This window comes from Pinus tabuliformis, chromosome 2_1, assembly GCF_031772625.1.
Source record: "Pinus tabuliformis cultivar Carrire ecotype Pingquan chromosome 2_1, CPIR1, whole genome shotgun sequence".
NCBI classification, from domain to species: domain Eukaryota; kingdom Viridiplantae; phylum Streptophyta; class Pinopsida; order Pinales; family Pinaceae; genus Pinus; species Pinus tabuliformis.
The window spans coordinates 115,499,788-115,571,876 of record NC_142299.1 but is presented as its reverse complement, the minus strand read 5'-3'; positions in this window follow the sequence as shown (position 1 = coordinate 115,571,876).

The following is a 72,089-nucleotide window of genomic DNA, read 5'->3' as shown; positions in this document are numbered from 1 at the left end:
AGCCCCCTTCCTTTGACTCTTTTTGTGATTCTTTAATAAGAGAACAAGAAAAACTCTTACACCTTGGTCTTCTTAATCTTGGAAACTCTTCCAAGAAAGCGTTAGCCGCCCAGCAGCAACCAAATTCAAAGAATCCTAAGAAGTCATATCCTAAAAAGAATGGTCCTAAACCAAACAAGGGTCCTAAGCAATTTCAGCCCCAAAATGAAAAATCATTTCAACAAAATGATAAGACAAATAAAAACAAAGGGAAGAAGACTGATAGACATTGCAATTTTTGTAATCGAGATGGCCACTTAGAATCAAAATGCTTTAAGAAGATGGAAGCCTTGGAAGCAACAATGAAGAAGCATAACATCCATTTGGGGCAATCTTCAACTTCAACTTCATCTTCAGGAATGGCACTTTCTGCATGTGGTTGTCAAGCATCTCGGTCTGGCTATGCATTAAATGTATCTTCTTCTTCTCATTCTCATGAGTGGCTCATTGATTCTGGAGCTTCTTATCACATGGCCAAAAACAAAGCCATGTTTTCTTCTTTAAATTATTGTAACACCAAAAATATATATGTTGGTGATGATAGATCTCTTAATGTTGTAGGGACTGGAACTGTTCATCTAGACAATGGTTAGTTTAATGATGTATTATGTGTTCCAACCTTATCCTGCAACCTTCTATCTGTATATCAGATAACTCATTCAGGTGAAGGTAAAATCGTTGAATTTTCACCTCATGATGTTGTAATCAAGGACTTAAGAGATCCTAAATAGATTTTGGCTACTGGCATTGCTGATGATTCTACAAGGTTGTATAAGTTTCACAACTTTGGGTCATCAAATCTTCCCTCAGTATTTGTTGCTCATAACGATGAAGTGAGCAAACTTTGGCATGAGCAATTTGGTCACTTAAACTATCGCTCCCTTCAACATCTATGTAAAGAAAATATGGTAACAGGTCTTCCTATGGTATCTTGCAGAGATGGTGTTTTTTCCGGATGTGTACTCGGAAAACATCATCGAGACAGTTTTGAAAAACGTGCCTCTTGGCACGCCTCAACCCCTTTAAAGCTTGTGCATAGTGATTTATGTGGTCCACTTCCAGTTGTGTCATTCTCTGGCTGCAAGTATTACTTAACTTTCATTGATGATTTCTCCAGATGCACTTGGATATACTTCTTAAAACTCAAGAGTGAAGTATTTAACACTTTTTTGGCCTTCAAGGCCTTTGTTGAAAAACAATCTGGACATCAAATTCTTAAGCTAAGATCTGATAATGGTGGAGAATATGTTAAAAACACATTCATCAACTATTTCACTGAGAATGGAATTCAAATGCAACATACTGTTCCATATACTCCACAACAAAATGGTGTAGCTGAAAGGAAGAATCACACCTTAAAGGAAATGGCTAATTGTATGCTACAATCTAAAGGACTTGGTCTTAGTTTTTGGGCAGAAGCAATTAACTGTGCAAATTACATAATAAATCGCACTCCTACTAAGGCTTTAAAGAATATCACTCCAGAAGAAGCATGGAGCTCAATCAAACCAGATGTAAGTCACTTTAGTGTTTTTGGAAGTCTGGAGTCAAACTTTCAGTCACTTGTAATTCTCCTGAAGTTGATGCTACCTTATACCGTCAACTTGTAGGAAAACTTTTGTATCTAACCCATACTCGTCCTGACCTTTCCTTTGTTGTTGGCCTTGTTGGTCGGTTCATGCAAAACCCCCGTGAAAGTCATTGGAAAGCAGCTAAAAGAATACTTCGTTATGTTCGAGGTACAGTTTAGTTTGGGATTCATTACAGTGCTGAAGCAGCTCCTCTATTGGTTGGTTTCACTGATTCTGATTGGGTTGGTGACCCTGATGATCAGAAGTCTACTGCCAGTTATGTGTTCACTCTTGGTTCAGGACCTATTACATGGGCTTGTAAGAAACAAGCTGCCATTTCTCTTTCATCAGCAGAAGCAGAGTATCGTGGTGCCGTAGAAGTGTCGTGGCGGAAAAAGTCATTTGGGCTGACACAACTGACCTCCCTAGGAGTATGAACTCTCTAGCGACAAACAAGACAAAATGGAGTGATCTTTCTCTAAATATACCTTTTACAATATGAAAAGTACAAGTGTTTAGGCTTACCTTATTCCAAAACGCTATTGTTGAAGTCCGTTCTTGACGATCCGGATGAGCTCCCCCTTCAAGTCAATTCCTGCAACCACAAACAATCAAACAATTACCGAGCACTTGTATTTCATATAATAAAACATACATTCAACATGCAGACCAAGGAACACATGAAATAACTCATTAACACAAGCTATTGAGAAAAATAAACCAGTTTGTATTAATAACGAAACAAAGAAACTCTTACAACCTGGCCTTGGTGTTGTGCAAGTTCCTCCCAGGGTCCATCAAGTGTTTTCCTCTACTTTGACAAAGCTCACCCACTTCCAAGTAGAATCATGTAAAGACAATCTCTCCTCACAAAGGTTCTAATGGAAGACCTAAATCCTGCAGCATTTACCCAAAGAAAATGTATAGCTCCAACCTCTCCTCCTTCTGGCTCAATGCCTTTATTTATAATGCTGTAAAGAGGTTATTCAGGTCCACTATCAATGGGATCATCCCCCTCTATGGGTGGGATAGCTCCCTTATTGATGGGATAAGTTCCCTCTTTATAGAGATACATGAACCAACTGGAGGCGCATCCATTTCATCAAACCGACCTCTAGAATGTTCTAGAAGTAACCACAAGTAACTTTCTCAAGATAAAACTTGCGCATTTTGCCTTTTACAGGAGGACGCACCTGTTCTTTAACATACAGAGCGTCCATGGACGCAGTTTTTGTGAACATGGCCTGCGTCCCCGCAGGTAAGGCTAGAGAGAACCTGCGACCCCAGAGATAAACAAAGTTTTTACAAGACTTTCTCTCTTCTTTGAGTTTGAGATGGATAACAGAGGCATAGACTTGCCTAAGAGGGTAGCATGACTGTTGATTTTGAGCCATACTAACTGTAAGTAGTCAAGGTGACATTTTTTAGTGTAACAGATTGCCCCCTAAAGTGCGAAGCCTGGAATAGATTGGTGTTTTATAATTCTAGGAAGGGTGAAGCGCTTTATCATTTCAAGGATTGACTTGTGGATGACCTGGTTAGAACCTGCAATTTTCAACACAAAATACATGTATAAGATTATATCATCACTGAGGTAGGCATTCCCATACTCAGATTCAAAACTTTAACTAATGGACTAACTAGTCTGATACAGGAATGATCTTGCAGTACATCATTTTATAGACTTTTGTAGACACAGTATGGACGCAGCCATCTGTTTATGATTAGTCTACATAGATAATGAATACAAAACTCCTCGCAGCCTGGATGGTAGAAACTAGATCCAGGGTCTTCACTCCTACTTCCCGAATTGGTACGATTCTAAGCATGTGATTAAATGATTTGATGTCGAACATGTTAGAAACCACTTGATTACCAGTCGATGATGTGAACTGTTAACAAGCGTGAGAGAGACCACCAGTAATGTCAATGGTTCTCAAAGTACCAAGCACAACCCGTGAAATGTGAATATATGTTCTGATGTCGAACACTTCACGGAATCCTTTGATCGAAAGTCAATGATGTAAACTGTCGTCAAAGGCGAGAAACCTGCCATTGATGCATGCAGACCTCAAGGTACCGTCGATTCCTAAGTCATCTTTCTAGATAATATGTCGATGTCGATAGAAAGCGACTCGTTGCAGGCAAGCCCGCAACACGAAATCATTGTTCAAGTTGAAGAAATGTTGCTGTAAGGACTGACTCAGGGATGGTCGAATGGATGACAAGTATTTTGCAGATGAAAGTTTTGCTTGCAGACCTCTTGAACACATAACGACACGACAAATGGTTTGGTGACGAATAACTCAAAGTTAACCCCTGAACCCGGTTAAAGATTTTCAAAGTGATTTGGTCAACTGTGAGGTAAAAGATTTCCCAACCCAGGTGAAATGCAAAAGTGTCGTGTCCAAGAGTGGTGATAAAGTTTCACTTGAGACAAAAGGTGACAAATAGGTTCATTCTTCTCTCTTTTCCCCCACCATTTCTGGCAAGTACCTCTTTATTTTTAACAAGCTTGAGGAGGATAACATATGCTTGGTTATAAGCTCATCCTTCGGACGAGTCCAACCTAGTTTAAATTCGAACCCTAGGAAGGAGTGGTTCGTTCCCGTTTGTAATTGAACAGGTCCTTTACTGTAAAAGTTTAACGAGCCCAGTATAGGAGAAACTCGGTATTTTTCAATTTTAGAGAGTCTGAAAAACTTAAGGAAACTCCACGTTGAACTTTTTCGTAAGTTTGTGTCCCTCAAGCCCGAAAAAGTATAAAATAATACCTGGGGGAACCGCTTGATCTTGCGACCAAGGAGTACTTTCATAATAGTGTCGTCGACCTGAAAAGTAAAAAGCGATCAAAGACACGTCGTTTTAGTTCCGTATCGAGTTTGAAACGACAAAAACCCGGCAATCTTTTCCTGATTTCACGGTCAGAAAAGAGCTAAAAGGGGACCGTCTTTTAATTCCGTTTTAACGAGTGAAAAAGAGACACTCGGCAATCTTTTCATGTTTTAGGAGTCAGAAAAGGGCTTAAAAGATGACTCTGATATTTTTATTCGTGAAAATTACAATTTCCCTCAAAATCCCTTTGTCCTGCACAAAAGCGACACATTACTCATACCTGTTTAAAATAGGCAAAAATACGTCGAAAAACATCTTTTCATGGTAAAAAATGAACTCATTCACCCAAAAAACCTATAAAAAGACCTTTTACAATGTCATTTTCACCGTTTGACTTTGGAGGTTGAAAAAGGAGCTTTTGACAAGAAACTTCCCGTGGTCGCTGCGGAAAATCTGACCGTCGGAATCGAACGCCGCTTCACCCAGGTATTTTAAACATCCCACTCTTCATTTCTATCCGTTTAGTTTGTTGTTTTTGGTCTCTGTTTCATTTTTTGGGGGGGTTTTGAGTTCAAAATGCGCCCCTCGGCGGACGCGGGTGCCCTTCGGGTGACCTGCATCCCCCGACTTTTTCTCACACGGGAAAAAGGTCGGGGGACGCAGCCCGCCTTCAGGCAAGCTGCGTCCGGACGCCCTGTGCTACAAAGCCGGGGTGCGTCCTCCGCAAAGGGCGCATTTCAAAACCCCAACTCTCTCAAAAAACCACCAAATTTGCTCAAATTAATTTCTAATTGACTCTTTTGATGTGTAGGACCTTAAACATGTTAGACTGGAGAGAGAGAGAGCACGTAGAGGACGATGAAGCTGCGATTAACCACCAACCCTCTCTGGATGCCTTAAGAACATGTGGATTGTACAAATATTGGACCATACCGGGCATGAGGGGCCAGGTAAGATTTTTGGAATGGCTGGTTGAGCGATGGAACGTTCAGGATCAATGTTTTTACATTGGAGGGCACCAGCTCGAGATAGAGCCCTCGGATGTATACTTTCTCACTGGCTTGCCAAACAGAGGTGAGCAACTCAACCTTGCGGGGACCAGGCCGGGTGGCCAATCCCTTGATGATCTCCGCGAGGAGTGGTGCAGACCAGGGACTCGCCATAAAAAAGGCGTGGAGATAAAACACATCGCTCTGGCGGAACTTAGAGTTATTGCATTTACGGTCACCAGGATTTGTGGCGCGGCCGCCTTGCACATTGCCTTCGGATCCCAAATGCGGATGGCAGTTGACTGTTACCAAGGCACCATCTTCAACTGGTGCGAAGCTGTGTCGGCTCATATGAAGAGCCAACTGACCAAGGCAAAGAACGGACGACTAAAGACTTTTGGATATGGGCCTATAGTCGTGAGCTTTGCCTTGGAGAGAGTTCCTATGCTGATCCCTCAGCAACTCACTGTTGATGACTTGGGTCCTCGGGAGCCAAAGCTTGTTCGATGGGTTGCGGTGATGGCCCGGCATCCTGACGAGGGTGCTGTAGTGGTTCGATTCTCGGACAGTTACTTCGACTGGCTAGAGGGCCAGCTTTTTGTGATACAAGACTTTCCATATGCCGGAATGGATTTCAGAGGTGATCCGGACATGGTTCTTCCACAGGGAGAACAATGGGACGACAGAGGTACTTTCATTTTCACAAGTTTTCTAATTATGTATTTTTTATTTTTCATATATATCGTCTCAAACTAACAGTAAAATTTTAAAAATGCAGATGTTGGACCACAACGTCCAGCCAATCTTCGGCCTTACGACAGACGACATCCAGCTGCACCGGCACCGTCCCCACAGGACGCGGCTGCGGACGTACTAGCTGAGTTGGAGCATGACCTAGATCGTCTCACGGTAGACATACCTGAGACTTCTATGGACGACATTCCTATCAGGCTTCAACGTTTTGTAGTCGCGGTCCCTGGACCATTTAGGAGATTTCTGCGCAAGGTAGCTCGCGCAGTGGTGTCGTACAGAGAGCATCACCAGTGATTGACTAGTCACTTTTTGTAGTCACATGTGACATTTTTGACTTTTTGTACTATCATTTTGCCGATCATAAGGTGTGTTAAACCTATGATCGAAGACGATGTATATATTTTTGGACACACTTCTATCTATATCTATATATCACTATTACCGGCTTATCTTGTTTAACATGTATGATGAAATGTCTTTAAATTTACTTGCATGATTATTATAAATGTCTGTCCAACACTCGAGAAGCAATTGCATCTGCTAATGTATTCAGGGACCTTGGAATATGTTGATATTCAATGTAATCAAATTCACGTTCCAAGAGACGCACTCTCAAAAACAACCTTAACAACACAGGATTTCTAATGGCATAAACTCTATTAAGCTGTAATACAACAAGTTCAGAATCTAACCTCACAATCAAACGTCGAATTCCAAATGAAATAGATTCGGATAATAATTCAACCACTGCACTGTATTCTGCAATGTTATTCGTTGTTTGACCGAGGCTTACCCCATGCATAGAAACTAACTCGTCAGAGGGTGAATAGATAACCCAAGCTGCGGAAGAGATATTCCGTGTACTACGACAAGCACCATCAGCGAATCCAATGTATGTTTGGAGAGGCGTCGACATCTACAATATCAAGAGTAAAACCAAGATAAGCCAGGATAATGACGAAAACCACACTCGCTAAACTAAGCACACTGACTAAACTAACACACTTGCTAGCTAGAAAGGAAATCTAACCTATCTAAAAATTTCTCCATCCATCATTTTAAGCATAATACCTCTTTAGGTAAAGTCCATTTCTGGGTTTGCCCAAAGAGTCCCCATCAAAATCAACTAACTCATAAGCCCCTTTTGCTAGCTTTCGCTTTACAATGTAGGGCCCATGCCACATGGGAACGAATTTTCCAGCACCTAGCTTATCGTTTGCTTGATCATATAATAGTACTAGGTCTCCTTCTGAAAAACTTCGAGGAGTTACATTTTTATCGTACTGGGCTTTCATTCGTTTTGCGTGAGTCTCGATGCTAAAGTAGCGTCACGTCGAGTCTCATCTAATTTAGCCAAGTATAACAACCGTTTCTCCTCTTCGGAAGTAGCTGGAAGTAATTCGACAGCCATTTGAAGTGATGGGATTTCGCACTCAATAGGTAACACAGCTTCTAAGCCATAAACTAGCTGAAAAGGGGTGAAACCTGTTGAATTTTTCACTGAAGTTCGATATGCCCATAGTGCCGAAAATAACATGTTATGCCAATTCGTTCGATGGATACCAATGATCCGTCGAATCATGACGACTAGAACTTTGTTGATTGACTCAACCAAACCGTTGGCTTGCGGATAATAAGGTGTAGAGCTATCGTGGCGCAAACCAAGCTGGCTTGTAAGCTCAGTCATCATGACATTTCGAAAATGGCTTCCATGGTCCGTAATGATTGCTTGTGGGACACCAAACCTAGTTATGATATGATTGAATACGAAAAGTGCAGCTGTCTTGCCGCTTGCGTCGAATGTAGGCATCGCCTCGGCCCACTTAGTAAAATAATCAACCGCAAGGATGATATACGCATGCCCCCCGGCCGAGTGAGGGTTACAAGTAATAAAGTCAATGCCCCATTTGGCGAATGGACCAGCGGCAATTATAGGGTGGAGAGGAGCAGGTGGAGCGCGCATCTTGCGATCAAACACTTGACAGTTGTGGCATTTTCTGACGGCAAGGATACAATCTTTAAACATAGACGGCCAGAAATAGCCAGCGCGCAACACCTTCTGAGCTGTGGCATACCCAGACATATGACCGCCACATGCTCCAGAGTGACAATCATTCAAAACTCTCTCAGCCTCATCGTGAGTTAAACAACGTCGAAAAACTAAGTCTGCCCCCAGGCGATAAAGTGTATCTCCAATAATTCTGTATTGCTGGGATCGAAACCGAATTTTTCGACGGTCTTCCTTGGAAGCTTCAGGCCGAAAGGTTTGGGTTTGGAGATAGATGATTATATCCCCATACCACGGATCTACAGTGCTAATAAGAAACAAAGATTCGTCCGCAATGGACTCCTCTGCCACAGTCTCTGTGTCAGCACTCGGGAAATCACACATCAATTCCGCGAAGACTAAAGATTTCTTAGACTTGGACTTCTCAAACTCCAAGTCGAACTCTTGCAGGATGACGATCCATTTAGAGTACTTGCCCCCTAGCAGTTGTTTTGTCAAGATATAAATCATAGGGTTGCAATCCGAAATAACAGTAGTTTTGCGGAGAAGAATGTAGTGACGAAAACGCTGGACAGCTTGAACGGCTGCCAGGGCCAATTTCTCCACATGTGAATATTTTAACTCAGTTGGATTTAAGGTTCTGCTAAGGTAATATATCACATGCTCTGCCTTGAATTCATCTTCTTGAACTAACACCATTCCAATGGTGGAATGCGAAGCTGCGAGGTATAAGAAGTAGTCCTGGTTGTAGTTGGGAGGATGCAATAACGGTGCATGGGTCAACGCGTGTTTTAATGCATCAAAAGATTGTTGGGCAATCTCGTCCCAAAAGAATTGTACGTTCTGTTTCAACAACCGTGTAAAACCTTTAGTGACCTCGGCGTAGTTAGGGATGAATCGGCGTAAAAAGTTCGCTTTCCCTTGCAAACTTTGGAGTTGGCGCAAACTCGAAGGAGGAGGCAATTGGATGATAGCCTCGACTTTCGAGGGATCGACGCGAATGCCGGTTTTGGAAACAACAAATCCCAGCAATCGACCTGTTTCTATACAGAAAACACACTTGTGGGGATTCAACCGAATTCGATAATGCCTACACCTCATAAAGATTGCTCGTAAATGGACAAGGTGATCAGCTCGGTGTAAAGAATGAGCAGGCAAATCATCGAGATAGGGTTGCACAATGTGCTTGATGTCATGAAATGCATAAGACATGGCCCGTTGAAAAGTAGCACCGGCATTCTTAAGGCCAAAAGGTAATTTGCAATAAGCAAATGTCCCCCATGGACAAATGAATGCCGTTTTTGGTTGATCGGCAGGTAGAATATTGATTTGATTATAACCTGAGAAACCATCCATGAAGGAAAACATCTCACTTCCGGCACAATCATCAATTATTTGATCGATATAAGGCGTAGGATAGTTGTCTTTTGGACAAGCTCGATTGATATCCCTATAATCGATACAGATTCTTATTGTTCCTTGTTTTTTATTGACGGGAACAATATTCGATACCCAATCCGTTAACGGGATCGGATAAATGAAACCTGCTTTCAACAGCTTTTCGACTTCGGCTTTGATTGCAGCTGCTTTTCGAGGGTGAATCTGACGCAACCGTTGCCGAATGGGTTTAGCATCCGGGTAGGTTTTGATTTCATGAACAACAATGGCAGGATCGATTCCTGGCATTTCCTCGTAGGACCAGGCAAACACGTCGCGGAATTCTTGGAATAGGGCCTTGTAAGTTTCAATTTCTTCGTCAGTACATGCGGCACCTATATGAATGTTCTCCTTAATTCCGGGTTTCACTGATATATCAATGGGAACAGTACGAGAAATATTCCCTAAATTCAGCTCTGAATCAGAATGTTTCGTTGGATCCTGAGCGTCTTTGACATAATCAGCGGTAAAGATAGATGAAAAATCATTTTCAAATGCATCGCCCTTAGGTAAAAACGAAGATCTGTGATGGAGATCTTCCCATGGTAGATCATCTACACTTAGGATTTCGCGAAGTCGTTCGTCAGATGAGACTTCTTCGGGAAACGTTATCCGTTCTAAAGGTGAGGTGAAAAGTGACTCTTCACTGACCACATTCATTTGATCGGGTTCGGTTGAATGAAAATCAGTAAAAGACATAAGAGCTTCATAAGCAATTTCATACGGACTCAACGGCATAACATCACCGAGTGAATCTAGCTCAGAGTCAGAGGGAACATACCAAGGATCATCGTGAATAATGTTCTCTGACGTGATCATATGAATCGTCGCAAATGAAGGATCTACATTGAGTGGAGGGAGAGGAAAAGTTCCCAGTAAACCGGAATCTTTGACTAAACCTACACCAATGTCCTTGTAAGGGATTGTCGTTTTACCAACATGTTGGATAGTTTCGGAAGAGGATGGGTCGGATGAAAAGTATGTCAGCTGATCAATAGTCACGATCTTACCGTTATGTGGGAATTTAATGACTCTGAAGACCGATGAAACGACCGCTGTCATAGCATATGACCAACTTCGACCCAAAAGAAGGTTGTAATCTAGAGGGGCATCAACCACTTCCACATCCAGATTAACGGTTTTACCTTCGACCCCTATAGGCAATTCTTGTAGAATACCAAACGGACGGAACCCACGGCCATCAAAGGCCTTAAGGATGGTGGGGGATTGGTTCAACGAAGGAGAACCAAGCGATCTCCAACATTGAATCGACATAATACACGTAGAAGCTCCCTCATCAATCACAGTCCGATGAATAGGCCTGTTTTTGACTATCACTGGGATTTGGAAAGCCATTTGATGGGGGAGACGTGGTGTACTATTTTCTAGATCAAAGATCATTAGGTTCGGGTCCTGAACATCGACAGCTCCGATAGCCGACAAAAGCAATTTTCGTTGCGCTGGACATGATTGCAACACTTCGAGTGCCGACATTGCTGAAGGTGAAACAGCTAAGTCTTCAACAATGTTGTAATTCTGGGCTGCTCTCGCATGTGGATTGAAAGCAGACCTTCGAAGTACACCCTTGGCGGGCGGCTTAATCACTAAGTCTGGGTTAGGTTTCTCGATCTGTAGTGGATCGGAACCAGGAGTTGAGGTTGATGGGTTAGAGTGAGAAGATTCTGCTTCTTTACCATCAACAGGAGCCTTACTACCATAATCTTGCGATCGAGTCGCAATCCTGACATGAGACATCATCAAAATGGGTTCTTCACTGGCATTCGAAGAAGAACCTATCATCTTATTTTCCTGCTCGGGAAATGGATTCTTTAACACAGCAGGAGTGGAAGAACCTTTAACGATTTTCACTACCTCGGCCCGATGAGGGCAGTCTCTCGTAAAATGATCTTCTTCACAAATGAGACAAGGATAACGAGGTTTGCGTTTTTCGTCATTGGTTTCCGATTTTTCTACTTTCTCCTTTGGAGCCTTATCTGCTTTGGTCTTCTTCTTTCCTTTCTTCTTTCCACCGTTTTTTGGTTTGGCCGTAGATGACTCTACGGCGTGAATGTCGGCGGTGAGTTTAGGAGAAGACTCTCCTGTCGGAGAATCAGGCAAAGTGATAATTGGAGTAGTTGAAGCCTTGGAAGACTTCTTCTTGCTCTTCGTAGTCACGATACCAATCATACCATCAGCGGCATGAGATCCCGAAGGAGCAGCAGCGATTTGGTTTGATTTGGGAAGATCCGGTATTTTCTCGTGTAACGTACCCGACTGAGTATAAACTAAGTCAAGGTACTGTGCTTGAGCAATGACTTGCTCCTCAGTAACTACTTCGGCCTTAGCTACATCTTCAGTAATTCGTGGTAATAATGATTTGACAAACCATTCAGCTAAGATTTGGTCCGGGATAAAAACTTTCACTAATCTTCTTCGACGTCTCCACTCATGGATGTGATCAGAAATGTACGTGGATGTCGATTGTTTTAGCGAAGTTAATAATTCTGTACCATTATCATATCTGACTGGTAACTGAAAATGAGTTAAGAACGAGGTAGCTAACTGGCTAAAGTTGTAAAAAGAGGCCCGTGGCAACTCAATGTACCACTTGGCCGCGAGACCAATGAGTGTACGCTGGAAAAGACGTAAGCGGATGGAATCATCTGAGATGGAGTTTGATGCACACCAGAGGTGGTAAGTCATCACGTGATTGGATGGATCCTCTCCAGATTTACCTTCGAACTTGGGTATATCGCTGGGCAACTTATTTGGCATTGGCGGCCAGAACTGTTGATATTGAATTGGATCGTTTGTTAGGCGCGTCAAGTCGGGTAAATCTAAAGTTGCAATAAACGGTAACTGACGGTTAGGATCTCTAAAATTCTGAGTCACAAGACCAGCCCCAGGAGGAGGATATCCAGGATAACTAGGAACAGGAGTTGCATTGGGGATATTATATCCTCCTGGAAAACCAGGATTAACCGGACCGTACTGGGGTTGCTGAGGTTGTTGATAAGTGTACCCAGGATACGGTTGATACTGGTAAGCCGGTTGTTGGGCAGCTTGCGCAGGTTGATACGGTCCCTGGTACGGAGGTTGAACAAATTGAGGTTGAGTAGTAACAACCGTACTTGTACCAGGTGGGCCTACAGGCATCTGGACTGTGGTTTGGACCGTAGGTCCAGACAACGGTATAGATGTCTGAGGTGTGGTTACAGGGACTGTAGAAACCGGAGCTGCCGATACTCCAGAAGTAACCATGGTAGATGAAGCGGTAGTTGCTGCAACCGTGTGAGGAGGAGTACCAGGTGCAATTGGCGGCTGAGTAACTATCGAAGTTATAGGGGTCTGAACACTTGACTGGACAGGTTGCGGTTGCTGGGATGGACCAGGAACCACAGGTTGTCCTGCTTGAGGTACCGACTGTATACTTGGCTGCAACATCTGTTGACCTTGTGATGGGTCCCATGTTAACATTCCAGGGTATTGACTCGTAACAGGTTGAGGATACTGAGATCCATAACCGTATTGAGGATAGGGTTGATAACTGTAAGGTGCAGTCCCATATGACTGTCCTTGAGGTGGTTGATAACTTTGACCAGGGTACTGACCCGTAGGTTGATAACCTTGAGGTAAATACGAATACTGGGGTTGACCTTGACCTTGGGGTTGGTATCCTTGAGGTTGATACCCTTGGGGTTGATACCCTTGGGGTTGCCATCCTTGAGGTTGCCATCCTTGAGGTTGATATTGATACTGGGGTTGACTTTGGGGTACATATTGAGGTTGGGGTTGATACCCTTGGGGTTGATACCCTTGAGGTTGCCCCCCAGACGCGAATGAAGTACCTTGAGGTTGCCCCCCAGGCATTAACGAAGGTTGCCCCCCAGGCGGTAATTGGCCACCTTGAGGTTGGTTAACGGGAGTTGAACCTGACATCATATAAACATCACCTATACTCAATGGAACGTTACCACTGTTTCCAACGAATAACCCATGCTCAATGGGTCGAGGAGATGCTCCTGAAAAAGTACCAGAAAGTGACTGATACCCAGCAGGAACAGAAGGACCACCATGTAAAAATGATTCAGGACTTTGTGAAAACACAGATGACGGACCAGACATATTTACAGGATTATGAATTCCTCCGGGTGGAAAAGGAGTACGAGGTGTAGAAAAACCTACTGAGTTGTCTAAAAAATTGGTTAAAGCAAGGTACCAAGGTTCACTTCTAGGAGGACTATAAAAGATGGACTCACGCTCCCTTAGATCAAGGGTAATTATATCTTCAGAATCAGAAACGCCTAGTTCTTCCTCTGGAACAAGTTCTTCTATTGCAATTAACCCAACAGGAAGATTTTCGGTGATAATTCTTTCTATTCTTGGTGAATCAGGAACACTAGGAGTTGGAGTAACAGGTTTGGAAATTTCAGGTTCTTCGCCTGTTTCACTGGCAGATGAAAAACTACCAGTAAGCTCGGAAACTGTAACAGCTTCGGGATTGTAACCTGTTTCTAAACCTTGGTAATCTGGATGGACTACCAAGGAAGAGTCTCCTTCTTCAGGTGAACCTACTCTACTGTCACTAGGAGGAGTTACAAGGACCTTTAAACCTTCTAAAATACTGGGGTCGTCTCGAGGAGGTGAACCCCTGAGTTCACGGTATCTTCTCAACAATTCGGCCACAGAAACAACTTCAGGAGACTGGCCCGCAATGCGACGGGACCGTCTCGGTAATTCCGCCACAATTAATGATTTTAACTACAACACACGAAAACAAAGTAAAAAAAAATTTCAAATCAAACCACCTAAGTCTTCTAAAGAACCAAACAAATTTGAAGCATACGCCTAAATAATCTAGAGCGTCAAAGCACACACAAACAGTACCTTCCGGACCAAAAGCGCTAGTTGGTGATTAGGCCCAACCTCGCAGGATTCAGTACAGAAATGGCGGGTGGAACAGTTACGCCGACAACCTGCTTAATGAATAGACTGGACCAAGTACCTCCACTTTAACCGTCTCGAAGTGAAGCGTACCCCCCAGAAAATCCAAGTGAGTATAGCCGACGTCTGCTCCAGGTACAGTGGGACCTTCCCTCCACCGTCACCTTGGGTAGAATCCTAGATATTATGGCCACTAAGGTTACCAATCACAACAATTACTCCTGGGGGAACAGTCTAAACTTCGACAGCACGCAAGGGCAGAGTAACAAGCTCCAATCCCCTTACCGGCTCCTTGACAGTAATCCAAGGTTTACCGATAAGTGACCCCTGGCTCCTCGACAATGGTTAATCCGAGGTTTACCGTTTTTAATACGTACTGACTGGCGTCGTTCCCAACGAGGGAGGAATGATCCCCTCACTGGTTCGGACACGAGCTCGTGCTTCTCCTTTAAGAGGAGCTTTCCCAGAATGTAACTGAAACAATTGGATTTGTTCTACTCAAGATAGACTAACTGTTTGGTTTTGTAGTCTTGGAGAGTTAAGTACTCACCTACTCCAAGACCCTAGCCTAAGCTATGTTGGTGCTTCAGAGCCCTAGAAAATAAAAGTTACTAGATCAATTTTAATTTAAGCGTTACTTTTAAGGTTGTTCTTTAAGTCAAAAGGTGATGGAAGTGAAACTAGTGGTGTGTTGACTCGACTCAAAACCACTACAAAATGCACCTAGGATGATTTATCCACTACTTTTGCTTTTTCGATGAATTGTTTTAACTAAAAAGTTGAGAGAATGCAATCTTTATAAAAGCAACTTCTTAATTGAAGACAATCAAAGAAACAATTCGATTTTCTTTTCCAAGCATAAAAACATAACTTCTCTTTACATGCACGAAAAGAACTCTTTTCTTCTTTGAAAAACAAAAAGCTACTTGAAATAAGACTTTTAAAGAAGATGTTTTTGTATTTTTCTTTTAATAGAGCAAATAAAACTAATATAATCAAAAAGCAATCTTTGACAATTATCAAAATCTATGAAAATGCACTCATAAGCAAACTAAAGATAAATTATTCTAAGCAATTCTAACAAGGTCAAAACTAACAATGATTATTCTAAGGTGTTTTACTTGATTATGAACGAATCAAGGACTAGCTTATCGCAGAACCAAAAACTAGTCAAAACAAAATTCTAATCTTTTTGTCTTTTTTGAAAATGGAAATCAATACTTTAAAAACAAGCAATGCGAAATTTGACCCAAAACAACTCAAATGACAAGTTGCTCAAGCAAGGAGACTTTACGACAGGCTCAACTTCTAAGAAGGTTGACTAACCAGAGATATCTAAGGCTGGACAACTTTCTAAGCTCAAAGTCACTACAGAACCTATTCAAAAATCAAAACCTAGGCCTAAACTTCGTTGAAATCCACTAAAACAACCAAAGCTCACAAAACCAGTTCAGGTGAGAATTCTTGACAGGGTACTAAAGGATCTGGGCAGAAAACACTAAGGAAAAACAAAATCTAAAAGTAATTTAAAGCAAAAATGGAATTTTCTTAACTTTTACAGGAAGACGCAGGCCACCCGTTGTCACAGGTGCGGCCCCGCACTGTGCAGTCGACAACAACGCGTCCAAGGACGCACTGTGCAGCACACAGAGACTGCGTCCTTCTGGAAAAAGGAAGAAAAACTAAAGCCAACTAAATCTACAGCTAAACCACCCAAATACTAATTCCCACAGCCAAAAACCAGAAAAATAAAAATGATTTTCACAAAGCAAAGTTCATATAAAGGAAAAGACTTATCCATTAATGGAGTCCCCAGCGGAGTCGCCAATTTGTCGTGGCGGAAAAAGTCATTTGGGCTGACACAACTGACCTCCCTAGGAGTATGAACTCTCTAGCGACAAACAAGACAAAATGGAGTGATCTTTCTCTAAATATACCTTTTACAATATGAAAAGTACAAGTGTTTAGGCTTACCTTATTCCAAAACGCTATTGTTGAAGTCCGTTCTTGACGATCCGGATGAGCTCCCCCTTCAAGTCAATTCCTGCAACCACAAACAATCAAACAATTACCGAGCACTTGTATTTCATATAATAAAACATACATTCAACATGCAGACCAAGGAACACATGAAATAACTCATTAACACAAGCTATTGAGAAAAATAAACCAGTTTGTATTAATAACGAAACAAAGAAACTCTTACAACCTGGCCTTGGTGTTGTGCAAGTTCCTCCCAGGGTCCATCAAGTGTTTTCCTCTACTTTGACAAAGCTCACCCACTTCCAAGTAGAATCATGTAAAGACAATCTCTCCTCACAAAGGTTCTAATGGAAGACCTAAATCCTGCAGCATTTACCCAAAGAAAATGTATAGCTCCAACCTCTCCTCCTTCTGGCTCAATGCCTTTATTTATAGTGCTGTAAAGAGGTTATTCAGGTCCACTATCAATGGGATCATCCCCCTCTATGGGTGGGATAGCTCCCTTATTGATGGGATAAGTTCCCTCTTTATAGAGATACATGAACCAACTGGAGGCGCATCCATTTCATCAAACCGACCTCTAGAATGTTCTAGAAGTAACCACAAGTAACTTTCTCAAGATAAAACTTGCGCATTTTGCCTTTTACAGGAGGACGCACCTATCCTTTAACATACAGAGCGTCCATGGATACAGTTTTTGTGAACATGGCCTGCGTCCCCGCAGGTAAGGCTAGAGAGAACCTGCGACCCCAGAGATAAACAAAGTTTTTACAAGACTTTCTCTCTTCTTTGAGTTTGAGATGGATAACAGAGGCATAGACTTGCCTAAGAGGGTAGCATGACTGTTGATTTTGAGCCATACTAACTGTAAGTAGTCAAGGTGACATTTTTTAGTGTAACAAGAAGCTAGTAAGGAAGCCTTGTGGCTTCGTCAGATCCTGTCAGAGTTTGGCTTTCAGCAGCAGCATCCGACTACACTTTGGTGTGATAATCAAAGTGCCATTCAGCTATGCAAAGATCCAGTCCAACATCAACGCAGTAAACACATTGAACTGCACATGCACTTCATCAGAAAGCTCATTCACTACCATGTTATTGAAGTGCAATATTGTTCAACAGATGATCAAGTTGCAGACATCTTCACAAAGGCTCTCACAGAGGCGAAGTTCACTAAACTTCGATTTATGATTGGAGTTCAGGAAGTTGTCACTAAGGGGGGATAGGCTCTAGTGCCTCCTTCCTTCTCCTATTGTGTCATATTTGTAAATCCTTCAATCCTATCCCAAGTTGTTCTTAAGGGGGGATGTTAGGATATTCCGACACATAGGAAATAGTTAAGTACAACTTGGTCTAGTGTAGAGTTAGGTATAGAGTTAGGTAAAGTGTGTTTCTTTACCGTTGTACATTTTGTAACTTACAATCCGATGGTCACGAGATGTAGTGATCCGACGATTCATTCTCTCCTCGGTATTACCGACACTTGATCCGTGGCTTGACACCTGATTGGTCCATGAATTCTATTTAAAGCGCATGGAGGGTCATTTGTAGGGTAATCCGTGCATGAGAGAAACATATGTAAATTTTCATTATTTTATTAATAAATTGCCTGAAGTGGCGCGTTGGCTCAGGCCGTGGACTGTTTCCCTCTTTGAGGGTTTTAACCACGTCAAAATACTGGTGTATTGATCTGCAATCTGGTTGTGAGCGGTGTCCTTTTGGTGTTCTGTCTGAGGAACTTACCCTGTAAATTCCTACATATTTTTTCTTCCTCCTTTTCTGCATGTTTGTAATCATGGAGAATGAAAATAGTGCTTCTTAAAGGAATTGTAGGCCATACCTGTTTCTTAGAATTTCTAAGGGTTTTGGATGTCCCTTCTGTTGTTATCTGATAGGCCAATTCCTGAGCTAACAACTTATCGGGCACATATAGGGGAAGGACATGGGGTTTTGTAAGGCTACCAAAAAGCCATATATAAGTGAACTTGTCTTCTCTGAACCAATTAGCTACTACAGTCAAGTTGATCCCTACTTCCTTGGAAATCCTGGGGGTAGGCTTATCAGAAAAAGCATAGTAGACAGGCAACATAAAACCATTGCAAGTTTTGTACAAATGATTTTTTTAGTGAGCCTTCCATAAAATTTGATGATAAATATGGATTGGCTTAGGGTCTTGGGGAGTCCATCTCCATTTGAGTACTGGATATTTAGAGTTAAAACAAAGAGTATCCATAATATAAGCAATAAAAGGGGGAATGGTCCTGGTAGTTTTACGTGAATTTGATCTGAACTCGAGAATTGTTGTGGCTAATTTGTCAGATAAAGCATTTGCCCAATCCATTACATAGCCATTGATTGCCACCTCCATCAGAGGGACCATTTCAATAGTGAACTTAGCAGAGTCATGTATTCCCCACATTCTACACATCATAGCTCTAGCAGAATAGTAAGGAGAAGCTAATGAGTCCACAGAGTACTTACTTGATGATTTGTGCTTGTGCTTCTCGGGAAAATGTCTCCACTGCCTAATCGAAGCTGATTCTGTCTCGTTTTCATTTGCAAATTTTTCAAGGAAGGTTTATTTGTACCACTTTTCAGGCTCAGGCTAGTGATACATCTTCCTTAGATCATCAGGTTGAAATGAGCCAAACATCCTCCTGTCAATTTTGCATAATGTTTTGTTCGAGACTGGAATTTCCTCTACCACCCATCTCACTATGGGAGGATTTTTTCTCGCACTATGATTCTGTGCAGATATGAACAAGCTAAATCTTTGAGAGATGCTTTCAATTTTTTACTTGAGTTAGTTGTGGCTTCCTCTGATATTTCCTCAGGCTCCTCTGCTTCCGTTAGATTGTAGATGCTCTCCCAACTAGTGTTTCCAAGACTGAGGCACGTAGTGTCTGAGATTAACCATTTTTTTCTTGGTCCTTGATATTTGGTTGGCTGCGCTATTGCTGTAGGAGCCGCTACTGCGGATTTCTTTGATTTCTTTCCAATTTGTTTCAAATTTCTGATTTTAGCATAGTTCTGCACAAGTGATTGGAAAAACCGTGATACAGAGAAATGCTGCGATAGACAAATATGATAATGAAAAAGAGTTACGTCAATTAGCAGGTGATAATGGATTATAGTAAGATTGCCAGGGATAAAATATAAAGAAAAGATCTACCCTTAACTGCTTCATTGGTTAGCCATTTATCCTGTCAATCATGGTAAAGGAGGTTTTAAATGCCCATCATGTTATTTATATGCCAAATGATTCATTCAAGCGTGGCTTAGATTTCTTTGATGGATAATCAGAGGTAAATCGCAAATTGGCGATTGATAACGTGAAGGGAAAGGCTTTAATGCTTGTTTTAAACATCTACGATCACCGAAAGGTGATACAATGCATGCAAACCTTTCAAATATATTCTCGAGATATGTGCCTTGTTAATGCATCGCAATCAGGGAATGGATTCGGGTTTTATTGCTGTGTCAATGTGATTTCGCCAATCGCCGATTGCGATATGCTTTATCGCATCGGAGGATTTGAGTCTGCCTTCCATCATGTGTTGGCTTGTTATTGTTATTGCTGATTTTCGATGGCGATACGCTTTATCGCATCAGAGAAATTAAGAGGCTCTATTACATTGTTGCTTTGGCATTTAACTTTTCCGATCTTTTGATTGTGATTGCCTTTTCGGATCGGAGAGAATGAATGTGTCTTTGCATATGTTTCCTTTGTTATTGTGATATGCGATCTTCCAATCGCTTTATTGCAATAATGAAGAATTTTATAATATTTTAAAGTGATGCTTTATTTCTATTCAAAAGGCTTTTAAAATAGTTCATTTACATTAAGCCTTTTGATAAGGGTTTTTCTTATGATGATTTAATACCAATTTATTTACACGTCTAAGTTTATTTTAAAAGGGACCCATTTCATATTATTATTTTGTATAAAAAATTTATGAAATGGGGGGTTGTTGTACAGCACAACAGGAACTAAAATCCATTTCTATGTTTTCTGCTCCGTGATTAGGGTCGTATACCACAATGGATGTTTATATATACATTATTCAAATGTTTGGTGTACCAAGGACATTATATAAGGCCAATAACCAATGCCATCATTTCTATGGGTGTTGAACCATACATATATGTGTACTTATGTTGTTATGATTTAAGTTCTTTGAAAATGTTAAAAATTCAAGGACTGAATCCTCTTCGAGAAATAAACCTCCTTTTACAATTGATCCAATAGAGTGAGACAATATAAAATGATACTAAGGCTAGGACTACTTGGTTTGTTTGTGAGTGTGATCTAGATTTATAAAGGAATGAAATGAAATATAGATTTAAAAAAAAACATAGAGATACAATGAAAAAAAACTTCAATTGATAAATATCAACTGTTGAAAACGGTTTGTATGGAGAAAATAAACAAACTAGCTCAGGCGATCGTAGCTTGTCTTTGAGAAGAGATGTGATGTATACATGCCTTCTGAACTGAGTTACAATGAGGATGCGATGATTTTTTTATCATGAAGAAACAATGAGAAACCCTAAACATCCAAAAACCTAACCCTAGGAGATGAAGCGCCAAAAGCTTGTGGGCATCGTTGGGGTTAGCTAGAATGTGAATTTCTCAGGGTTGTAAATTTAGCATACAATCTTTGTTTGGTGCGCACAATACCTCGTTAGAAATATCTATTCATGGAAAACAAATTTCAACTGCAAATATAGCTATTGGGCTCCCATTTTTATGTTTCCCCAAAAAACTCTATTTATGGCCTCAAAACGACTCTAGAAGTTTAGGACCCGAAAAACTACCAAAAATAGAAAACTGTTGAAATAGGAAATTAGATTAGAAATTAGGAAGCTAAAATAAAACAATGTTGAGGGTCCAAGTGGAATAGGTGGGTGGCCACCAATATCCACCTATATCAGTCCTCCCCCCATATGAAGCAATGTTCGCATTGAGTGTCTCCATGAGATGGGGAAACTTCTACTGCACTTGGTCCCTCATGAGCCACTTGTCTTAGTGCAGGAGCCTTTCGACTTTGACAAAAAGTTGGATCCTCTATTGGCGAGTGTTCTTATTTTGTGTTTCCATCATTACAATGTAAAAGGGGATTTTAAGACAACATTTGGGACAATTTTTGGGTAACACTTGAGACAAAAAACTTGTATTTTGTTTTAAATATTGTCTTTAAGCGAGTGCCTCAAATTATTTTCTCTATAAAGACAATATATAGCACAAGCATTTTTGTCTCTTAGGAGATAATTTCATTTTTGTCTTTTCAGAGACAATTTTATTTTTGTCTCTAGAGACAATAGTTGGGATTAAAGACATATTTTATTTATATAGAAAATGTCTTTAATGCTAGCTCTTGTATTTCTAGAGATAATGAAATATTATATTCAAAGATAATACAACATCACTTTTATCTCTTTAGAGACAATATAAAATAATGATTCTAGAAAAATATCTCACCACTGAAATAAACTAATATAAAAAGTATATAATTAAAAAAAACCTTCAATATCATTCATTGATTCATGTTAGGTAACAGTGCAATCAAACCACTGACCTCTTGCTTATAAAGTAGGTGCTCTTCCATTAATATATCACCCTTTAAAGAATGATGTCAAGAGTTATTGGAGTCCTTGAAATTGCATATATAAACATCGATTTAAAAAAAATGCTTGACACATAATGGAATAATCTTTGTAAAACTTTTAATCATGCAATCCTTATTTTTAACTTAATTAAAATAACTCAATGCAGTTAGCTCAATGTCACTGTTTCTGGGAAAATTAGTATTTCTAAGAAATGCTAACCCTCTAGGCTTGGCAGCTAACCTAGAAATAACAGTTAAAACAATTCATTATTTTTCCTATGAATGACAGATAAGAGAAAGATTATAAAGAGCCAACCTGCAACTTCCGCTTGATCTCTCTCTCCTTTGGCCGATCTTGTTACTCCTCCCCATACTTAACATGCTTGGAGAGTACCCGCGCAATTACAGCAACATAGACCTATCAAAGCATAATGATCCATAATTCATAAACATCACATAATCGAAAGTATGATAAACATATAACTGCATTGAACGATTACACAGTCATAGGGGAAAAATATTGAAAAGCTTTATTAATAGAAAGGAGGATTACAACCCATAAGTTCGATCCAGTTCCATCCTCCTAGCTTCAAACCTTCTTCACCTCATGAACAACAAGAAATTCCGACATTACAACAATACTTTGCCTCAATACTAAAACCATCAGCACTTCCCTCTTTCTCAGAAATATTCAGTCCCCTAATCTCTTGGATGAGAGATCCTTTTATAGATGATTGCAGGAGGTTGAGTCATCAATGGGGATGATGAATGCCTTTCTATTATTAGGAATTGGGTCCATGAAAGAGGGGAATTGGAGGTGGTTTCCTAATTCCCTTAGTCATCCTTAGATGAACCGATGTAGGAGCATCTAGCTAAGGGCACCATGACCGGGTGTTGGTCTCTGCCAAGGTGGAAAGATTTATCAGTGTTTGGTTTCTTTATGTTTAATTGGTCAAAGCAGAATGTACGGACTTGTTTTTTAAATTTCATTATTAGTTAGGGAAACCTAGGAACAATATAGTTAGTTAGGGTCATTGCCAACATTGTCTATTTGTTATTGTGTAAGTCATTTTATAACTGTTTCTTCCATTTAAAAAAATAACATCTATATCAATTGTAAAATCTTGCAGTGCAAGAAGAACTGAATGAGTTAACAATTATGTAACTGAAAAAAACAACTGAAGCGTAACCATGCACAGTTCAGTTAACTATGGGAAAACAGTAAAAAAACTAAATGTAAGTCATTTTGGAGGGGTTCGATGAGAAGAGAACAATAAAATAATATAGCAAAAGACATTGTTAAAAAAACCCTGAATCTGAATCCATCTATAACAAGCAATCTTTCCTTTTAATTTTTCTTTCTATTAAATACTAAGTGTGACAAATTAAACAACGAGATGCATTCCTGTGTTTTCTAGCAAACTTCTCCTAACAGGCAGAGACAGAGTTGTCAATATTCGAACAACGAATAGAAAGCAGACTATACCAAGGAACAAGGCAACGGAACCCAACAATCAACACCAATTCCAGAATCACGGCGCATACAACCATGAAAGCAGAGAGAAAACAAGATGTGAATTCAGTGGAAATTCTCCACGACAGAGGTAGCCATTGTAACCAATATTTCTTTATTTCCATTACATAAAAATCAATGTTGGCACATAGTAACAATTAACAGTCCTCAAAAGTATAAGACCAACAACCAGAGACCAGAATGTCTTCCTCTGTGACAAACATCAAAGCTAGGGTTCGAGACCCTATAGAACTATAGTGTTGCCGAGAAAAGAAATAAAACTAATTACAAGCTATAGTTGAGGCCATTGAACGCAAAATAGCAATGGGAGGAGCCAACCCTCTCATTTTCTAACCCATTGGCAAACTATATCAATAAACAGAGAGGAAAGACTACAAATGGGGAATTCATGGCAGAGAATGACCCTACCCATTCCACTGACAGAGTTTGGGTCACGAATCGATCTGGAGCCACAACCCCAACCTGTAACAGAAACAACAGAGGCAAGTGAGTGAAAATTTACCAGAAACGAGAGTGTAAGGCAACATTAACTAGTGGAAACAAGAGTGTTTATTGACCTTACCAAAGGATAGTTAGCATCGGTGGCTTAGGCTCGACCTGGGTCGTGAACACAAAAGGGAGCCCTGCTCACAAGGAGTAGCCAACATTAGCACCACCGAAAAAATTGAGCACATAATCATAACAAGGAGGAGAGGACATACTTGGTTGAAAATCGGTTGAAACCAAGCCCAGGGTTTGTGAATGTGACTTGGAAACTAAGAACATCGAGAGCAAGTTAATCCAGAATGCAACCCCAGCAAACAGTATAAAGACATTTAAAAATGATAGAGACAGTAGCGTCCACAGAGCAGAGTGTTAACTAGGCAGAGGAAATCACAACCAGAGGCGGACAAGGCACCATTATAGAGAAAGACACAATTGCATACAAACCCTCTTCGTAGACCAGACCCTCACTGTAATCACTTTGCGGAGCAAGAAACAAAAATGATCGAATGCCAAAAGCCAACGGTTTTGCTAACCTCATCAAGAGGGAAACAATAACCGAGGTGAGTAAAACTAACCCATCACCATTAAGAACTGCCATAAATGCTTCCAACAAACATCTAGAAATATCTATTGATTAGAGTTTAATCATATGTGAAATGATCCTGAATTATCGTTAATCAGACATTGTTAATTACAACACTGGAGTGGCATTATTTGTAATTATAAACCAAAGTATGGGTTGGTCCCATCATAGTGGTATCAGAGTAGGATTTAGTGTTTTTTTTCCTGAGAAATGGAAGTTGGAAGATGAGGACATGGAAGAGGTGCTCAGAGAGTAGCAGATGAAGGATTTTGGGAGGAAATTAGGATCCTTATTGCCCGTTTGGAGGCAGTTGAAGTAGGAAGGAGAAGGGATCCAGAGGTAGGATATGACAACGAAGAAGAAGCCATAGTGACAACAGATGGATCGGATGAAGAAGGGCCGAAAATGAGATGGTTGAGGTCGGTCCTGTTGGTGAGGAGCAAGCCTAAACCAGAAATCCCAAATTATGATGGAAGCTTGTCCACAGAAGTTCTGTTGGACTGGATCAGTGAATTGGACAAATATTTTGAGTGTGAAGCAGTCAGTGAAGATCAGAAAGTTAAGTTCGTTGTGACAAAGATGAAGGGACACGCAGCCTTGTGGTGGGACAGGTTCCAAGCAGAGAGAAGGAGGATGAACAAGCTGTCGATAAAGAAATGGTCAAGGATGGTGGCCAAGTTGAAAGGCAAATTTTTTCCCAAGGATTACTAGATTGCACTGCATCGGCAAGTGCAGAATTTGAAATAGAAAGGGATGATAGTAAGAGAGTACACTGAAGAATTCCACTAGGTAAATTTGAGAGTTGGTTATATAGAGGACACCCCGGAGAAAACAACCAGGTATGTAAATGGTTTGAGATTAGAAATATTAGATGAAATCAACATTCTTTCCCCAAAAAATATAGAAGAAGCATACCAGAGTGCTATGAAAGCAGAGGAGAAGATCACCAGAAAATAAAATGCTAGGAGAGGATGGGAAACCAGCAGGGGAAGAGGACAATCTTATGGCAGAGGGTGAACTGCCAGCAATACTGAAGAAGGTATCAGTTCCAAAACTTTGGGGACCGCAGAAAAAGGTGATAGCACGAGAGGTGGCAGGCCATATCAGCGAGGAAGGGGAAATGGCCAAGGCAGAGGAGCTAACTATCAGTGCTACAGGTGCCACAAGTGGGGGCACAGATCTTTTGAGTGTCCTTAGGTGGAACAAGCTGGACAGAGAGGTGCGTATATCGCACAACTAGAGGAAGCGGAGGCACCTCCCCAAGAAGCAGAAAATGTGCCAGAAATAGGGGAAGCCTTAGTTTTGAACAAGGTGTTATTGAAACCAGCCAAAGAAACAACTGAACAAAATCAAAGGAAAGCTTTGCTCTGGTCAATTTGTAAATCACACGGTAAATGTTGTAAGTTGATTATCAATAGTGGGAGCACAGATAATCTGGTTTCCATGGAGATGGTGGAGAAGTTGGGGTTGAAGCGGTTGAAGCACCCCACTCCTTACAAGGTGTCATGGCTGCAAAAAGACCATCAGCTGTTGGTGGATGAGCAATGCAAAGTGGAGTTCCATATTGGCAGATATAAGGATAAGGTTGTTTGTGATATAATGCCGATGGATGTATGTCACATACTGCTAGGTAGGCCATGGCAGTATGACAGGAAGGTAGTACATGATGGAAAGACAAACTGTTATAATTTTGTCAAAGAAGGGATCAAGCACACGCTTGTGCTCATCAAGGAAGAGGAGACAACAGAAACAAGCGGGACAAGAGTGTTACTAATGGGCAGAAAACACTTTTTGAAATAGATTGAAGACAGTGAAGTAAGCTATGCTGTTGTAAGAAGAGCGAAGACAGTGCTACTACACACAGAGGTGTCAGATTTTCCTGTGGAAATTCAGCAGACGCTGGAGGAATTTAGCGATATAGTAGTGGATGACTGACCAGATAAATTGCCTCCCAAGAGAATTATAAGTCATCATATTGATTTTATACCCAGGGAAAGTCTACCGAATAAGGTAGTGTATCGGATGAGCCCCAAAGATAATGAGGAGATCAGAAAATAGGTGCAGGAATTGCTAGATAAAGGGCTGATAAGGGAGAGTTTGAGCCCCTGCGTAGTTGCAATAGTTTTTGCTCCCAAGAAAGGAGGAGAATGGAAAATGTGCATAGATTCGAGGGCCATCAACAAGATCACCATCAGGTACAGATTTCCATTGCCATGGATGGATGACATGATGGACTACCTAAACGGGGCAACATATTTTTCAAAGATTGATTTAAAGAGTGGGTATCATCAGATTTGAATCCGAGAAGGGGATGAGTGGAAGACAACCTTCAAGACCAATGAAGGACTGTATGAGTGGCTGGTAATGCCATTCGAATTGAGTAATGCACCTAGTACTTTTATGCGATTGATGAACGAAATGCTGAAAGAATTCACTGGGAAGTTCGTAATAGTGTACCTGGATGATATATTAATTTTCAGCAAGACAAGGGAGGAACACTTTCGACAAAGTGTGTTGGAAAAATTGCAGCAGAATAAGCTGCTGATAGATCTGAAAAAAATGCACTTTTCTGCAAAAAGAATTGATTTATCTAGGTTTTGTGATTGCAGAAAACGATTTGCAGATGGACCCAGAGAAGATTGCAGCAATTGTCAATTGGCCATCCCCAAAAAGTCTATTTGAGGTACGTAGTTTTCATGGGCTGGCATGTTTTTATTGAAAATTTATAAGAAATTTTAGTGAAATCTGCACACCTATGTTGGACACTATAAAGAAGGCAAGTCAGCCTTTTCGTTGGACCGAGGCAGTAGAAAGGAGTTTTCAACTACTGAAGAGGAACATCATGGAAAGACTGATCCTGAGATTGCCAGATTTTAAAAAGCTTTTTCAGGTTCACTGTGATGCAAGCGGTATGGCCATTGGAGCTGTACTTAGCCAAGAAGACAAACCTGTTGCGTTTTTTAGCGAGAAGTTGAATGAAAGTAGGCAGAAGTATTCATCCTATGACAAGGAATTCTATGTTTTCGTCCAAGCACTGAAGCATTGGAGACACTATCTACTGGGGAATGAGTTTGTTTTATTCTCGGATAATTTTGCACTGCAATATGTGATGCAACAACACAAGCTGAATCACAAGCATGCTAAGTGGGTTGAATATTTGTAGAGTTTCACCTTTGTGTTGAAACACATCAGCGGGCAGGCCAACAAGGTGGCGAATGCGTTTAGAAGAAGAGCCTTACTCTTGCAGGAGAGTACGATACAAGTGCTGGGCTTTGAGCATTTTAAAGACTTGTATCAAACTGACATGGATTTCAAGGAGGCTTATGAAGCCTGTCAGAATCCTTTGGTGAGAGACAATAGTCCTTGGTTGGACTATAACTTGTAGGAGAGGCTATTGTTTAAAGGGGGACAATTATGCATTCTTGACTTTTCAATGAGAGAGAATATCATTCGGGAGAAGCAGAGTGGAGGTCTAGCTGGACATTTCGGCATAGACAAGACATTAGAGCAGCTTAGCCATTTTTATTTTTGGCCAAGAATGCGAAGGGATGTGCAGAGATTTGTGACCAAATGTAAAGTGTGTGAGTTGGTGAAAGGACACAGTCAGAATACAGGACTCTACATGCCATTGCCCATTCCAAGTAGACAATGGGACTCAGTCAGCTTGGAATTCGTCTTGTGTCTACCAAGGATGTAGCGGGGTTATGATTTGGTGGTGGTAGTAGTAGACCAGTTTTAAAATATGGCACATTTCACCCCTTGCAGAAAAACCAGTGTTGCCACTCACATGGCCCACTTGTTCTTTACAGAGATCGTCCGGCTACACGGTCTACCTAAGCCCATTCTCTTTGACAGGGACGTGAAGTTTACAGGGAACTTTTGGTGCACCCTGTGGAAGAAGATGGACACGCAATTAGGTTTTAGCTTTGCTTATCACCCACAGACCGACGGGCAAATAGAGGTCATAAACAAGAATTTGGGACCCTGCTACGAAGTTTGATCGGTGAAAATTCACGAATGTGGGATCGAGTACTTTCCCAGGTGGAGTTTTCTTATAATGACTCGCCCAACCGCAACACAGGTTACAGTCCTTTCCAGATCTTGTATGGCATGCATCCTCGTGGAGTGTAGGAGTTGTAAGATATAGGATAGCAGGAAAGATAGAGTGTTAATGAGGAAGATTTCGCTAAAGTGATGAATGATATACACGAGCAGGTGAAAATAAATTTGTAGGATAGCAGTAAAAAATATAAGCAGTGAGCAGATTTGAAACGGAGAGAGGTGCAGTTTAATGTGGGGGATGAAGTCCTCACGCATTTGTGCAAGGAGCATTTTCCTAGAGGCGCATATAACAAGCAGACGTACAAAAAGATAGGCCCATGCAAAGTTCTTCGGAAATTTTCAGCGAATGTTTATAAAATACAACTGCCACTAGGAATAGGCATCTCACCCATCTTTAATGTGGTAGACCTGTTTCCATACACTGCTGGTCCAAAGGAAGACATTATAGCATGGCCTACACGGGACACCCAGGATGGAAGTGAGACTTGCATGAGACAAATGCCTTACATTCAGCCCCTCGCGATTGAGAGGATCCTCGACACTCAGCTAGCCAAGCGAACTCGGTGGAAAGAGTATATGCAATATCTGGTCAAATGGAAGAACCGTCCTATTGAGGACAATTTGTGGCTTAACGCTAGAAAGATAGAGTAGGTGGGTTATTCAGTCGAGAAGCTCATGGACTGGAGTGAGCCTGATGCAGGAGCATCCAGCTAAGGGCACCATGACCTGGTTTTTGTCTCTGCCAAGGTGGAAATATTTATCAGTGTTTGGTTTCTTTATGTTTAATTGGTCAAAGTAGAATGTAGGGACTTGTTTTTTTTTTTTTTAATTTCATTATTAGTTAGGGAAACCTAGGAACAATATAGTTAGTTAGGGTCACTGCCAACATATTTTGTCTGTTATTGAGTAACTCATTTTATAACTATTTCTTCCATTAAAAAAAAAAAAACATCTATATCAATTGTAAAATCTTGCAACGCAAGAAGAACCGAATGAGTTAACAATTATGTAACAGAAAAAACAACAACTGAAGCATAATTGTGCACAGTTCAGTTAACTATGGGAAAACAATACAAAAACTAAATGTAAATCATTCTAGAGGGGTTCAACGAGAAGAGAACAATGAAATAATATAGCAGAAGACATTGTTAAAAAAAGCTTGAATCTGAATCCATCTATAACAAGAAATCTTTCCTTTTCATTTTTCTTTCTATTAGATACTGAGTGTGACAAATTAAACAACGATATGCATTCCTGTGTTTTCTAGCAAACTTCTCCTAACAGGCAGAGGAAGAGTTGTCAATATTCGAGCTACGAACAAAAAGCAAACTATACCAAGTGTTGAAGCCCTGAAAATCGAGTCGACAACAAGGGGGATACCCGCCCGGTCCGGACCTTGGTTGGCAGATCCTTATCATTTTCGTATAGTGGGTCTGACTGGGGATAATGGGACCAGTTTCCCAATCTATGGGTGTGTGTGTGTAGAATTGGATGTTGCTGATCTAACAGTAACTATCTAAGCTATTCTAATTCAAACTTTAATCTAATTCTATGCTACGGTAATCTAATAAAAATAGCACATCTAATCTATGTTAACCCGGGATGTAACTCTTCTAGAGATTTCATATAACAACTGGGAATAAAGATCATTCAGTAATTATAAGAAAGGAAATCAATTAAGATGAACTATTTCGCATAAAAAGTTAGGCAAAATAGTTATGAGTAGCATATCGCATAATAAGCTATTCATACATTAAACATAAATAAATAGTTACCACCGTACAAAAGTGCCAAATGGTAACTCAAGCATTCATGCAATAACATATAAACAACTAAAAACTGTATATCACTTTAACATATAAGGAGAAATGGTCAAGAGATAAAAGTACCATTTATGACTGGTCCTACTCATAAGATTCAAGCAATAATAATTTATTTCTCCTTGCTCTAACATCTACTAATAGTACAGAAGTGCAACATCAATAGCAGATATCAAATGCAAACATCAACAAATCTTGATCCATTCATTCACCAAAACCTCCTCGGAGGGTGCAAAAGTGCATGTTCTAAGGACAAGTTTTTGGTAAATTTCTGGACCCTTCTCTAAATGCATGAGAAGGGCTTAAATACTACTAACTAAATAACTTAATTACACATATTCAGGATATGGTTTAAATGACCGCCCTTTTTTTAAGCAAAATTATTTCTAAAAATTAAATCTAATATCTAACTATTTCTGCATTTGCTCCTTAATGTTGCGAGCATTCAATATTTGCCTGGGTAGAGTCGGCTGACTGTCTTCCGCTTTTGGTTGAGCCAAGCAAACAAAAATGGCAAGTGCTAGCACCATTTTTTCCAGCGAAATAGCAGATATGCTTTAGAATCATCTCTGGCTATGTGGATTTTCTGTGTATGCTCAGTAATAACCCAAATTCCACTTGGTTAACCCTTAAGTTGCCTCTACCTTTTCTTTCTTGCGTTTCCAGGCTTACGAGTGACTAAGCAGTTAAGGACTTTGCTTTTTGAGCAATTTTCTTAGCGATGCACTATTAGCGCTAGGCACTAATCGCGCATCAAAAACTACCTCCATTCTTTGATCCGGGACTTTCTGGTGCGTTTTTCGCCTTTAGCGCCTTTCCTTCACCGGGTATAAGCTTTAAAAATTTTCAAACATACTGCTTTTGTGAACTTCTACCCTTGAGCGTTAAATCGTATGTTGATATCAGCATTGTTCAACCATTCATTGAACCATGGCTATGACTGATAGATCTATAATGAATAGCTCAGCAGCGCTCTGAAATTTGTGGCTCTGTTGCATGCGGTATCCGTTCATCAGGGCATTTCTTCTCTGCTTCCGAGCATTGGAGCTTTACCTTTTTCCTTAATCGCTCCCTGCACATTGCTTCATATTGTTTATGTCTTTCCTTCCTGCAGTTCACACATAAGGAGAGTGTAAGGATAATAAAAATTGACAAGAAAGCTATGAGCTCTACAGATGTACAAAAACATGCCACCTGACGTGAACTAACTCTTCGAAGAACACAAAACTGTCTTTCATTAACACTTGGTGTACATTCATTAATTTTCATTAACGCGCGTATTCGATTTTTCTTGAATGTTGAGCCGGGGAAAATCTGCGATGAACGATCTCTGCGATTCGCATCACAGCATCGCATCATTGCGTTATCACATTTTATCAAGATGTGTTATCGCAGGGTTAGCCGATCACGTTTATCGCAGATTCGTAGATCACTGTTTCGTGCGATTGCAAGATCGCCGATCGCATTATCGCATTATCGCAAGATCGCAGATTGTTACAATTCGTTAAATAGTTATGTGTTGTTTTTGCGATGTTGCGATATACGATGTCACATATCGGCCATCAGCGATTTCTTAAATTTTTCATTTATGAGCATTTCTTAGTGCATGCGATGCGATGGATTTCGCGTCACATTCTCGCAGTTTATCATTTTACTCACAAGAAAATGTCCTATATTCTTCGCGCGATGCGATATTTTCTTAAGGAGTATAATACATGAGTTTTAATTGAATTTTTTACTAAGGGTCCCCACTTATCTAGTGTTATTGCTAATACTAAATAAGGAGGGGGGTTGTTGGTGGCCACAACACCAAGGAACAAGGAAATGGAACCCAAAAATCAACACCAATTCCAGAATCACGACACATACAACCACAAAAGCAGAGAGCAAACAGGACGCGAATTCACTGGAAATTCTCCATGATAGAGGTAGCCATTGTAACCAATATTTCTTTATTTCCATTACATAAAAGAAATCAATGTTGGCACATAGTAACAATTAACAGTCCTCAAAAGTATAAGACCAGCAACCAGAGACCAGAATGTCTTCCTCAGTTACAAACAACAAAGCTAGGGTTCGAGACCCTGTAGAACTATAGTATTGCTGAGAAGAACAATAAAACTAATTACAAGCTATAGCCAAGGCCATTGAATGCAAAATAGCAGTCAAAGGAGCCAACCCTCTCATTTGCTAACCTATTGGCAAACTATATCAATAAGCAGAGAGGAAAGACTACAAATGGAGAATTCATAGCAGAGAACGACACTACCCATTCCACTGACAGAGTTTGGGCCACAAATCGATCCAGAGCCACAACCCCAACCTGTAATAGAAACAATAGAGGCAAGTCAATGAACATTTACCAGAAACGAGAGTGTAACGCAACAGTAACCAGTGGAAACAAGAGTGTTGATTGAACTTACCAAAGGATAGTTAGCACCGGTGGCTCAAGCTCGAACCTGGGTCGCAAACACAAAAGGGAGCCCTGCTCACAAGGAGCAGCCAACCTTAGCACCACCGAAAAATTGAGCAAATAACCATAGCAAGGAGGAGAGGACATACCTTGTTGAAAATCGATCGAAACCAAGCCTAGGGTCCATTGTGAACGCAACCTAGATACCAAGAACATCGACAACAAGTTAATCTAAAATGCAACCACAACAAATAGTATAAAGACAATTAAAAAGGATAGAGACAAAAACGTCCATGGAGCAGAGCATTAACCAGGTAGAGGAAATCACAAAGAGAGGCGGACAAGGTGCCATTATAGAGCAAGACACCGTTGCATACAAACCCTCTTCGCAGACTAGACCCTCACTGTAATCTCTTTGCAGAGCAAGAAACAAAAATGGTCGAATGCCAAAAGCTAAGGGTTTTGCTAACTTCAACGAGCGGGAAACAATAACCGAGGTGAGTACAGCTAACTCGTCACCATTAAGAACTACCATAAATGCTTCCAACAAACATCCAAAAATATCTATTGATTAGAGTTTAATCATATGTGTAATGATCCCAAATTATCGTTAATCACACATTGTTAATTACAACACTGGAGTGGAATTATTAGTAATTATAAACCAAAGTATGGGCTGATCCCATCATGAACTCAAAGGGGCAAGTGGTACAGGAGAAGTTTCTAGAAGTTTCCATGAGCAACCAACTCTCAAACTCTCCCAGAATTTTGTCCTACCTCGCCCATCACACCTTCTATAAGGACAAACTATGATGCATAACACTTTGATAGTGCAGTACCTGCTATGCGTAGCACCCTAACACAGGGCTTTCAGCAATGATTCATTTTAGGCACTTTCTGGATGATTTTTGAGATGGAACTTTTGGGGAATGAGGCATTCAGATGACTTAGTTCCTTTAGGGCATAAAAAAACTATTTTAGGGGTTGATGAACCATAATACATCGAAATGTAAGTTGGGTTTGATGTGCCCAAATATTTCTATAACAGTTTCCCCCTAAGGCATGAGGTCGTAAAAGTTCATGTCAGGTGAAATGCATTATCATGAGGATCGGAAGTTTCGAACTCGAAGGTGACCCACATCAATTACAATACAATACATCATAATAATATGAATTTTCATGAATTAGCTAAGGGAAGCATTCCCATGCTCAGCTTTCTAAACTTTCATAACATGTACATAGATCAGACAGTCGTCTACAAATATAGACTTGTAATCCATGATTGGATGACCATCTGTGTGAAGCCTTTGTACATTTGATGCTTTTGTACTCCTGAATATATCACAGCCCAGATGGATGAAACTAGATCTGGGGTCTTCAAACTTGTTCAATCTTCACTCAATGTACAAGTCAAACCATGTGAAAAGATGTTCTATGGTTGAACATGGAGAGACATCGTCTGATTACCAGCCAATGATGTCAGCTGTTAACAGACCCGAGAGGGATCACCAATAATGATGATGATCCTCAAGATACAACAATACATTTCACGTGGTGTGAATAAATGATTTGATGTCAAACACCATGCAAAATCTTTCGGTCGAAGGGCATTGATGTTAGCCTGTCGTCGGAAGAGAGAAACTTGCCATTAATGTATGCAAGCTTCAAAGCACTGAAAGGGTGTTTCTAAGTCAACTTCTTGGATAATGAGCTCATGTCGACAAGAAGAAACTCGTCGTAGGAGGGTCTTGATGTATCCCACATCTACGACACGAATGAAGCAAATGACTTTTGGAGATGAAAACGAACTGACAACATAAGGTTTAGGAATGGTGGTCATGAAAATGGAGGTTTATAGTATTGCAACATATGAGACTTTAACTGGATGACTTATCTTGTACATATCAGTGAGACTGAAATGAATTGGTAGCATTTGACCCAAAGCAAGAGTGAAGGATGGTGTGATAGACCAACCATATGATGACCATCAAACAGAATAACCCAACCCAGTTTAATCACGGTGATGAAGTGAAAGTGTCATGTTCAAGAGCGACTCACTACCATAAGTTTTCAAGATTTTTCTCTTTTTCCCCAGTCATTGCTGACTAGTACATATGCTTGTTCTATAATTCACCCTTTGGGTAAACCCATTACTATTTGATCTTTTAACGAGTCTAGCGATGATGAAACTTGATCTTGTCTAAATAGACAAGTTTGTCGCTATTATTTTAATGAGTTTAACGACAAGGATATCTCAGTCCTTTTCATGTTTAGAGAGTTTGAAAAGAGACAAAAAGAAAAATCCATAAGTTATTTTTTGTAAAATAATCCCTCGGGTCCGAAAAAGGATAAAATAATACAAGAGAGATGTCGTTTCCAATATTTTAATGAGCTAGAATAGACAAGCGCTCGACAATATTTTCTTATTTAGAGAGTCTGAAAAGAGTTTAAAGAAGACTCTATTTTGAGGAATGAGTGGTGTCTAAGGTAGCAACTGGTTCTGGTGATGTTGGAACCTCTCAAAACATGTTGATTTATGTGAAGAGGCTGGCTAATAAGACCCCTCATTGCAATTGTTCCTCAAAAAAGGGTAAAACAACCAAGTGAAAGTGCATGATTGACCAAAGAGATGGTGGTGATGGAATGAAACAACCAAGGCTCATATGATAAAAGAGGCTGATAAAATGGCAATAATGAGGGTTAAAATGGAAATGGGTTCATTTTTAGAAAATCTTGAACCATAGGGAACTATGCTTGGATTTAGTTTCATGTTTACACAAGCTTGAAACGAAAAACTATGCTTGGCTTCAGTTTCATTTTTACACAAGCTTAAAATGAAAAACTATGCTTGAATTGGTTTACATGCCGCCAACACAATGAAAAGGAGAGTCTCTTGTAACCATATGGAAGACACTGCGGTGAAGCAGGACGATTATCCAACACCTTTTTGGCTTCATCCAGATAGACAAAGGTGAATGGGGTGATTCCCTTCACATAACCTACAGGGAAACTTAACCTTACCATTAGGTGCGTGCCCCCTAAGCTTCATTACATTCACCTAAGTAGACTACTTGTGGCTATCAGGTGGATGGAATGAAGGTTCTTTTATGGGATCAAGTGAAAGACTTGACTGGGATTTTACGAGATCTACTCAAAGGCTCGACTTGGAACTTTGCTCCAGGGGACCTCGTTTCTTTTTTTTTAAATGAGCTTGACACACAACAAGGAAGTTTGCTCATATTCCTTGTTTCATTTTTTAACGAGGTTGACACAAGACCAGGAACTATCCTCATGGACCTGTTTCATTTTTAAATGAGGTTGACACAAGACAACGAACTATCCTCAAATTCCTTGGGTTCATTTTTTAACGAGGTTGACACAAGACAACGAACTATCCTTGGACCTTTGTTTCATTTTTTAACGAGGTTGACACAAGACAATGAACTATCCTCAGCCCCTTTGTTTCATTTTTTAACACGGTTGAAAGAAGACAATGAACTATCCTTGGAGACCCTTGTTTCATTTTTTATCGAGGTTGACACAAGAAAACGAACTATCCTCATACTCCTTTTTCATAACCCATGATAGGAGGTCATGACTTCCATGAGGTTCTCATCTGATGGGAGAACAATGCTCTGGAAGGGATCCATATCAAGGAAACCGAGATTTGGTTCCAATGCCCACAGTACATAATGTACAACATCACTGAATTGAACGTCAGTTGATGTAGGTATGGAACAGGTTGCCACATAATTAACCTGTGGTGGGGATGATACCATTGGTATGAAAGGACTATTTAGGGAAGATGGTTGACTAGGAGCCATATTTGGACTGAGAAATGAAATCTGGTCAATGGTGACAATTCCACCTTCATGCTGGAAACAAATCACTCGAAAGAGTGTTGAAACAATAGCTCCCATTTCATAAACATAGTCATGCCCTAGAAGTAAATTGTAATCTAAAAGGCCTGGGACTACCATCACGTTCAGATAAATGATTTTTCCCCCCAAAGTAATGGGTAACTATGGAAGGATCCCTAATGGTTTACTGGTTCCTTTGTTAAAACCCAACAGATTCCGTGTAATAGAAATAAGCGGTGGTGAACCAAGCGCTTGCCAAGCAGTTGAGGAAAGGATACTCACTGATGCACATTCATCTATAATAGTGCCAAATACAATCATATTACAAACCTGTACTATGATCTGGAAAGGCACATAAGATGGAAGGTGAAATCCTGCCAGTCGATTCCAATAAAAGGAGGCGACTAGACTACTTGGATGGGGTACCGTAGAAACCAGAGAATTAAACCCTTGAGTTACGAGAATTAGAGGATTTTCCTCCTATCTTGATGGAACAGGTGGATTGCCCCCAAGCTCATTTGAATCTGAAGAAACAAAAAGAACATGAGTGGTATCATGTTCACTCTCTTCGGAAAAGGTACGATTTACTGAAGGTGAAATCGGGTCAATTGTTACCTCGACCTGTTGATTTGGGTCAGGTATAGACTCATTGGATTCACTTTTAGAGAAAGTTGTTTTGACCGACGTTTGATTTTGGTCAGCCAATTCATCAACTAGTGAAGGATTTAGTGATAGTTTCCTGTAACTAGATGAAAGTCGTTATGGTGAATCAGGATGGTTATCCAACACTCTTTTGGCTTCATCCAGATAGGGAAAAAGGTGAATGGGGTGATTCCCTTCACATAACCTACATGGAAACTTAACTATTCCCTTATTTCCATGAACTTTACTGTCACTAGTTGATGGTATGTCACCAACATGATCTCCAGAGGTTGATGACACAAGATGATGTGAACGGGAAGACCATTCTTCTAAGATCTGAGGAATATCAGGACAATTTTGAAGAATATGGTGTCCTGCACAAAGTTTGCACGGATATCGAACTTTGTGAGGCTTGATGGACGGTTTCTCATTAGATGTTGCATTAAAACCAATGGTTGCTTGGTTGCCCTTCTGCTGAATTTGCTTCTTCTTCTTCTTCTTCTTAGACACCTGGTTACTAGTACCAATACTTTCACTAGGCGAAGGGGAAGAAGGGGAGGAAGAAACAAATGAGGAAGAAGGCAAAGGGTCAACTTTAGGATCAACTAGAGGTTGATTTTGTCCAGTTGGAGGTGTACTCGATTGTGGAGAAATCATGACATTTGAACCAAGGAGGTTGAAAACAACCATACTGGAAAGCCAATGGTAAATCTCAGAAGGGACAATGTAGCCATATATGGAGCACCAATATTTCCAAACTGAAGAAACAGAATAGGATTGTTAAAACTTTACAGAATTTGATTTAAGGACTGTACAGATTTTAACAACCATTGTAAAGATAGTAAAAATTTCTGAAATAAACATCATGAACCTGTGATAAAATTTCCTGAATTTTACAAATTTAACTGGCAGAACCGATGAGAGTACTTACTTGTAATCCTACAGTTGATGATGCCTCAAGCTGCTCCCGCTTTTGTTACTAGAAGACCGAAACCACCCATCCAAACTGAGCAAAACCTCACTACTCAGTCCAATAAACTTCTCAGTTGAACCAGACTGTTCCCCCGTGCCCAGAAACCTCAGAACAAGAAAGGCCCAACTGTTTGTGATGATAAACAAACTCTGTGTATAACAAACTCTGTGTATAAGCTTTTCTCCTGTTTTTCTTTCTTCCCCTGCCTCCAACCGTCCTTTCCTTCTTATAAGTTTTCATTTACTGACATCCTCCATCACCGTGTCCAAAGTATGATATGTGTTGATTTTTATAAACAAAATCTAATTTGATTTTATTTGAATATCTTAATTTGAAATAAAGTTTATTTATTTATTTTAATGATTTAATTTTAATTTATTTAATTTATAATTTATAATTTAATTAATTTTATTTGATTTCATAAATTTTAATTTACTATAAGTGGGTCATTACAAGGATTCCCATCAAAAGGAATTTCCTGATTGGTGGAATCCATATTTGTTGCCATATTTTTCAACCTAAGATCAACTAAAAAACAAGCGTGGAGGATGTTATATGTGGTCAATTAATTTTTACGACACTAGAATTTAACTTTGCTTTTTCATTTTTTAAGAGTCAAGAAAAAACAAAATATGACTCTAGTCGCTTTTGTTGTTTAATGAGCTTGAAAGGACAAGCGCTCAAATGAACCTTTTCTTTTAAGGAGTTAAAGAGGAGCAAAAGTGACTGCTCTAGAGATACTAAGCAATAGGCTTTACCAAACTAATCACAAAACTGAAATATACACCTTGGTGGTAAATTAAAGAGAAATTACCAAGGATTTACCGTACGACAATTAGTCTTCCCGAATGTTGTGTTCGGTGCATTGTGATAGGTAAGGTGGTAGACTCGACTTCCTAGGGATAAAGGATTTAAACCTATTGGGGTCTCCCACTATATACACGACGGTGTAGGGAGCACAAGTTCATCCAAGTACTTACCGGTTCAGAGTGGAGGAATCACCCAACCTCAATGAAATGATAGCCACTAGGTTTTAAGACGTTGGAAGACGTCTCTAGCCTAGACACCTCTAGATGTTTGTGTTAAATTACAATGCCTTATTAGGTTAATTGATGATAATTTTAGGTTGATCTTGCTTACAATTTGCCTTTGGGTTTCACCACATGATGTTTTCCAAAATTCCTAAGAATGCAACTAAAATGAGAAGCACTCTTTCCATTTTGACAATGAATATCCTAGCTACAAGGGAAAGAGCAAACAAGTACTTTTTGGATCAAACAACAAAGAGCACTCACTAATGCATTTCCCCAACCATTTATTTTAAGCACACACATTCAATCTCCTAAAATGAAAATGCATGTATTTGTTTTTAGCTTCCGTTAATGTGAATGAGACAACAAGGAAAACTAAATGTAGAAATGATTCAAAATGTTTCACACAAAATGGCAATTTTCGACAATTTTTCTTCAAAGAGAGAAAGGAGGATTAAACAACACTTTCAAATTTGAAGAAATAAACTTTTTGACACTTTGAATGAAATCAAATCAAATGCACAAAATAGTTTAATCGATTAGCTATGAAGGAGGATTTTTACAACACTTCACTTTTTCGATGAAATTGAAGACTTTACGACACTTTTTCTATTGAAACGACAATCGATCAACACTACTTTTTGACAATGGATTGTAAATGAAAAAAAAATACATAAAAACATTCACCAATCCTAGTCTAAACAGGGCTGAATTAAGCGATGAAAGTTGGTTTTAGTGATGAGACATCATTCATGTTCAGCAAGAAATCAAACAGGAAAGAAAACTAGTCAAAAACCTCAATTCCTAGATGGGAAAATTGAGCTTCAGTCAATCATCGCACTTTCTCTTTGAAGATTGTGCTATGCATAACACTTTGTCCATTCGAGAAATACTATGCATAGCAGGCCACAGTTCAAGATAGTGCGATGGTCACAGGGAGTGATTCTAAAGTTTTTTTTGGCTCAAATTTGATGCAATTTTTAGTGGATTAAGCTTGATTTCAATGAACAATAGCAGGTAAAGTGAAGTGGAATGTTCTAAGAGGCTACTAAAATACAAAAAAGATCATTCAATTCTCCCTAGTATGGCTACCAATTTGTTTTTGGGAAAATTAGTATTTCTAAGAAATGCTAACCCTCTAGGCTTCGCAGCTAACCTAGAAACAAATGTTAAAACAATTCACTATTTTTCCTATGAATGACAGATAAGAGAAAGATTATAAAGAGTCAACCTATAACTTTTGCTTGATTCCACACTTGATCTCTCTCTCCTTTGGAAAATCTCGTTACTCCTCCCCTTACTTAACACGCTTGGAGAGTACCTGCACAATTATAGAAACATAGACCTGTCAAAGCATAATGATCCATAATTCATAGACATCACAGAATTGAAAGTATGATAAACATATAACTGCATTGAAAGATTACACAACCATAGGGGAAAAATCTTGAAAAGATTTATTATAGAAAGGAGGATTACAACCCATAAGTTCGATCCAGTGCCATCCTCCCAGCTTAAAATCTTCTTCACCTCATGAATAACAAGAAATTCCAACATTACAACAATACTTTGCCTCAATACTAAAACCATCAACACTTCCTTCTCACTCAAAAATATTCAGCCCCCTAATCTCTTGGATGAGAGATCCTTTTATAGATGATTGTAGAAGGTTGAGTCATCAATGGGGATGATGAATGCATTTCTATTATTAGGAATTGGTTCCATGAAAGAGGCGAATTGGAGGTGGTTTCCTAATTCCATTATTCATCCTTGGGCGAACTAAGAGGGGAAAGTGGTACAGGAAAAGTTTCTAGAAGTTTCCATGAGCAACCAACTCTCAAACTCTCCCAAAATTTTGTCCTACCTCACCCATCGCACCTTCTAGAGGGCCAAACTACAATGCATAGCACTTTGATAGTGAAGTACCTACTATGCATAGCACCCTAACACAGGGCTTTCAGCAATGATTCATTTTAGGCACTTTCTGGATGCTTTTTGAGATGGAACTTTTGGGGAATGAGGCATTCAGATGACTTAGTTACTTTAGGGCATAAAACAAATATTTTAGGGGCTGATGTGCCCAAATATGTCTATAACGGTCACACCCCTATAGCATGACTCACACAAAAAACTAATAATACATAATAACTTACAAACTATTAAATATAGTCATACATAGAAAAGTAACTAGAATCAACACAAGTTGTTAATATCTTCCGACAACTATTGATTGGTTTTTGTTTAGCATGTTCCCACTGTTCATATATTCCATTGGTCTTGATGGATATACTAGTGGAGTTTTATGTTAGCAGAATATTATGCCACAATCATAAACTCATAAAACAATTTCTTCCCCTCAATTCATTTCATGAGAAACTTTACCCAAAAATAAACCTTTGCATCCTATTCATCATGTTACACAATTTATTTACAATGATTGCTATAATTGTGTCGTGTATGGGTAGAGTAGGTTAAGGTACCAAGTACCCTCACAATTGTTATAAATCTACCTATCTTAAGTACCTTGTAAAGAAAAAGGTTGAATATTCCCATGATGGACATGTACTTCAATTATTTATCAAAAGCATTGCAAGCGTAATTAAAAAAAAAAAACAAAAAAAAAGCAATCCAACAATCATATGTCTAATGTTGCTACGAAATATGTTTATGAATAGGATGGAAGATATATATCATTTGGTTCTGATGACAAGAAAGAAATGCGGATGATTACCAAGCATTTTTTTTTGGAGCCCAATGGGAAGATATGGACAAAATATAAATATTCTAGATTTAAAAACAACTGCTAGTGAATAATGATGTTTGGAAAATAATTCATAAATCGTCTATTGATCTAAGTGATGATGAAGATGTTGATCAAGTAATAAAAATGGATGATTCAATAAAGGATACACCACATAGGAAATCTAACTTATTACTTATTTGGATGGATCTAGACTCAAGGCATGTTGTCTCAAATTTTGAATTTAGTTGGTCATCATATATATATGCCAATAGTTATTCTCTACTTCCCACCATTGCCAAACCGTAGTTGAGCCTCATCCATAAAATATTTTTGATGGCTACAAGATTAGAAGCCTAAACAATACACAAGAGTAATAAATGCCAATTCAAGGATAGATGTGAAGCTTCCTACATATAAAAATTTGGAAAAAATGGTAATAGGGTTGATATCCACTATACAACATGCTTAAAGTTAAATTCTAGACACACATTCTTGAACATTTGAACCACACCCTGATTATGACCATGCCTCCAGGTTCCCATTGAATGATTGTGTTGATGATGCTAGACCCACCAAAATGTGAGGGGATCTCCTCGACAAGAAGTCACAACTAAATCCAAGTTGTTTAGTTCGTAAACCAAACCGGAGGTAAATCCTCTCTGCGGACAAAGACGATCCCTACTAGCCCAGACCGGGTCTAGCAACAATCACACAATGCTATCACGCAAGTTCCTAATTGCAAATTAAAGGTGGATGATGAGAACCTACTTGGATTCCAACGCTAATATTCGTAGAAGAGACGCCGCTCTCGTTCCTTTGCCTCGGCCGGTCACGATCCCCACGATCTCCGTGATTGGACACCTGCACATGCAAAGAACAACACGAATACAAGCATAAAATCTAGTAGATGCAATTATATATCAGTCAGAAAAGATATAACTCAACATCAATCATAGAACAATGAGAGTGGAACCATAATGATAGTCATCTATTATTGATAAATAACAAAGAAGAATATAACCATAGTTCTGACGTCGAATCCTCCTTTGGCTGGGTAGTCAGCTACACAAGTCTTGCAAAGCTTGTTAGGACAGGGAACAAGCTTCTCTCTCTTTGGGTGACAAGAATCTCCTTACTTAGATTTGGCCTTATGGGTGCAAAGAAGGCTCTTGCAGCTTCAAACTCTTGAACTCCTAGTATTCTCTATCACTATACTAGAACTGGAACTACTAGCTTGCTCAAGGCATAGAGACAAGCTTTTATAGATAGAGAGGAAAGAGATAGGATCAACCACATTATTCATGGGATTGGCTTTATCACTTGGAAACTTCCATGAAAGGTGGCAAACCACTTCCCTTCTATGGAGATTCGAAGCCAAACCATCCTAGCTCAACATAGATTTAGTTGGTGAATGGGTAAAGGAGAACCTTCGGAAGCTTGTTTGTTGAAAACTTTACTCAATTCGGTTGGCGCGAGTGCGAATCTGAGACAGAGCACCAATAGCGCGGTCTCTTTAGAGGATTTCCCTCATTGGCACGGGCAGTGAACTGTGGACCCGCGCTAATGCAAAAAGAGCTGTTTTCATGGGTATTCTACAGGAGATGTCTTCACGGCATATGAAGCTCATACTTAGAGGAATATGATGCAAGTGGTTTCAGGTCATGTCACTTCTCACAGGCCCCGGAATGAGTCCTCCAGTGTGCGGGGAGAGGGGTAACAGGGACGGTGACAAATTGCTGTGTAACAATCACCTGAATGAGAAAGGAAATCTGATGAGGTAAACGCAGAATGTAGTTTTCCATATCGAAAAAAATGAGATTAGAATCAGTTGGATCAATACCCCGAATAGCCAACAGTAATGATTTCCACTGAGAGTGACAACTTTGAAGGACCTCGAGAGTAGGCATAGTTAATGGTGCTTGAGCCAAATCTTCAAGAATGTTATAATGTTGAGCAACTTGAATGTTTTGATTGTACGAGAAATTTCGTAGCACACCTCGAGAATCTGGTCGAATGGCGGAATTAGGATTAGGTCGCTCTATATGGAGAGGACTAGAACTAAATGGGGTAGAAGAAGAAGGGGTACCTTCTTTCTCTTTCCCTACTGTTGGGTTAGGAGTTTGATAATAATTTTACCTCATAACCATGTTAATCAGTGTATTCCTCATGAACACTTGTGAACTTGAGGAAGTGGATGATTGAGGCTGGTCTACCATTTCAGTCTGCTGCGATAGAAAGGGCTCTTTCAGGAAAGCTAGGGTCCCTTTGAGCAAACGACTAACTTCAGATCATTTGAGACAATATTTAGTATAGTGATCCTCCTCACAGATGAGGGATGGATATTTGGGCTTCCGTTGGGAAGCATCACCAACAAACGACTAAGGAGGGCCCTGTAACACGGATTTATAGACTGGACAATGTGAACCTCTAAGGTTTTACTTGGGCCAGGTGAATTGTGAGAGGAACCATTGGAAGCAGTGTTGGAGACCGACTTATGTTTGGAAGAATATTTTCAAGGGTTTGAGTCACTAAACCAATTACTCCATCAACAGGATGTGTAGCGGGAGACATAGATGTCGTTAGATCAGATGATGGTCTGGGCGCATCAGGTAACATATCATATAACGTATCAAATTTTGAATAAACAAGCTCTAGATACTGGGCACACACGATGGATTGTTCCTCAGTGACGCATCCACCCATAGAAATTTCCTCAACAATTTTTTTGACGAATGATTTGGTGAACCACTCGTCAACAACTAATCAGCAATCTCAAACTTAATTAGGTGACGCCTACGTCTCCATTCATGGATGTGATCACAGATGTGGGTCGCAGTGTCTTGCTTGAGCAATGTTAGCGAATGAGTGCTAGTTTCATAGTGAATGACAACTAGAAAAATGTGAGAAAGGCCATGGTGAGAGTGTTAAAGTCATGATAGGTATTTCGAGGTAGCAAGATATACCACTTGGCTGCAACACCTGCAAGAGCTTGTTGGAAAAGCTGAAGACGAATGGAATCATCAACTTAGGAATTCAAGGAGTACCAGGGGTGATATGTCATCACATGGGCTTGTGGATCCTCTTTCGCTTTTCCTTCAAACTTCATACAATTTCTTGGGATCTTGGATGGAACTGGAGGCTAGTATGGTGAATGAAGAATTGGGTCATCCATGAGTCTAGACACATCTTGCAACTCCAGTAGCCAAGAATGTTAATTGGGTATTGAAAGGCATTTGAGGTCGATAAGCAGACCCAACTTGTGGGACCCATCCCTACTGGTAAGGATTTTGTCCCCATAGTTGTTATAGCTCCAAATCTCACTTCTGATGTTTGTGATGCAACACTCATGGCCTAGGGCAACCCCTCCTTCTAGACCTGGTCCAAATAATTAAAAAGCAATGTTCTACTCCCTATACGTGACATTGCCCTGAGCTAAATGTGTGTGTACGCGCGTCTGTGTATACCCAACCCACGTATATATCTTAAAACACTTAAAAAAAATTAAATCTCCTTAATTTCGAGTGGAAATCACAGGTTTTACCTGTTGATCACCTATTAGTGCCCGTGGCCCAACTATTCCCAATGAATTCCCAACTAAAAAACTACTTTGGGAGATGTATAAAAAGGCTTCAATGGGAAGGCCTAAGGAGGAGAGAAGAGAGAGAAAAATCACTCTGTTAAGATTATCCTTGACCAGGTCTGAATATCCTTGTGCTTCCAGCACTTCCCCCATTACAGGAAACCCTTGCTTCCTTGAGTTATGATGTCTTTCCATTAGTTGAGATATCTTGGAGTGAGTCATGGAGGGAGTCCGTTGAAGGCTTTAGATTGGATGAAACCGGAGGACGGTTCCGCTTGGAGCCTGCGAAAGGAAGACTCAGGTGAAATCATTCCTTACTATATTTTAGTTATCTATAATAAAAGAAACACTTGTCTTATTCCTGATATTAATCTTCTTCATGCTTATGATATCAATGTTATGATTTACATATGAGTAGTTGTTTCAATTATATAACTAACTACCTTTCAATATGCTATGAAGTTGATTTTCTTATGATGCTTGGTCCATGTACTATTATGTTTTCTTGATTTGATTTCATTGCAAGTTAAAGGATCGAAAGGAACTCCAAGAGGGTTTGTACGCTGACTGGATCTACACAAACAAAGGACCCCCAGGTGCACCTCTCTTCGTGTAGTTTGTTTATATTAGTATCATGGCCGTGTGGAATGCTTGATTTTCTTTATAGATAACCCCCGCTCAGCTAGGGTATTGACCCAAGACCCTAGGGGACCTTTGTCCCTAACAGAATTGGCGACTCCGCAGTGGAAAATAGTATTGTTGTTCCTAGTTTAGGTTTATTCAAGCCAATTAGGGCTTAGCTCTTTATTTACTTGTTGTGTCTGAGTAGTCTATTCCTGTAGGAACTTGAACTATAAGTTTGATCAGTTTCTTCAGACCCTTTTTTTGTTTTTTCTTGTGATCTTTTATATACACATCTTGGTCAAGTTACAGTCACGTATGTATGCAAGTTTCACCATATGAACCTGCGTATATGCAAGTTTATGTGAACTGAATAGCGTATACATGCAACCTTGTATCGACACAGTCGCGTATACCCTAAAATTTTCAAGATTTTTCAAATGTTTTTGTTTTTGAAGATCTGTCTGCTGATCTAAGTCTTTCCTGAATAGTCACTTTTCTGTGTCAGTCTTTGTTTTTACAGCAATTCCATGATTTCAAATTCTCTCCGGTTGTGGAAAGTGTTGGCATTGCTTTGTTTTGTGGCAAGCGTCATCATTTTTGTTTAAGCACACAAGATTTCTTTCTAGGAAACTTGGCTGTTCTGGTCTTCCAAGATAGAAAGATTGCTTTCAATATTTGTGGCAAACCTTGTTTTGTTGATAATTTTGTTTACATGTCAAAACTACATGTTTGTGGTCATTTCCTTTTCTTTCTTTTTGAAAGTTGTTGTGTGACGATTTTGAGAATTGTCTTTCTTGATCTTGCGATCATTGTCACCAAGTTCTTCTGGCTACATTTTTTATTGTTAATAGCATCTTGAAACACACTTTTTGTTGATCTTTCACCCGTTGTGTGTTGTTAACTTGCAAAGTGTTTTGTTGCCTATTCTTCGATCATAAAGTTTTAGTCTTATTTAGAGCACTTTTGAAAAGGCATTTTTGTTTTTTCTTTTGAAGAAAACTTCTTGAAAACTTGGTTTTTGCTTTCTTGACCTTATTTTGATTTAGTTTCCTTTTTGCAAGTGAAAGTGCATTTTTGTTTGTCTTGAAATTTGTTTTTAGTGTTTGGATGAAAATGAGCATTAGCAACTGATATTATATCTAAACGTCTTAAGTGGCTAATTAGAATTGATAAACAAGTTACTTTCATTTCTTTGATTTAGAGTAGTCTTAATTTTTGCATTAGCATGTACTCATTGCATTAGGATAAATTTGTGCATCATTTAGGCATCCATACTTTTGTTAATTTTTGTGAGTGTGAAGCTTGAGTAAAAGAGAGAGAAAAAAAAAAAAAATCTTTCTTAGAAGTTCCTCAGAACCTAGTAGAAAATTCTTTCATCGAAGAACAAAACGAGTGCATTCGCATATAGTTTGGTTTTTATTAATTTCTTTTGCATCAAAACACCATTAATTTCATCTCCTCTTATCCCTTGACTTAAAGAACAACCCATTTAAAAACAAGCGCTAATTAAAATACACTAGAAATTTTTCATAATTGTTAGTTTAGGCACATCAACAAGTTTTAGCATATTTTAGGGCCTTGGATTAGGCATGTGGAGAGAAAACTATCGAAGGCCATTTAAAACTGTCAAACATAAGAGTCTGAATAGTGAGTTCAAATCCAATAGCATTAGGAAGACCAGGAAAGCTTTGGATCTAGGAGTTAAGCACAAGGGTTTTTGAAGATAAAGAAGAGAGATACCACCTCTCCTACTTGTTGGATCTTATCTCAAGGCTATTCTGCCTGGATTCTGACATGAGTTGGTAACCTTAGTTGCTTCTCCTAGGGATCTACATAGGTGGCTACAGAGGGGAATCCCGTGGCACTTGAGGTCGACGTTGTCTCACTCTCCACGGTACTACTAGAGGGCACCCTTGCGAAGCTTGGGGGCTTGCACCAGCGCAGGCTGTTGTTAGGAGGTCAGCATAACTTCCTCTGTTACCTTCGGTGGTAGGAATGGGCTGTCATTATCCTAGACTATCTTTGGAAGGCCCCTTACTTCACTTTCTTGTATTTTGGTCTCCAGTCCTATTCACCTGGAGCAGAAATACTTGAAATTTGTTTGATTGGCTGACTTATTTTAGGTACTTTATAGTTGAGTGCTCTTCGCTCCTTATATATAGTTGGCTTTAGGTATTTTTGTCTAGTCACTTTTTGGAATTTGTGTTCTGAGTGACTGGATTACCACTCTGCCGATCTTGAAAGGCTTTTGGTCATTCTTTCGGAAGTTGTGGAGTTTCCTCCTCAAGGGCAAAGGTTTTGATTGTGTATCTATCTTCCTTGAAAATACATTTCTACATTCCCATAAGGGAAGGCTCTGCGAATCAGTAATATATGGCCAATATTCCTGTGGAAACCAACCAAGGTACCCTTCCAAGAGGAGATCCTTGTGCTTTTCCTTTCTTTGGAAACGTTGGAACTCCCTTGATGACCACTTTGAATATTCCTGGAGTGAATGTGGACTACCCGTTTGGCTGTGGTCCACTCCGAATATTCGAAATGCTCTTGAGGCTTCTCAATTGAATGCTTTATTTTAGGGGCATCACATGGGTGCTAATTGTTCATCTTCTTTCAAAGAGAAATCTGGGATTCCTTTTTCTCCTCCTTCTTGTAATAAGAAATCTAAAAAGAGGAGAAAGAGGAATTCAAAGAAGAAGAATAATTCTATCCATTCATCATCAACCTCTGCTAGTCATGTTGAAGATGAGCCTTCAGCCACTGTGAGTCATGCTGGGGGCACAAGTCTAGTCACTGCAAGTCATACTAGCACTTCATCATCAACCTCTGCTAGTCATGTTGAAGATGAGCCTTCAGCCGCTGCGAGTCATGCTGGGGGCACAAGTCTAGTCATTGCAAGTCATACTAGCACTTCATCATCAACCTCTGCTAGTCATGTTGAAGATGAGTCTTCAGTCGCTGCAAGTCATGTTGGGGGCATAAATCTAGTCACTGCAAGTCATACTAGTAAAGAGTCAGGATCATCTGCAAGTCATGTTCAGGACTCTCTGCAAACCACTACTAGTCATGTTGGCGGAATAGAGGTTGATAAGAAACCTGGATGTAGAAGTTTTAAACCTAAGTTCCCTTGTAAGATATGCAAGGGAGACCATCTTACTCATTTATGCCCTGGTATTCCAGAGGTACAAAAGATATGGTCCGAGTCTGAAAGTACTTCTACTTCTAGATCTGATATGGTTTCTCATTAATCCCATCAACCATTGGTTGATAATGTGGTTGAGCTAGTGCACTCACTCGCTGATTACACTCCTCTTTTGGGGGGTGAAGTGCCTAACAAAGGAGTCTGCTTGATTTCTAGCACAGAGTCTTTTGGTATAGGGGGCATTCCGATTTCTTTGAATGTTTCCCTTCCAAGTTCTAGGAATGCTTCCTTTGAATGGGATAGACTTGTCGAGCCTCGTCTTCCTTCCATTGCACCTTTACAAATAAAGGTCAAAGTTAATTCCACAAACATTTATCGATGTATGGTGGATGAAGGATCCTCTGCAAGTATTATATCTTCTTTCAGTTGGAAAGCTTTGGGTTCCCCAAGGTTGTTGACAGCTCAGAGTTAGTTGTTAGCCTATGACATAATACCTCGTGAATCTACGGGTGTTCTTCCTCAATTTCCGATTACTTTAGGTGGGAAGACTGTCTTAATCGATATGATGGTGGTTGATAGCCCTTTAGACTTTAATATGGTACTTGGGCATGATTATGTTTATGCTATGAATGCTGTGGTGTCTTCACTCTTTCGAGTGATGTGTTTTCCTCATGAAGGGAATATTTTCACTATTGATCAACTTTCATATGATAATTACCACCCTAATTCGACCTTACTGCAGAATACCCCTTGGTTTGTTCCAAGAGTTCAGGTAGACTCTACCCTGCGATGGGTGAATTATGTGGCAGTGAATCCTCAATGTTCAATCACTGCTGAGAAGGATCCTTTGAATTATTATTCTCCTTCTTGGGACTTGGTCCCGACAGTTGACTGAGAGATTCTTCCTATAGGGATATCGGACCCCTTAATTCCCTCTTTTGATACTTGTAGTTCCCATGGTTTCTCAGAACTTGATTTTCCTTCACAGGAGGAACTCTTCGAAGCCATGAGTTTTGACTACCAAAGGAGTCCTTGGCTTGAGTCCTACAAGGGGTTTGTCCAGGTGAACTATTATGCGTAAGCCAGAAGGTTGCATGGTTCCCTGTACCATATTGTATATATGAGGTACACATTTTCAAGTTTTGTATTCTATAACACAAGCTTTTATATGAAGTTTACATGTGGGATGTGTTAACTTCTTGTCTAGTGTTCCTATTTATGTATACAGAACTTGGAAGATTTCTCCTTTTGGAAATTTTTATGGTTGGTCCATTCTGACAGGTATTGGTTCACGAAACTGGCATATAGGTAAAGTTTTTCGCTTGCATTGTGCACTTATCAATTTCCTTTCCCATTTTGGCCTTAGGATTGACCCCACCAAGTTATGGTTCAGAACCTTCTCATTGATTAGAAGTATCATGACGTGTGTGGTAGAGCCTACCTTATCATGGGTGCCCCAGTTAGTACCTTATTGTCTCTTGGTACTCATGCTGATTTTTTGTCCCTAGGCTCGGGAGTCCTCTGTAGTCCCACCATGAGTTATGCGATGAAGACTTATTCCTTTTTGCTTCTTCGCTTCGTTCTGACCTTATACCCTAGATGCTCCTTTGTGTTGAGTTGTGCTACTGCATTGCATTTTGACCATTTACACCTTTTGGCCTTGAGCCGGCTTCACTTGGACTCGTATTTAAGCCAAATTTTGACCATGACGACTGCAAAATCAAACTTGCATTCCTTTGACTTCTGCAACTTGATGCACCTTGACCCATGGAAGGAACACACCTTTGAGTGTCTTTGACCAGTTTTCACCTCCCTGCATTGAGCATAGGATTGTTCCAATCCCAGGAACTAGATCATCTGTTTCACCGACACTCATTCTTTCCACTATACTATAGCATTCTTTTATTCTTTTTCCAGCTTAAAGAAAAAGACAAAAAAAATTATATATTCCAAAAAAGAGTTGGAATGCGATAATATTTCCACTTATTTTTGGTAGCTAGAGTTAGCCATATCGCCCTTGAAAAAAGCACTCAAAACAAAGTCTCCTCCATTTGGGTGTGATTTAGTTTGACTTAGGTACACCTTAACCTTGTTATTGAGTCAGTTCTCCCCTGATTGGTTATCTATTCCAATCATATGGAGGGTTCATTCGTGCCTCCTACATGACAAATTTATACAGAGTCATCATATGCTGCCACATAGTCACACCGAGTTGTGCTTTTGTTCAAGGGAAGTTAGCTTGAGTCGGCCTCTCTGCAGTGTCTCTTGATTCATGTTTCAGTCGGCCATCCCTGGTTGTCAGTGTCTTTTCTATCATCACATCAGTTATATTTGTCCTTTACTTGTGCTGGTTTGAGAAGGTCTCCATTGACTTCTTTTTGGCGGGTCTTGTCCTTATCGACGACAACATCCTGCTCTGAGGATAGGCCTAGAGCCCCACCCTGGCCCTATTTTTATTATTGATAGGTCACCTTGTGCTCAGCATCGATCAGTATCATGGGTCTTTGACTGAGTGGTTTCCCTTGTGTTCGACATCAACTTACATTATCACACATTAGGATTCGTGGATACCTCGCCTCTGTGTCAGCTTTCATTATTGGATGGTTCAGAGGGTTTCTGTCGTGCGCTATCCACATCTTGAGTATGCCAGAAATGTGCTTCGGTTAGGTTACTACATCTTTCTCATTTGATTCCTTCCACATTATTGGCCTACGGGTTACACTCACACTAGATTGATGGAGGATGCCTTAATGTCTTCCTTCAAGCAGATCTTTCCATATCGACTACGACTCATTGCTCTGGGGTAAAGATCTAGAGTCCATTTGGAAGTACCTTGGGGTTTGTAGTCATTAGTGGCAGATCCTTCGCTATAGACAATGGGAAACCATCATTGTCTCCTGATTGATAGATTCTTACAAGTGTTCGACTCCAGCTCATCTATTCACACTTGTTAGATTGTAGTAGGTACCTTGACACTCATTATCATTATTGGTGAGTGGTCTCGCATTTGTTAACAGTATACACCAATGACCGGTAATAAAATGATTTCTCACATGGTAGACTTCAGATCATTTATTCCCATGGTGAAGAAATGTACCAGGGCAGTCAGTGATGACCTCAGGTTGCATCAACATTCATTGGTTCACTTGACAGTTGCTCCTATTGTTGCTAGTTGATACCGCTCTACCTTATATGTTGCAGTCATTCATGGTGACATTCTATATATAGGCACCTGCGTTTGCAGTGTAGTACCATCTTACTCCATCATGTTCATTTGGTACTTTTGGGAAAAATCTTTGGTATCAGTGATCCGCTTCTTCCTTCAGCATCATTGACATTATTATATGTGATATTCTGACATGTACTTGTTTGATCATGATTAGATGATCCATTATGTATTTTCCAGTCTTTTATACTCGTATACTTAGTGGATCTGCTTGTACTTGATATGCGGACATGCTTTACTTTCTCTAAGCATGGGTATGCCTACCTCAAACAATGTTTATTTCTTATCTCCTTTTGTGGCTTAGCAGGCTAAAATTTGGTGAAGTCCTTCTCAGTTTTTGACAGGTTTCCTTACCATGCACTTACATAATACATTTCGGACATCATGTACTGTTATAGACATTTTTGTGCCTCACAGCATGGAGCATGAAATGTCGATAATTACAGGGATCCTCAGTCCCTAAACATGTTGTTCTTACCCCTAGAAGAACAAGGTCAGCAAACCACAACACTTCCCATCAGTTCTCCACCTGAAAACACTCAGAAACAGGCCATTTTTGGATCATGTCAGCTGCTCCACTGAGCTTCTGCGCTGGAATGCAACTGTTCCTCCTTGTACCTGCGCTGGAAGTCAAAATTAATGAAGGCTACCTGCGCTGGGCGAGATTGGCCAAGTGGCACAGTCATCCTGCAAGGTGTCAACTGCCCAGGAAGCTTCCAAACTGACACTTGGTTCATGAGATTCGCCCTGTGATGAGTAAGAGGTACTTGATCACCATGTGTAAGCAAGGATCTCCAAGTGGACTCAAGAACTGAAGATTGACTGAAGAGGGAGAGGACACAAGGCAGCTTCATGTCAGTCTCAAGCTGACTCATCCTCTCTTCTTCTATCCTATATATAGAGCTCTTCTATGAGGTCTAAGGAGGCTGGAATTTTGTGTAAAGCAAGGAGGTGCTGTTGGTTTACAGTTAGAGCTATTGGGTGATTGTTTTACTAGAGGTGAAGAGGAGAGTTCTTGCTGTTGGGGAGGTGCTGCTGGATTGGAGCCATCATTGGTTGTAACCTTCTCAGAACCCTGTTACTTCTATCAATAAAGTTTTGCATGTTCTCCTATATACTTGTGTTGCATTGATGTATTGTATTTACATGTATATTTGATTCACTCTAATCCATGCATCAGTTATGAGTACTTGTATCTTGTAGTTTCCTCTCTTGTTTGTGCAGGATCTGTCTGTAGCTGGACCGGCAGAGAGAGCAAGGAGCTGGGAACAAGAGACAAAGAGAGAGGACAAGGATCGACTAAGCGAAAGACACCAGGTTGGTTAATCTTTTCTCCCTTCTCTCTGTACTTTCATAAAGGAAAACATCAAAGCTTTACTTTCAGTTGTTGCTAAAGACTGTCACCTTTAGAGTAGGGATAGGGTCATCCGCATCGAATACTTTTCCCCACAACATGTACCCCTTCTGACCTCATGTATTAGGGGGCATCTATTATAGCTCCAAATCTCACTTTTTATGTTTGTGATTCTGCACTCATGGCCTAGGGCAACCCATCCTTCTAGACCTAGTCCAAATACTTAAAAACAATGTTTTACTCCCTATACACGACATTTCCCTGAGCTAAATGGGTGTGTATGCGGGTCCGTGTATACCCAAACTGTGTCTATGTCTTAAAACACTTATATATATATATATATATATATATATATCCTTAATTTCGGGCGGATATCGTGGGTTTTACTTGTTGATCACCTATTAGTGCCTGTGGCCCAACTTTTCCCAATGAAATCCCAACTAAAAAACTACTTTGGGAGAAGTATAAAGAGGCTTCAATGCGAATGCCTAAGGAGGAGAGAAGGGAGAGAAAAATCACTCTGCTGAGATTATCCCTAACCAGGTCTGAAGATCCTTGTGCTTCCAGCACTTCCCCCATTATAGGAAACCCTTGTTTCCTTGAGTTATGATGTCTTTCCATTAGTTGAGATATCTTGGAGTGAGTCATGGAAGGCGTTTGTTGAAGGCTTGAGATTGGACGACTGTGGAGGATGGTTCTGCTTGGAGCCTGTTAGTGTCGGTCTTGAGCCCTCCATCAGTGATCAATAGCTCTTTGCATATGCATAGGTAGGTGTCTCATTAGTGTCAGTTTTGCATCCCGCTAGGCATGCCATAAAACTGAATGGAGGGCTGGTCTTTGTTCCCTTCTTGGCTTTGCTGGATCAGGTCATACCACAATGAAATTGAGTCATGTTTGTTTTCATTTTTGTCTTGAGGTCCCAGGTCTTAGGTCTAGGGTTTTGAGTCAAAATCACTACAAGGTCATGAGTTCAAGTTCAGTGAGTGCCCAGCAAGCCAGAAGGAGGTATGTACATATGTTTCATTGTTATTTTCATCAGCTACAGGTCATTTAATGCCTTGGAGTTAAAAACGCTGTTTTTAAGTCCAAGGTCATGAGAAATTTGTAAAAATAAAGAAATTTTCAAAAGTGCCGGCAACAACCCTGGTTCCTTCGCCACAGCCCATCAGATGGTCAACCTGCAAAAGAACGAAATCAAACGCCTCAAAAAGCTAATTTCAGGACAAAATGAACTCCAAAACAGTGTTAAAAAGAATGTAAAAGTGAAAACATTATAAAGTTGGTTTTTCAAGTTAATTTTTTCAAATGTGAGCATATAAAGGCCAATTCCCTCTCAAAAGAGACTCATTGTGCATTTGAAGGCAAGAAAACGCAAGAGAGAGAGGTGAGAAGGCGAATTGGCAATTTGCAGCAAATTCTGGGCTTTCTGAGGGTGTGCGACCACTCCACCAGGGTGCGCGACCACCTGGGAGGTGTGCGACCACTCCAGCGCCAATTCTCTGTGTTAAATTGGTCGGGCGCAACCACTTGAGGGGGGCGCGACCACTCGAAGCTGGTGCACGACCACTCGACCAGCTTGCTCCAGAACCCTCCAGAAACGCATCAAAACTTCAAATTTCTTCGTGTTGGCTCGTGATTGGAGTGAGGTAGGCCTCCCTTACAATGTTTATGATGGTGCCATGGATGGATAGCTTATTTATGGTCATTCTTTATCATGCAAAATTATGAAAAGATAGGTTAAGTGCTTTTTTGTTTTGCAAGCATTATGCTAGGGTTATTGTTTGTTCTTCAAGGTTTTTTATTCCTTTATTTCCCTCCATGGTTTCCCATCATTATGCACAAATGTCAGAGTGTTAATTTATTCAATCTCATTTGCAAGTAATGCTGAACCCTAGCTCAATTTCCTAAAAACCCTAATCCCTCCCTAAAACCCTATTCAAACCATAATTTCTCCCATACAAACCTACCAAAACCCTAGTACTATGTCACACAGCAAATATATATGTAAAACAACAAAAAAATGAAAAGAAACATTTTTAAAAAAAAAAAATATATGATGGCAAGAGGCATGCACATGAATATCATAAAAAAACGAGTAATGTAATTATGCATAGCCTAGTAAAAGACATGAGCAAAAAAAAGACATGTTGCTGTATAAATTTCAGAAGTTAGATAGCTGTGGGAGTGTCCATGACAAAGTTTATCATTGTGCAGCTGTGCTAGTTATTAAAATAGGCAGTTTGCTGTGCTAGGGTTTGCACAAGGGTATGATTCATCTCCCTAATCCCAAAACTCTGTTTTCCTACCCTTCCCTTCACTAAAACCTTAATTCAATTGCTCTATCTCTCCCTAAAGGTCCCTATGCAATTGAAATCCCTTTCCCTTTGTCAAAGCATGTAAATGAAACCTTATTTCACCTATGACAAAGAGCATTCATGAAGCTGCCAGCATTGTTAAAAGAAACTGTTGTTATAAAGTATAGTTGGCAGAGATTGTTAATGTGTTCCCTAGTCCCAAGACCCTAATTTCCTTTCTCCCTCCATCTCCCTAATACCCTTGATACAAAATATCCCTTTTCCCTTTCAAACTGTCATAAAAACCCTTCCCCTCCCCTATGATCAAATAAGTAAAAATCCCTGTTTCCCATTAAGCATCAATGGCCATTTTAAATGTTAAAAAACAGAGTATGTTCATGAAAGGCATTCAAGGACAAAATGAAAAAGGAGCAGCCTGTTAATTGCTTGTGGTTGATGCTACCTCATACCCTGATGATCATACCTTCATTCCTTCCATGATGAAAATTTATATTGTCCTTTCCCTTGGTGATCATAACACCTTTTGTCCCTAATAAAGTATTTATTTGCAAATGATGAGAGATGGAATGACATGTTTGACATTGTGTGATTATTTCCTTCAAAATTCCCTGTTGATTATATATATTTTCCCTTTCCTTATGTAAATTCCCTCCCCTAACATTTCCCTCATGATTTTTCCCCTTGAAAACAACATACTTCTCAGCATTTTGCAGGCAGGGCAGCAGTCATCTTTGCCTATTTGTTCCACCTTGCTCAATAACATCATGTCAACCACTGAGACTAATGAGCAAAGTGATGACCGATCTTCATCCACGGAGGTTGAGACACAGCGGAGGCCTCGTAAGGGTGGCAAGAGTGGTCATCACAAGAGAGAAGAGCCCACATCCTTGGCAGAATTGCAGGCTTGCCCATTGGCAGTGACTTGCTTTCAGTACATGTCATGCTATCAGTTTTGCGAGAGGCTTGCACAGATTCAGCATCATAGGGAACTGGCCCGGCTATTTGTTTTACACCTTCATGACGGGCAGGTCACTCTTGCAGGAGTGAATTTTGTGTTTTCTCCAGAGGCCATCTCACAGGCTACCGGGATACCCAATGTGGGTGAGGTGTGGCCAAAGCGCAAGTGGCTGGATTTTGTATATTTCGAGCCATATGTCAGGCCAACATACATACACAACTTGTCAGGGAACTTTCCTATCAGATTCCTCCGAGGGGAATATGCATCTATCATGAGGCTTATTATGCACTATTTCACATGCGAGGGGAGGTTCTCACGAGTATTTGCATGCCACATTCGCATGCTGATGCACTTTACCAGGGTGAGGATGATGAACATCCCGGTTTATCTTTTTCACGACATTCAGAGGATGGTTTCCATATTCCAGAAGCAGACCCCAGCTCAGCAGCTCAGGAGCTTATGTCATCATGGTCTCATCCAGCTGGTTGTGTCCCATCAGCTGAGCCAGCAGGGCATTCCTTGGGCAGATTTTATCTCCCGTGAGTTCTTCACACAGCCACAGCCAGAGCCAGAGGCAGTTCACGAGGAGGGAGGGCCATCACATCAGCCCGAGGCTAGTATTCCGAGACATATGGCTTCTTCTCTTCGGGTCACTTATCAGAGAGGTCATAGGACCTTATTTGCAGCAGCTCGACGAGTACTTTCTCCACAGCAGGTGGAAGGGGTCTCGTCATCTTCTTCAGATCAGCGAGTGTTATCTCCACACCAGGTGGAAGGGGCCTCGCATTCTTCAGCAGCAGAGGCAGTACGAGAGGGCAAGCAGCCCATGGTTGAGGATGAGGCAGTTGGCGAGGCACATCCTGATTTCATTGATCTTAATGCTCATTCTCCTTCCTCTTCAGATTTCTATGAGCTCATTAGGCAGAGAGAAGAGGAGAACCTTGTGTTGCAGCGGAAGCTTGAGATGGCTCAGTGGACCATCACTTATTTAGGGCAGCGGAACAAGCAGCTAGAGACAGAGAAAGAGCTGGATGAACTATGGAGAATCCGCAGTAACAGAGGCTTGAACCGCAGGAGGCCCGGGGACCCATTACCCGCTGATAGGGAGTCATTGCTCATCCAAGGAAATCTTCGCTTGGAGAGATTGTTGGAGAAGGCAAATCATGACAAAGAACTGCTACGCAACATGAAAACACGCTATTGGGCACGACTGCATGTTTGCAAAGCCAAAATGAAAATTCTCCAAAGGAAGCTGTCAGAGGCCCAGAAGAAGAAGAAGAGGACAAACCCACTCCGTATCTTGGCTGAGGCATCCCTCACTCACCATGGTACTCATTAGCCTTCATCCAGTAGAAAAATCAAAAAATTTTGAGAGTTTTGGAGCATTTTGGAAATTTACAGGTTTTTGCCTGTGGAGTGGCGCGACCACTCGGGAGGACTGCTCAGAATCACAAAAAGTTGACATTTTTGGAAAGGGCATGCAAAAACTAGAATTACCTATACTTGGGGTCAACTTGATTTTGAGATTTGGGCCTCCAAAAGCTCAAAATACATCAAAATTTTGACTTTCTGCCCACTTTTTGAGTTGCAGAAAGTGACCTTGGGAGAATTGACTGTTGAGGGGTCAAATCAACTCCAAATCCAGAAATTCCACTTGGGATGGAAAGTAGACACACAGAGCTTTCCAATGAGCCATCTTTCACTTGATTTGGACAACTGGAACCCACTCAAAAAGTGCTGCAAAGGGGCGCGACCACTCGAGCAGGGGGGCGTGACCACTCGAGCTAAAAATGCTAGTTTTGACTTTTCAGGCCTGCAAACTCTGTTTTTACCTTGGTTGATCATTTGTACTTGTAAATGATGGATGTATGGATAATTTTCATGGCACATTGATAGATTTAATCTCTCTTAACCCTTCTAGAAGCTTCCTTGATGTAAATAGTGAATATTTAATGCATGGATGAGTTAGCTAAGTTTTAGAGGCAAGTTGTTTTGACTTCCTATTATCTAGTGCTTAGTTTAGAATTAGTTCAAACTGCTCCTAGGAAGCTAAGATCGACCCCTAGAGGTGGGGAAAGGAGTTAGATGGTATATATTATGCCTTCTCTTGCTCATTTTCATGGTTGGACTCTTGTGGGAGAAGCATTATTGTATATTGTACATCTATTACTGCAATTTAAGGAAAAGGAAGGCCAGGGTTTTGCAGACATCATTGTGGATTCTTGTGGATTGTTGTGTTGATGGTGTGTTCTCTACATGTTATTGTAAGTGTGTTTATGTGTTCCATCTCTTTCTTTGCTGCTAATTGAACAGATGAAGTGATAAAGTTTGAATTCATGCATGCCATGCTCAGCTTTTAATTTTGTTCAATATCTATGTTTTCCACTGTCTAAAGAGGATTCAAAGTTGTTGTTTGCCCTCTTTAGCTCCTCCTCTATCATTCCTGATCATCCATCTCAGATTAAGGCATCAGCACTCATTCCTACCTTGCCCCAAAGATCCCCCTGCAAAAACTGAGCCCAATCCCCGCACCCTGAATTGCACTCCCTCCAATTGCCACCAAAAACCCCAAAAATCTTTAAATCAACCCCCCTTATCAATTTACTAGCCTAAAATCTTTATTCCTAATTGGTCAGCTTATCATATTGAAAGATCTACCGAATCTGACCCGAGAGAGCCTTCTCATACCTCGTAGGGCTAGCTATGAGGTGAAATGGTTTGATGTAGCCTTGAGAGTTTGTCTATCTCAGCCTAGGTGAATTCCAAGCGCTAACAGAGCCTGTGAAAGGAAGACTCAGGTGAAATCATTCCTTACTGTATTTTAGTTATCTATAATAAAAGAAACACTTGTCTTGTTCCTGATATTAATCTTCTTCATGCTTATGATATCAATGTTATGATTTACATATGAGTAGTTGTTTCAATTGTATAACTAACTACCTTTCAATATGCTATGAAGTTGATTTTCTTATGATGCTTGGTCCATGTACTGTTATGTTTTCTTGATTTGATTGCATTGCAGGTTGAAGGATCGAAAGGAACTCTGAGAGGGTTTGGACCCTGGCTAGATCTACCCAAACGAAGGACCCCCAGGTGCACCTCTCTTCGCATAGTTCATTTATATTAGTATCATGGTTGTGTGGAATGCTTGTTTTTCTTTATAGATAACCCCCGCTCTGCTAGGGTATTGACCCAAGACCCTAGGGGACCTTTGTCCCTAACAGAATTGGTGACTCCGCTGGGGAAAACAATATTGTTGTTCCTAGTTTGGGTTTATTCAAGCTAATCAGGGCTCAATTATTTATTTACTTGTTGTGTCTGAGTAGTTTGTTCCTGTAGGAACTTGAATTGTAAGTTTGATCAGTTTCTTCAGACCCTTTTTTTTTTTCTTGTGATCTTTTATATACACATCTTGGTCAGGTTCCAGTCACATATGTACGGAAGTTTCACCATATGAACCCGCATATATGTAGGTTTCTGTGCACTGAATAGCGTATGCACGTAACTTTGTATCGACACAGTCACGTATACCCCAAAATTTTCAAGATTTTTCAAATATTTTTGTTTTTGAAGATTTTTCTGTTGATCTAAGTCTTTCCTGAATAGTCACTTTTCTGTGTCAATCTTTGTTTTTACAGCAAGTCCATGATTTCAAATTCTCTCTGGTTTTGGAAAGTGTTGGTCTTGTTTTGTTTTGTGGCAAGCATCATCATTTTTGTTTAAGCACACAAGATTTCTTTCTCAGAATATTAGCTCTTCTGGTCTTCCAGGACAAAAATATTGGTCTCAATCTTTGTGGCAAACCTTGTTTTGGTGATCTTTTTGTTTGCATGTCAAAACTGCATCTTTGTGGCCATTTACTTTTCTTGCCTTTTGAAAGTTGTTGTGTGACGATTTTGAGAATTGTCTTTCTTGATCTTGCGATCATTGTCACCAAGCTCTTTTAGCTACTTTTTTATTGTTAAGAGCATCTTGAAAGACATTTTTTGTTGAGCTTTCACCCGTTGTGTGTTGTTAACTTGCAAAGTGTTTTGTTGCCTATTCTTCGATCATAAAGTTTTAGTCTTATTTAGAGAAATTTTAGAAAGTCATTTTTGTTTTTTCTTTTGAAGAAAACTTCTTGAAAACTTGGTTTTTTCTTTCTTTGACCTTGTTTTGATTTAGTTTCCTTTTTGCAAGTGAAAGTGCATTTTTGTTTGTCTTAAAATTTGCTTTTAGTGTTTGGACAAAACTGAGCATTAGCAACTCATATTCTATCTAAACATCTTAAGTGGATAATTAGAAATGATAAACAATTTACTTTCATTTCTTTGATTTAGAGTAGTCTTAAGTTTTGCATCAGTCATTGCATTAGGATAAATTTGTGCATCTTTTAGGGCATCCATAGTTTTATTAATTTTTGTGAGTGTGAAGCTTGAGTAAAAGAATATATCTATATATATATATTTTCTTTCTTAGAAGTTCCTCAGAACCTAGTAGAAATTTCTTTCATCGAAGAACAAAACGAGTGCATTTGCATATAGTTTGGTTTTTATTAATTTCTTTTTCATCAAAACACCATCAGTTTCATCTCCGCTTATCCCTTGACTTAAAGAATAGCCCATTTAAAAACAAGTGCTAATTAAAATACACTAGAACTTTTTCATAATTGTCACTTTAGGCACATCAACAAGTTTTAGCATATTTTAGGGCCTTGGATTAGGCGTGTCGAGAGAAAAATCTCCAAGGCCATTTAAAACTGTCAAACATGAGAGTCTGAATAGTGAGTGCAAATCCAATAGCATTAGGAAGACTAGGAAAGCTCCGGATCTAGGAGTTAAGCACAAGGGTTTTTGAAGATAAGGAAGAGAGATACCCCCTATCCTACTTGTCGGATCTTACCTCAAGACTGTTATGCCTGGCTTCTAACATGAGTTGGTAACCTTAGTTGCTTCTCCTAGGGATCTACATAGGTGGATGCGGAGGGGAATCCTGTGGCACCTGAGGTCGATGTTGTATCACTCTCAATGGTACTACTGGAGGGTGCCCTTGCGCAGATTAGAGGCTTGCACTGGCGCAGGTTGTTGTTAGGAGGCCAACGTAACTTCCTCTGTTACCTTTTCTAGTAGGACTGCGCCATCATTATCCCAGACTATCTTCAGAAGGCCCCTTACTTCACTTTCTTGTATTTTGGTGTCCGGTCCTAATCACCCGGAGCAGAAATACTTGAAATTTGTTTGATTGGCTGACTTCTTTTAGGGACTTTATAGTTGAGTTCCCTTTGCTCCTTGTATATAGTTGGATTTAGGTATTTTTGTCTAGTCACTTTTTGGACTTTACGTTCTGAGTGACTGGCTTACCACTCTGCCGATCTTGAAAGGCTTTTGGTCATTCTTTCAGAAGTTGTGGATTTTCCTCCTCAAGAGCAAAGGTTTTGATTATGTATCTATCTTCCTTGAAAAGTCATTTCTACATTCTCGTAAGGGAAGGCTCTGAGAATCAGTTAGATATGGTCGATATTCCTATGGAAACCAACCAAGGTACCCTTCCAAAAGGACATCCTTGTGCTTTTCCTTTCTTTGGAAACGTTGGTACTCCCTTGATGGCCACTTTGAATATTCCTAGATTGAATGTTGGACTACCCGTTTGGCTGTGGTCCACTTCGAATATTCCAAATGCTCTTGAAGATTCTCTGTTGAATCTTTTATTTCAAGGGCATCACATGGTGCTAATTGTTCATCCTTTCAAAGTGAAATCTGGGATTCATTTTTATCCTCCTTCTTGTAATAAGAAATCTAAAAAGAGGAGAAAGAGGAAGTGAAAGAAGAAGAATAATTCTATCCATTCATCATCAACCTCTACTAGTCATGTTGAAGATGAGTCTTCAGCCGCTGCGAGTCATGCTGGGGGCACAAGTCTAGTCACTATAAGTCATACTAGCACCTCATCATCAACCTCTGCTAGTCATGTTGAAGATGAGCCTTCAGCCACTGCGAGTCATGCTAGGGGCACAAGTCTAGTCACTGCAAGTCATACTAGCACTTCATCATCAACCTCTGCTAGTCATGTTGAAGATGAGTCTTCAGCCGCTGCAAGTCATGCTGGGGGCATAAATCTAGTCACTACAAGTCATACTAGTAAAGAGTCAGGATCATGTTCAAGTCATGTTCAGGACTCTTCGCAAACCACTGCTAGTCATGTTGGTGGAATGGAGGTTGATAAGAAACCTAGACATAGAAGTTTTGAACCTAAGTTCCCTTGTAAGATATGCAAGGGAGACCATCTTACTCATTTATGCCCTGGTATTCCAGAGGTACAAAGGATATGGTTCGAGTCTGAAAGTACTTCTACTCCGAGATCTGATATGGTTTCTCATCAATCCCATCAACCATTGATTGATAATGTGGTTGAGCCAGTGCAATCGCTGGCTAATTACACGCCTCTTTTGGGGGGTGAAGTGCCTAACAAAGGAGTCTGCTTGATTTCTAGCACAAAGTCTTCTGATATAGGGGCATTCTGGTTTCTTCGAATGTTCCCCCTCCAAGTTCTAGGAGTGCTTCCGTTGATTGGGATAGCCTTGTCAAGCCTCGTCTTCCTTTCGCTACACCTTTCCAAATGAAGGTCAGAGTTAATTCCACAAACATTTATTGATGTATGGTGGATGAAGGATCCTCTGCAAGTATTATATCCTCTTTCACTTGGAAAGCTTTAGGTTCCCCAAAGTTGTTGACAATGCAGAGTCAATTGTTAGCCTATGATAGAAGACTTGGTGAATCTATGGGTGTTCTTTCTCAATTGCCTATTACTTTAGGTGGGAAGACTGTATTAGTTGATATGATGGTGGTTGATAGCCCTTTAGACTTTAATATGCTGCTTGGGCATGATTATGTCTATGCTATGAATGTTTTGGTGTCTTCACTCTTTCGAGTGATGTGTTTTCCTCATGAAGGGAATATTGTCACTATTGATTAGCTTGCATATGATAATTACCACCCTATTTCGACCTTATTGTAGAATACCCTTTGGTTTGTTCCAAGTGTTCAGGTAGACTCTACCCCACCACGGGTGAATTGTGTGGCAGTAAATCCTCAATGTTCAATCACTGCTGAGAAGGATTCTTTGACTTATTATTCTCCTTCTTGGGACTTGGTCCTGGCAGTTGACTGAGAGACTGTTCCTATAGGGATATGGGACTCCTTAATTCCCTCTTTTGATCCTTGTAGTTCTCATGATTTCTCAGAACTTGATTTGCCTTCATAGGAGGAACTCTTTGAAGCCATGAGTTTTGACTACTAAAGGAGTCCTTGGCCTGAGCCTTACAAGGGGTTTGCCCAGGTGAACTATTATGCGTAAGCCGCAAGGTTGTGTGGTTCCCTGTACCATATTGTATATATGAGGTACGCATTTTCAAGTTTTGTATTCTATAACACAAGATTTTATATGAAGTTTACATGTGGGATGTATTAACTTCTTGTCTAGTATTCCTATTTATGTATACAAAACTTGGAAGAATTTTCCTTTGGAAATTTTTATGGTTGGTCCGTTCTGACAGGTATTGGTTCTCGAAATTGGCATATTGTTACAGGAAAAAGTGTCTATATAGAATTGCTCTATCCCACTAAGGTGTGACAGCTGCCTTAGAAACAAATAGAGAAAAGCTACTTTTGTTTTTCCTTTATGAATTATAGATAGAGAGGAACAGAAAGACCAACCTCTGTCTTGCGCTAATCCTTCGATTCGATTCCTCTCTTCTTTGATAGTCCTCAGCTACCTGCTCCCTTGCATGCCCAGCTTCACAAAGTACCTGTAAGATCACAGAAGCATAGCACTATACAAAGACATGGATATATAATCATAAACAATATAGGGTCAGATGTAAATTGACCATACAAATGTAACAAGCATCAATGAAACAAAAGCATGGAGGAAAACTCAAATAGCTTTTATTGATAAACAAGAAAAGAGCCAAGAGGAGTTACAACCGGTTGTTCCGACCTAGCATCAATCTCCCAGCAAAGAAGCCCCTCTTCACCTCAAACAAAGCTTAGATCACCCAACAATATGATGTTTGTCTCAGAAAACCAACAACAATTCCTTACAATATGCAAAATTCCAACCTCTGGATCTCTGGGATGAGGGATCCATATATAGATATCTGCAAGGGGGATGAGTCAGCTTGTGATTTGATTAGTGTCTTCTCTCTGATACTTCTTGCTTCCACTTGGAGACTGAGGGCCTCTTACTCATCCTTGGTCGAATTCAGTGAGGCAAGTATCACAGGAGAAGATTCTGGAAGCTTCCATTGCCTCTCCACCTCGCGGAATGACACTGCCATTTGTCATTTCTCACCCATCGCACCCCACAGAAGGTAGTTTTGAAATGCAACGCACCTCACAGTGTATTTGGGTTAGATGCAACGCACCTAGCCAGTGGAGCAGCTGCAATGATCCTATTTTGACCAATTCTGAGCAGTTTCTCATGGAGAACTTCTGGGAGAAGCTGTAATCTGTTGACCTTGTTCCTTTAGGGGTTAGAACAACACTTTTAGGGACTTAGAAGCCCTTGGTTTATGGACATTTCATGCTTGGGGTTGTAGGGCCCAAAAATGTTTATAACAGTTACCCCCTAAAGTATGAGGCCATTAATCTTTTAGTGTCAGGTGAAATGATTTATTATGAGGATCCGAAGTTCTTTCAATGCTGGGAGGAGACCTGTAATAAGATACAATACAATACATTATCTTCATACTATTTTCATGATCTAGCTAAGGCGGGCATTCCCATGCTCAGCTTTATAAATTCATTTTCATGTACATAGGACAGACAATGGTCTGAGTGCAGACTGATGATTCTGATAGAGCCATCATCCTTTTGAGTGGATGATTATCTGTGCAGCAATGATGTACATTTAATGTCTTTTTTTCCCTGAATATATATCGCAGCCCGGATGGATGGAACTAGATCCGGGGTCTTCAATCTCGTTTGATCTTCACTCGAAGTACAAGTCGACCCATGTGAGAAATGTTCTGAAGTCGAACATGGAAAGACATCGCTTGATTACCAGTCAATGATGTAAACTGTTAACAAGCGCGAGAGGAATCACCGATAATGATAATGTCCCTCAAGGTACTACAATACAATTCACGTGGTGTGAATAAAGCACTTGGCGTCAAACACCGTGCAAAATCTTTCGGTCGAAGGCCATTGATGTAAACCTGTCGTCGGAAGTGAGAAACTTGCCATTGAGGCATGCAAGCTTCAAAGTACTGAATGGGGTGTTCCTAGATCAACTTCTTGGATAATGATCTGATGTCGACAAGAAGTGATCTGTCACAGGAGGGCCTTAATGAATCCCACATCAATGACACGGAACAGAGCAAATGATTTTAATGGATGTGAAAACGATCTGGTGATATAAGGTTCAGGGTGGCGGTCATGAAAGGATGGAGTATAATGTATGGTAGTGAGTGAGACACAGGTGGATTCGCTGAATGACTTCTCTTGAACATATCGGCGACACTGATGTGATGGATTGGTATCATTAACCCCAAATGTGGATGGTATGGTGTGACCGGTGAATGAAACAACCCAACCCGACTCGGACACGGAGTGGAAGTGTCATGTTCAAGAGCGACTTGTTACCAACGAAGTTTCTTTGAGTTTTCTTCCCAATTTTCCCCAGTCATTGCTGACCAGTACCTCTTTATTTTTGTCAAGCTTGAGGAGGATAACATATTCTTGTTCTATAATTTTCCCTTCGGGCAAACCCATCGCTATGTTTTAACGAGCCTAGCGATAGTGAAACTCGTTCTCGTCTATAGACAAGTTTGTCACTATTAATCTTTTTAATGAGTTTAACAACAAAGATAACTCGGTCCTTTTAAATTTTAGAGAGTCTGAAACGGGACGTAAAGGTAACTCCAAAATTCCTTTTTCGTCATCTAATCCCTTAAGTCCGAAAAAGTATAAAACAATATAGAAGGGATGAATTTTCGATACTTTTAACGAGCCGAACAAAACAAGCACTCGATCTTTTTGTGTAATAATCCCTCAGGTCCAAAAAGATTAAAATCTAGAGGAGGGATAGCACTTCGTGTCCCTTTAACGAGCTAGAGAGGCCAATGGCTCGGCAATCTTTTCATATTTTATGAGTCAGTTGAAAAGAGCTTAAAGGAGACTCGTCTTTTGAGGAACGAGTGATAAAACGGGTAGCAGCTGATTCCAGGTAAGGTTTGGAATTTTCCAATCACAGCAGTGTCACAAGGATGGCTAGTGAAATCACTCTTCGTAGCTGTTCCTCAAAAGGGGTAAACAATCAAATGGAGGTGAATGATCGGCCAATGAAAAAGTGGAGGTGACGGTGCAAACACGACCAAGGCTTTAACGACTGAAGTACTACATGCACGATGGTTATTTACCGGGGAATAGTTCATTTTTTAACGAGCTTAAATGCGGGTGGAAACATTTTCTCATGTCTTATGTTTATTTTTTAACGAGCTTGAACTATGTGCTAAAACTGCTCGATTGAATGGTCCCTTTTTTATTTTACCATAAATAGCTTTGTTCTTTCAAAGATTGTACTGTATTTTCAAATGCCTCATCAAACTAGTCATAAATGAACAATATATGTTTGAAAACAAGTTAGAACACTAATATTTTACTTTGAACTACGTAAAAAGTAATGAAAAATTGTTTTTACCCCTCATTTTACCATTTCATTTGAACTTTGGTTTTTTGGAGCTTTGGAGGTGCTTTCCCCCTTTGATTTTCACCAGCTGATTTCGGGAGATACTGTGGACGATTCTCGGCGCCGTCTCGACCAAGTATGAGCTAAACCTGAGCTCTTCCATTTCATGGTTTCCATTTTACATTTTGAGCTTGATTCCTAGTTTTTCTGAGCCCCTAGGGTTTGAAAAACGCGTTCTGCTCTGAGCGCACCCTCTGTGATAGTGGTCTCCTTTGCAAATGACACATGGTGATTTAGGCCTGGTCGGTGCAGTGTGTGGATTTTCGCTAGACGACACTCATTTGCCCCCATTCGCTTTTGGCTCCTTCTTCTTCTTCTCTTTCTTCTTCTTTTCCTTCTTCTCCTTAGGCACTTGACTTTTGGCTTTACCAGCTCCATCAAGCGAAGGGGAAGGAGGAGAGGAAGAATTAGAGGAAGTAGAAGGTTGGTGGGTAACTCTAGACTCGTCTAATTGCTGATTCGATTGTTCATGAATTGTGGTATTTTGAACGACAGAGGTTGAGAAGAGCCATACAGGAAAACCAATTGTCAGTCCTAGAAGCGACAATGTGGCCATATGGGGTGCACCAACATCTCCCCAAGAGGAGAAGGGACTAGGATTTCCTCCAAGGGGAATTCCTTGGTTGGTGGATTCCATTTTCTCAACCCAAGATCAACGTAGGAAAGGGGTAATGAATATTCCGTTTAATATAAATGTTGGACGCTTTGACACAACTTGTTTTTTCAGTTTTTAAGAGTCGAGAAAAAACAAAAGATGACTCTAGTCTCCTTCGATTTTTAATGAGCCTGAAGTGACAAGTGCTCAGATGGACCTTTTCCGTTAAGGAGTCTTAAAAGGAATGAAAGGGACTGCTCTGGAAATCTAGGTAGAGGGAGTACCAAACCAATCGCAAAACTGCAGAATACTTTTTACGGTACGGCAGTCAATCTTCCCGAATGCTGTGTTCAGTGCATTGCGATCGATAGGGCAGCAGACATGGCTTCTTATGGATAAAGGATTAAGCCTATTGGGGTCTCCCAAAATATACTCGACGGTACGTGGGAGCACAAGTCTGTATTGGCACTTATCATCTCAAAGTGGAGGAATCACCCAACCATCAGTGAGAACAACAATTACCACGTTTTACGACGCCGGAACACGTCTCTAGCCTAGACTTCTAAATGTTGTGCGTTAAGTTCCAAAGCGTTGTTAGATTCATTGAATTTATTTTAAGTTGATCTTGTTTATGAAGTTTGCCTTTCGGGTTCACCACGAGATGTAGATGTAATTCCTAAAATGCAATCTAAGATGATAAACAAACTTTTTATCTCCTTTATGCAATGAAAATCCTAACTACTAGGGAAAAGAAAGACAGAATCTTTTCACAAAGAGCAAAGAGCACACTCTAAATGAACTTTCCTAAATCAAGCCAATCAGACTGTCTATATGCAAATGCACATGCATGTATTTGTTTTTCAACTTTCTTAGTATATGGATGCTAAAAAGAAAGTTGATGGACAAATCTGAATTTCTTTTCAAGAGACAAATATAAACAAGTTTCTTTTCGAAATAAAAAAAAATGGAGACGATCACAACACCTTACGATTTTGAAACGAATACTTGTTCTCGACACTAGAAAATTACAAATGCAGACCAAAAAGCAATAGTAATAGGATAATCGACCATCAACAGTAATTAAACTCTTTCCTACGATCGAAATCGACACTTGCGACAGATTCAAATTAAAGAACGACAGTACAATTACGCTACTTTTGCAAAGGAGAACTGCAAACGACTCAACAAACACACAAAAACATCTAGAGTTCTTTTGTACAAAGGAGGCAGAATAACAGCAAGGAAAAGGGGTTTCAAACAGACATATACTGATCACAGGTAGCAAAATTCAGGAATAGAACTGGAAAGAATGAATCAAAGAAGCCACAGCTGCACAGAGCTAGTCTTATCAGCGCACCTGTAACACAGAGAATCTGAAATGCAGCGCAGGTTGTCCATTCAGGAAGTGCACTGAAATTCAGAATCTCTGAACAGTACTTGCACTGGGCTAGAAACAAGACTCTGTTCGGGTTCCGGGTCACAGTTTGCAGTTCAGTTCTTGGGTTTTGGCCGAGCAAAAAGCAATCAGTAATGCAACAATCAGGGGTAGATCTAAGGAGGATCTAAGAGCTATCACAAGGGCAATCAGATAGTTTTTGAATCAGTTGTTTAAATCATAAACAGATCCAGTAGATGGATTGAAGTAGCAGTTGTCTACTTTGTATTTGTTATGGCAAATGCAGTTCGAATGCTACTTCTAAGTTTATGAAATAGACAACAAATAATGATAAACAAACAAACTAATTAGTTGTCCCCAATGGAGTCGCCATTTTGTTACAGGGAAAAGTGTCTATATAGAACTTCTCTATCCCACTAAGGTGTGACAGCTTCCTTAGAAACAAACAGAGAAAAGCTACTTTTGTTTTTCCTTTATGAATTATAGATAGAGAGGAACAGAAAGACCAACCTCTGTCTTGCGCTAATCCTTCGATTCGATTCCTCTCTTCTTTGATAGTCCTCAGCTACTTGCTCCTTTGCACACCCAGCTTCGCAAAGTACTTGTAAGATCATAGAAGCATAGCACTATACAAAGACATGGATCTATAATCATAAACAAGCTAGGGTCAGATGTAAATTGACCATACAAATGTAACAAGCATCAATGACACAAAAGCATGGAGGAAAACTCAAATAGCTTTTATTGATAAACAAGAAAAGAGCCAAGAGGAGTTACAACCGGTTGTTCTGATCAGCATCAACCTCCCAGCAAAGAAGCCCCTCTTCACCTCAAACAAAGCTTAGATCACCCAACAATCTGATGTTTGTCTCAGAAAACCAACAACAATTCCTTACAATATGCAAAATTCCAGCCTCTGGATCTCTGGGATGAGGGATCCATATATAGATATTTGCAAGGGGGATGAGTCAGCTTGTGATTTGATTAGTGTCTTCTCTCTGATAGTTCTTGCTTCCACTTGGAGACTAAGGGCCTCTTACGCATCCTTGGTCGAATTCAGTGAGGCAAGTGTCACAGGAGAAGATTCTGGAAGCTTCCATTGCCTCTCCACCTCACGGAATGACACTTCCATTTGTCATTTCTTGCCCATCAAGGATAATTTTAGGGGCGAATGTTCGCCCTTTGGCGAAATTAAGGGGTTTTAAATTTTTAGTGGGCGAATATTTTGTATAATAGTACATTTTTACAAGTCACCTCAAATAGCCCACCTTATTTTAAGGGAGAGGGTAAAAAAGGTAAATTTAGCCCTTGAAATTAGGACTTACAACCTTCCATTCGCCCATTTTCAAGAATAGGTTTTATTTAAGTGAATCCTATGGGCCAAATACCATATTTATAAAAGAGGTATGGTAAATTAATAAAAATATAAATAAATGAGAGGTATGGTAAATAAATAAAGCATTTTTTATATTTACTCCATAAGTCACCTTATATACATGTAAGGGTATAAACAAATAAAAATATAAGTAAAGTGGAGGTATGGTAAATAAATAAAACGTCTTTTTATACTTACTCAAAAGGTATGGTAAATAAATAAATAAATAAATAAACTAGACATATCGTAAATAAATTAAACCTCTTTTTATATTTAGTCCATAATCCTCGTTCTATTTATGAAGGCTCAAGAAAGAGGTTTTATTTAAGTGAATCCTATGGGCCAAATACCATATTTGTAAAAGAGGTATGGTAAATTAATAAAAATATAAATAAATGAGAGGTATGGTAAACAAATCAAATTTTTTCTATATTTACTCCATAAGTCACCTTATATTTACAAACACTCAAAAAATGGGTTATATTTAGGT